General features: G+C 32.0%; 4 protein-coding genes across 4 annotated transcripts; 2 read left to right on the forward strand and 2 right to left on the reverse strand.

The window, feature by feature from the left end:
* Positions 1-3,026: 3,026 nt before the first annotated feature.
* LOC144551358 (mitogen-activated protein kinase 6-like) lies at positions 3,027-8,106 on the forward strand. The gene is made up of 7 exons (XM_078299306.1): positions 3,027-3,367; positions 4,291-4,420; positions 4,790-4,927; positions 6,047-6,379; positions 6,524-6,707; positions 7,092-7,276; positions 7,795-8,106. Exons 1-6 carry the CDS (start codon positions 3,219-3,221, stop codon positions 7,262-7,264), a joined length of 1,107 nt encoding a protein of 368 aa, XP_078155432.1. The 5' UTR covers positions 3,027-3,218; the 3' UTR covers positions 7,265-7,276; positions 7,795-8,106.
* LOC144551357 (putative polygalacturonase) lies at positions 7,990-11,178 on the reverse strand. Its single transcript, XM_078299305.1, has 5 exons — positions 10,677-11,178; positions 9,539-9,659; positions 9,233-9,407; positions 9,047-9,117; positions 7,990-8,948 (listed from the first exon to the last, which is right to left on the reverse strand). Exons 1-5 carry the CDS (start codon positions 11,049-11,051, stop codon positions 8,251-8,253), a joined length of 1,440 nt encoding a protein of 479 aa, XP_078155431.1. The 5' UTR covers positions 11,052-11,178; the 3' UTR covers positions 7,990-8,250.
* Positions 11,179-23,684: 12,506 nt separating this feature from the next.
* LOC144551359 (uncharacterized) lies at positions 23,685-27,766 on the forward strand. Its single transcript, XM_078299308.1, has 4 exons — positions 23,685-24,082; positions 24,920-25,181; positions 26,688-26,755; positions 27,147-27,766. The coding sequence occupies exons 1-4, from the start codon at positions 23,948-23,950 to the stop codon at positions 27,435-27,437; spliced, it is 756 nt and encodes a 251-aa protein (XP_078155434.1). The 5' UTR covers positions 23,685-23,947; the 3' UTR covers positions 27,438-27,766.
* A 13,304-nt stretch (positions 27,767-41,070) lies between these two features.
* On the reverse strand, positions 41,071-42,184 carry LOC144551942 (uncharacterized). The gene is made up of 2 exons (XM_078300049.1): positions 41,413-42,184; positions 41,071-41,311 (listed from the first exon to the last, which is right to left on the reverse strand). Exons 1-2 carry the CDS (start codon positions 42,073-42,075, stop codon positions 41,297-41,299), a joined length of 678 nt encoding a protein of 225 aa, XP_078156175.1. The 5' UTR covers positions 42,076-42,184; the 3' UTR covers positions 41,071-41,296.
* Between the last annotated feature and the right edge of the window lie 29,905 nt (positions 42,185-72,089).

The raw sequence follows: 72,089 nt of genomic DNA on the forward strand, positions 1-72,089 counted from the left end.
ACTCTACTGATGATATGAATCTAAACTTTAGAAAGAAAATAATCTAGTAGGAAGTATTATTTGTTTTCTTATACTCTTCGAGTAGCGGTTGGCATGATGGTTCAAATTACCCGCTAACATTATTTGCAACTAGAGTGTCAACAGTATGAAAGCATATTTAATCCTCACCCACTTTGTTAATGAAAAAAACTTGAGTTAAACAAAAAAAGACTTTACCTTTACTCTAAGAGCATCTCCATCAATGCAATTGATTAGCAATTATAAGATGGTTGTTAAATTAAAAGTAGTCACTAATTACAAAATAATTATATTCATGAAAGAGTAATAATTACAAAATTTTACTTTTTAAATAATAGGAACCCCCAATTTTCTCACATAAAAGTGTTTTTGAAAGGATTCAATATTTTTGAAAATAGAAATTAAACTGCCAACAAGAACTTTGCAATTGTCATTGCAAACCATTGGAGATGCTTAATAAACTAAAAGGAAAAAAATATTACTTGTATTTGTTTTATCAAATATGGTAAGGGTCGAATAAATAGATAAATAGATGTCATTAAATAGATATATATGAGCTATGAATTATCATTGATCATCTGCATACAAATATAAATATTTAAATATAATTTTATAATTTTTATTTTTAATTATTAATTATTAATGTATAAGATAATGGATAAGAGACTCTTATCTGTTATATTAAAGAAAAAATATTCTTATTCAAGAGCTAAATAAAAAATAACTTATAAATACATGTTTTATCAAATACATTACGGATCAGATAAAAAGATAAAAAAGTGCTATTAGCAATTTAGCATCAACTAAGAATTTGAGGGTAAAAGAGGTCCATGCCCACCGTACCAATAATAAATTATACATAAAAGTAGGTTCAACGTACCTATCAGCGCCCGGTCATTTTAAATTACATAATCCGATTTTTAAATTCAGTTTTCATCAATGATCAGCATTCAACACCGTCTCTTGTGAAGTGAACGGTGAAGATTGCTTTAGATCATTCAACTCAATTCCGTACTAATTGAGTATGAGGCATCGTTTTCTTTTTATACACTCATTAAAACAAAAAATTCCAGAACTATCCTCAGTTTTTTTTTTTTAACTGAGGGTTTACTGTAGCACGAGGTCTGTGTTTGAATTCGGTAACTCATTAAAGTTTTCAAGTTTGACGAAACTGAATGGCTTACTGCTGTAGAAATAATTTTGATTGACTTAATTGGTCTCATCAGTAATAAACCCGATAGTCCTAACAAATACAAAGCAAAAGAAAAAGAATAAACAAAATAGAACTCTAATAAAAAACCTCAAAAATTAATTCCATAATACAAGTTTTTTTTTCAATTTAATTACATTATCAAATTATTCCTACATCAGTAAGCCATTTAACTTCGTCAAACTTGAAAATTTTAATGTGCTTCCGAGTTTAGACACGCGATCTCATTTATGTGAAAAATCTTTTAAAATATTTGAATAGTTGATGCTTGTCAGAAACTGATAAATTGAATCAATATAATATGGATCATTGAGTTTGAAAAGCCTTTCATCAATTTCAATATTTGTTTCTGGTGATTTCTGATCAAACTATAATATGGATTGAGTTTGATACGCAGACTGGAGATGCGCAAATTGGTGCGCATAAACTTTTTTTTTTGTGTGTGTGTTTATTCATCGAGAAGTATAGGCCCCGCTGAATATTGGATAAAATCATCTATTGATTATTCATCCAGAAGCATGGACCTCATATTTTAGTCAATAATTTTTTTTTTTTTTTGCTGTTTATTCATTGAGAAGTATGAGCCCTACTCACCAATCCGCTGACCAATCCCTCTAAGCTATGGCGTGAACATGCAAAATTGAAAAAAAAGAAAAGTAGGTGCTACGGTGTGAACATGCAAAAAAGAAAAATTGTTGCACATTCTCAATTTGTACATCAGTTCAATTTAGTGTACAGACTAGGGATGGCAACGAGCTGTTAAAGAGCGAGTTAGGCCACACTCGTACTCGGCTTGTTAGTGTATCAAGCTGAGCGAGCGAGTTTAGATTTTAGGTCCCGAGCTAAAACTATTGCTCAAGACCGACTCGTGACTTGTCCGAGCGAGCCGAACTAGCTCGTTATTAGCTTGGCAGATTTATAAATTTGTATATTTTCTTTCATACTATATCTTAAATTTTTATAACACATCTTATTAATTATGACTAAAATAAAATAATATTTATATGACTAATTACTGAGGAAGACTCTTAATTCAATTGTAATTAAGCAAATCAACTACTATAAATTAAGTTTACAGCTAAATTCATACATATAAATATATCAAAATCCTAAATTCATACAAATATATTCACAAAATAAATTCATGCATACCAAATCAAACAAATTCATACAAATTAACTTAATTGCTTATAATTAATTCACACATATTCCATATAAAATTACCAATCAATTTAAACACAGTCCAAAGTGCAATTGCCATAACACTGGCTATAACATCCATAGACCATAATATCCCCAATCTGAAGTGAACAGATCCGATTAAACAATTAAACTATGTATATTAAATAGCTCGTTAATGATCGAGCTGGCTCGTGCCGAGCCAAGCCAAACTCAAACTCATTAATTCTGGCTCAAGTATGTAGCGAGCGAGCTAATTTTAACTCGATCCACTAACGAACGAGCTGTTACCGATCGAGTCACGGGCGAATACCAAGCGGTTCACGAGCCACGAGCTTTTTTGCCAGTCCTAGTACAGACTGAATATGTCTGGATGGTAGGAATTTAATTTCGATAATTTGAGTGGTGAGTGTTTAATTTTAATTTACTAGAGCGCCAAATTAACAAAATTTCGGTTTATAGTTTCAGTCTTTCAGACATACACAGTGGTAAATCTTTTTTTTTTTTTTTTTTTTTTGAGGTGATAAATCTGGGGTTTTGCTCACTTTTGCATTGCTCTGTTGTGTTGACCTTGAATGTCTAAAGTCACCGGTTATATTCCTTGATAGATCTCGGCCACGGGCTGCTCTGCTTTTTTTCTTTTTTGTTCTAATGGAAACGACACCGACGCGTTAACATCTATCAATCTGACTATTCGCATTCGCACGCACACCATCTCCACTTCCCTTTTCCTTCCCTTTTCCTCCGTACTCCCAAAAACAAAACCTAATTTCATTTCAGATACCAAGTTTCAAATTGTGGGAGAAAAGTCATGGCGACTGGAGACGGACAGATGAACGGGATCCCGACCCATGGTGGCCGCTATGTGCTTTATAATGTCTATGGAAATCTATTCGAGGTACCCTCCAAGTACGTCCCTCCTCTCCGCCCGATCGGTCGAGGCGCCTATGGTATTGTTTGGTGAGTTTTTTTTTTTTTTTTTTGTATCCCTCCACTACAGTTTGAAACTTTTCCCCATGATCCTTACTTTCTAAAGAATAATTCTAAAAAGGTAAGAGCTATTACTATAAATACTACATACTAAAGAAAGATCGTATCTAGTAGTAGACTAGTACTATCCACTGGCCTATCAGGACTGTTATTTTTACTTGAAATAGAGCTGATGCTTTTACTTGAAATCATGCAGCTCAGCAGAAACATCAATTGGTATCTGTGTAGCTCGAGAGAAAATCAATATTTCTCATCAGTAATGACTAATTGAGAGTCAATTAGAAGGGAGTCATTATGTTGTTGGTTATAATGCAAAGGGAGAACAACCCAGTTAAGATGGTTGGTGCTTGACAGCTTGAATATATTTTCTGGTGGAAAGCTATGCCACTACCATGTGTATATATTAGACGTCAATTCAATATAGGCCCAATTTCAGAAAAAAGAAAAAAAAACTTCCAACAAGAAACTCAATTACCCCCAATTTCAGAAAAAGAAAAAAAAAACTTCCAACAAGAAACTCAATTACCCTATTATTTCTGTAATTCAGTAGTCGAAAAAATAATAAAAATATAAAATAAAATAATAAGCTGGTTGGTGTTGCTCATAATGCTTTGGACTGGAGGTACCATTACAGAAGTGTTATCATTGCAATACCAGTTTGGAACCTGACCAGTGTGGGTACCAAAATGAAGGATAAAACCTTGTTATTCTGACATGTCAAATGCTGCCCTTTCCAGTTACTTATAGAAACCAATCCAGCTCTGGTTTCTGTCAAATATTTTTTCTTGTGTTTTTGACTTGTACCTATTTTTTCCAATCCTCACATTTGTTGAAAGTAGAATTTCGCACAGCCATATAGTTAAGTACAAAAATGCTTCTTTTTTCCATTGCAGTGCTGCCAAAAATGCAGAGACCAATGAAGATGTTGCCATAAAGAAAGTTGGAAATGCATTTGAAAACCGTATTGATGCCAAGAGAATTTTAAGGGAAATAAAACTTATGCGTCACATGGATCATGAAAATGTAAGAATCTTTTTAAATGTGTTTTCTTCATTGATTGGCTGCTGTTTTTGAAATTGCAAATTGGGTTTCTATATTGTTTATGATTTATTTGATGCTTCTCATGGAATTCTGGAATCAAGGCATGAATTCGTAATTAATCTTTTTTTGTTCATAAATAATATGTTGTATCTTTCTTTTTGTAGCTGTTATGATTTAAGTTGAAACATTTTATGGGTAAACATGAATATGGCTGGATTTTATGATTCTTAAAAATCCAAATGACCTTTACTTGGTTTTATAATCCTGAATCAATAGCTTCCATGGCCTTTACTAAATATTGATTATTATATTATGTGAAGAATGATTACTATTTTGCTCTTATTGAAACAGGTTATTGCAATAAAGGACATTGTACGCCCACCACAAAGGGAGAACTTCAATGATGTGTACATTATTACTGAGTTAATGGATACAGATCTCCATCAGATAATACGCTCCAACCAGCAATTAACCGATGACCATTGTCAGGTCTGTTACTTCCTATCGTTGAGCCTTGACTGATTCTAGCTTAGCCTCATAGTACTATTTTAAGGAAATTACAAGCTAATGAGTGCAAAGCAAGAAAACAAGTCGGAAAACAAAAAAAGCGATCTGGTTGTTTCTTTAATTGGTGTAAATTGCCCTGTGATGTTTATATACCTCTCCAACTGGATATGTCATTAAAGAATAAACACATTTCAACGTTTAGAAGGCCCCATACTAGGATGGTACTTAATTTAGGCTCTGACATGAACTATCAAGAAAACATTTCTATAGAGCTCGAAACTTACCTTTACAATATCCATACTCCTAGAAAGTGTGATTGTAATATGCTGGAATGGACCCAACATGACCTTATTGACACATTTCCGATTTACACATATGTTTCCTTTTCAAATAGTAGGCCATCACAATTTAAAATGTTATAAATATAACAAAAGAACACATTTCTGGTTTACACATATGTTTTCCTTTTCTGGTCTACACCTGGATACTCGATATATATTTTTTAGCTTTCTGTTTGCTGAAAGCATCTTCTCTCATCCTTGCATTTAGAATGAATATTTTGTGTTTGTTGGTATGACATTGTGAAAACCAATAGTTAGTCATCTGTGGGTTAGTAGATTGCCCCTAGCATTTTTCAATTTACCCTTAGGTTATAACAGATTGCTTGATGCCCAGTTTATAAGTGGATAATCTAAAATTTAAATCTTCATAGGTTTTGTTTTAGATGTTTGAATCAGCCTCCTTGCAAAAATGCAAGGGGAAGGCTGCCTAGAAATTCCCTTCCCCAGACCCCACAACATGTGGGAGCTTTTGGCACTGGGTACGCTCTCTTTATAGGTTTTGTTTTAGTTCACTTTAAGCCTTGAGGAAAAAGAAAAATTATTTTAGGTTAGGGGCAAAATCATCAATATCGATTAGAATACATCTTTTCAATTAAGTCAGATAATAGATTACCATCTGGAATTATTACAATATATTGGTGCAAGTTATTTCAAATGTAGTGAAACACTGACTATTATTGGGGGAAAGAAAGAAATACAAAAGTCATCTCTTAAAACCTAAGATGCCATGGTATCTAACTAGAATATTGTGCTTTCACAGTACTTTCTATACCAGTTGCTACGCGGATTGAAGTATGTACACTCAGCAAATGTACTACACCGTGACCTCAAGCCGAGCAATTTGCTGTTAAATGCCAACTGTGACCTGAAGATTGCTGATTTCGGGCTTGCCAGAACCACTTCTGAGACCGATCTCATGACTGAGTATGTTGTCACACGTTGGTACCGTGCACCTGAGCTTCTTCTTGGCTGCTCTCAGTATACTGCAGCCATAGATGTGTGGTCGGTTGGTTGCATTATGGGAGAGATCATTACCAGAGAACCTCTCTTTCCGGGGAGAGATTATGTGCAGCAGCTTAAGTTGATTACCGAGGTATGATTTGTCTGGATTTCCGTGGAAAGTTCAAATGTATGTATCATTGGCACTTGCCAGTCCACAGACAAATGCAAAGTGATGATAGTTATGGTTAACCATATGAACTAACTTTCTTTTTATTTTTTGCCCTTTATCGAAAAGTTAATTGGCTCGCCTGACGACACAAGCCTAGGCTTTCTTCCAAATGATAACACAAAGAGATATGTCAGGCAACTTCCATGGTTCCCAAGGAAGATTTTTGCTCTTCAGTTCCCTACAATGTCTCCTGGTGCAATTGACTTGCTGCAGAGGATGCTTGTGTTTGATCCTAGCAAACGCATTACAGGTACTTCGAAATTGCATTGAATTCTTATTTACATAGTTGCCAAACAAAATTAGAAATATCATCCTCATAAAACACAAGACAAATAGGGGAGAAAAATAAATATAGAAATAACAGACAGTTCCCTAGGATTGTGGCTTTTTTTTGTTTTTTTGTTTTTTTGCAAAAAATGAGGATCTAAGTCCTCATTTGTGTATATTGATTGGTGGGGAAGGTACCCTATGATTGTTAACTTGTACATGGGTTCTCTTGACAGTATTAACCCCATGTTGATAATTAATATTCATTAGTTTACAACAAATTCTGGTGGATACTTTTTTCACAGTTTTTTTTCATAAGCACTTTTTAGAAGTGAACCCCTATACTATTGGCTTTAATGCATTGTAGTTGACGAAGCTCTGCACCACCCATATTTGGCCTCTCTTCACGACATAAATGACGAGCCTGTTTGCCCGACTTCCTTTAACTTTGATTTTGAGCAGCCCAACTTTACTGAAGAGAATATAAGGGAGCTCATTTGGAGGGAATCTCTCGCTTTTAATCCCAATCCCCCTTTTTAGGAAGATAAAAAGGTTCGTCCAAATGATATTTTTTCAAAAGTTTAACGAGTTTCCTTCAAATGAACAATAGAAATATGTATAAGATCATTGTCAGTGGAGGGAGGAAATTTATTCATTGGAGTCTATACATATGATTTTGAAGGTTTTGTCATTACTGTCGATTGAGGGGGGTGGGGATCACTTGGCATTTTCTTATTTTCACAATCTTTAAAAACAAAGGCCTAATTTTGAAATCCAACACTAGTAATATGATCTTATATTATCCGCATATTATGTCTATAAAATATGATGTGATTTGATGTATGTTTCACCGTATATCAAGTAATTAAAATTTTAACGGTTATGTATCATCAATACTTAAGTTGCATGTTATTTGACTGTTAGGTTATCTACATGTTCAATAACATATAATTTAGTTTTCAATTTCAATTTTTTTTTTTTTTTTAAATCAGTTGTGGAGATAGTGAAAATAAGGTCAATCTTGGTGAAGTTTTATCGTAGTCGTTAAAGTAAGCTATGTATGATCGTAGGTGTTTTGAATTTACCTTGCTCAAGACAGACTGTGCAGCGAGAAATGAAGCTTGGTTAATGTTTTTTGTTTTGTTTTTGTTTTCTAAAACCTGGTTGAGGTGGAAGAAGACTAGATTAGAGATCATATTAATTGCAAGTAATTTACCGAGTGATTTGTAAAGTAGATCAGGTTTGCAGTATGTAGTGCATCTTAGTTTATTGCCAAGGCTTGTTTGATTTTTAATTTATTATCTCTCCATATTACGGGTGAATAGCTGTAAAGTTTTCTGGAATTGATTCTCATATCTAATCATGATTCCAAAACAACTGGAAGATACATATTATCTTATTATGTTATACATAAATTATCTTAGTGTTATACATAAATTATCTTTAATCAGACAATTCAAGGAACCTAGGAGCATTAAAATAAGTGCTCCTGGCATTCGTAAAGTGCAACTCTACAAGAAATCTTGTCAATAGTAACCCTTGAAGGGGCACTGATTGATGATGACCTTATCAATGGCAAGAGGTTCTTTCGGGAATGCACATGGTTTCCCAGGACCTTGATTGCGGATCTGAGCACAAGGTGCAGGGGTGACACCGCTTGCCACGCCCTCGACATTTGTGCAATTCCATTGTATCAAATTTGATTCTATCACCTGGGCAGTCACATTCGACATGCAAATGCCCTTGAAATGATCATCTGGTAACCCTTCTAATTTAGCAACCATGGTTGCATTCTCAGCATAAACATTACTATAGTTGATCCCGGTAACGTTGGGCAATGCTTTAGGGTCGAATTTATCATCCGGGTGTTGCCCGTAGTTACTGGTCATCCAAAACACCCACTTGATGGTGTAGAGATTCATTCCATTGAGAAAAATGTCCTTGACATAACCTCCCCTGCCAACACCTGACTTGATGCGAACACCTGATTCTGAATTGATGGCTGTGATGTCTTCGGCACGAACATTCCTGATCCCACCAGACATTTCGCTACCAAGGGCTATGACAGCACTAGTGGGTGAGATGCATGTGAGTCGTCGGATCGAGATGTTCTCGCTTGGCATGCCAACAGCAATACCATACTGGTCCCAGCCACTCTTTATGGCAATGCAATCGTCGCCTGAGACTATGTAGCAGTCCTCAATACGGACTTCAGAGCAAGAATCTGAAAAGCAAATCAATCCAAGTTTCCAATGAGTTGTACGATGCAAATACATTTTAATGTTCGTGAAGAAAAGCAAGAATTGGTGAGCATTAGCATACCCGGATCAATTCCATCGGTGTTGGCTGAATCAGTAGGAGCAAGCACTGTCACGCCAGAAAATATCACATTTCTGAAACGTTAAATAACACAAAATAGTTCTAGTGAGGCCTATATATATCTTGAGAAAACAATGAATACTGAAAAATTGTTTTGCTTAGTAATGATTTAATATGTTGGGGCCATACTTGCAATAGACAGGATGGAGGTTCCAGGAAGAGGAGTTGACAAAGGTGACATTGGAAACGAGAATGTTTTCTGAATACATGATCTCTAGCAAATAGCCCCTAGTGTAGTTAAGTTCTTTGGCATGGAACTTGTCCCACCAGATCTGTCCTTGCCCGTCTATCGTACCGTTGTTTCCTGCTCATTGCAAAGTTAAAGACGAGAAGTCAATAATTAATTCCATGCAACAAAAAAAAATGTAATATATATAAAATTAAGCTCATGGCCAGAGTAATTTGTATGATTAAGGTTTTAATGAATATATGTACCTGTTATAACTACATCAGTGAGATTGAAACCGGCAATGAAGTTGCTGTGCCTTGGCCCAGGCAAGTCTCTTCCTCTTCCGTATGACTTCAAAGGTGCAATCGGTGGGTAGTCACTAATATTCTGCATATATTACAAAATAACTTTATTTTTTATAACCATCTTATATTTCCATCAAAGTAATTCACAAAACAGGAGCTTCAATTCAATCACATTACTACTACAAGGTGTCAATCTCATTCAAAATTCCTGCCGCCTTGACCGACATCTAATAAATTCCCCCACCAATTGTCAACAAAAGCCACCGAATTGCAGGACTAATCAACCATGAAATAAATACCTTATGTGATACAGAGATACACTATTTAAAACAATATAAAAGTATTTTCTAAAAAAATATTAAGGTATAATATTTGACCATTATTACGCATTTTTTCCACGGACTGACCAAATTAATACCCAAGCGTGGTTGATATTTTTTTTCCGCAAACAGAAATTTGACTCGTGCAAGTCCACATTTGATGAACAAAAGACGAACGTTCCCTTTCTCATTTTATCATCTCCAGTTAGAAGTTAAAACAAACAGGCAGAGACAGAGTCTAAGAGTCAATTTATGAGAAAATTGTGATATCCATTTGCTAAAAAAATGGATAATAGGAGGACATGTCAAAATCAAGATTGCAACAACTCTAGCATGCGCAATCATCGCAATTCACATAGAAAAAGTGAATCAAAGCTGATGCAATCTATATCCCAACCCGTACAAACGGATTTTTTTTTTAAACTATAAATAAGAAATAATATTTTATTAAACTAACTTGATTTTTTTTTTACAAAAATTATAAGAACTGAAATATCATTTGGTTTTTCCACAAGTTTTACTATTATTATTTTTTATTGAAATCTTTAAAAATAGCTACGACCAAAATATCATTTTAGTTCTTATGATTTTTATAAAAATTAAAGCAATTAAGTTAGTTTGATAAAATATTATTTTTTATTTATAGTTTTTAAAAAAAATTCGTACAAACGCAACAAACAGAAACAGAACCAAAACGGAATATAAATAATTAAATTTCGCTAAGGGCATTAATTATAAGGACGAAAAAAAGAGAGCAAGAAGCTTGATCGAGTACTTACAGTAGAGGCGAGAATAACAGCGCCCTGTTCGAGGAAAAGTGTGAAGTGGCTGGTCAGGTTGAACGGCGCCGTCAGCCATTTTCCAGGCGGGACCACCAGCATTCCACCGCCTTGTTTCTCGTACTTGGTCAGCTCAGCCACCGCCTTTTTGAATGCGGCCGTGTTGCTTGTCTTGCCGTCTCCCACCGCACCGAAGTCCTTGAGATTGACCGTGTGGGCTCGGCATGGCTGAGCGACTCCAGCTGCTGACAACTGGGGTCCACCCCTGCGGGGTAGCATCTGTTTGTACTTGCATTCGCCGGTCGGGAAGAAGGAGAGGAGAGAGATGAGGCACAGGGATAATAAAAGGTAATTGGGTATCTTGATCGGAGCCATTTTTAGGAGAGTGTGTACCGGTGGAGGTGAATTATAAAAAGGACAGAGCGGTTATGGAATGGTTATGCTATGCTTCTTTTATAGATGGAGATGGGAACGGGGAGCCGGTATTAATGGATTAAATTGTTGGATTTGGAGGGAGTCTGGGAGTGTCAATAACGGAAAAGAAACTGAAAATCCCTATGAATAGACCGGGTGCTCCCGGTCTTTATCACTAAATTGTGGGTCCCTAATGGTTTTCGGGGATTAGGTTACACACAGATAGGCTCGGCCTTGTTATTTTTGGAAGTAAGTGATAGGCTATCTTTTCCTTGAAAAGAGGTATGATTAATAAATCTAAATCGTGCATGTGTCAATTCCCGCGGGATATGCTCTGAGTCTCTGATGAAAACGACAATTAAGTTGTTAAAATTATGATGTATTTGCCCAAGAAAGAATGTCTTTGGGTAGGCGTTTAAGGCAACAAAATATTTCGTGCAAGCATCAAAGGTAAGGGGAATAAAATTTCAAAGACGTGGTACACAAATTCGAAAATAGGAACAGTAGGAAGTAGGTCTGGACTCTGGACGAGTCCGCATCTTCTGCATTAACTCAAAAGAAAATCAATTCTCTTTTGAGTTTAATGCATCTCGGCCGTCTGATCAGAATCAGAATTAGAATTAATTCGGTCCACGCCTATAACGCACAGGGCCTCTAATATAGTAATATTAATGCGGATCTCAATTGGACGGTCCTGATCTATTAACGGATGTGCCATTAATATAGAGGATACAAATTACTCGAATTTTAAGACGTTAAAATGAAGCAACTAATCATAACAGGATATTATCTTACAATAATATTATTGATACTTTTGTCGAGAATTTTTTAAATAGATAATTAAAAAAAATCTTAGTATATTAGCATCATCATTCAACATACAAGTAGAGTGCTAATTCAACTATGTACAATTGATCATTATTTTATGATTGTTTAATTATAAAAATTAAAATTTCAACTGTTCAATGCAGGGTAAATATTTATCATATTTTATCAATTTTCATAAGCATATTAAATATATGTTTCTTATATTGGTTACGAAAATAATATATTTCCTTTAGGTTATGTCTAAGTGTCGAATTTAAATGAAAAATTCATTTATACATGCTCCGGAGTTTGATAAAGAAAGGTCAATGTAGAGGAGAGGAAGAAAAAGAGAGAGAGAAAGTGTCATGAATAAATAATCAATGTGGATATTGTTATAAATAAATTAAGTTATGGATGTTCATTTGAAATTCTTCACTAATTGCATCAAAACACTTGTTTATTAATGGAATTAAATTAGATGACTTGTTATTTACATTTTCTATTTATAAATAGAGGATTGTAAGCTTGTATTATGTACACACAAGAAAAATATATGATCAAAAGATAGTCATTGGCCTACGGGCTTTGTCTGAAATCAAAAAAAAAAAAGAAAAAAAAAAAGAAAGATAGTCATTGCTATACATTCTCAATATCTTGTTTACTTTATTTATCATTATTTTACAATAAATATTTATTTATTTTGTAACTTTTAACATTCATCTCAAAACTTCTCCTAAAAAAATATGTTTTATCTCCCTATTAATTATTATAATTAATTTAGATAGTTTTTCATTTAAAATTTATAACTCTTCTTATTTATACATTCTCTCTATATTATTTACTCTTCTTTATTTTTATATTTTATAACACAAACGAGTATATTATATTGCTCCCCGGAGAAGTTAAAAAGGGGGCATGGAGAAAATAATGATTTTTTTTTCTTATTTATTTTATAAAGTCTATTTTTTTGTTTTCAATTTAGAAAATAACAAATTTAACTTTCTTCTCAAATGTTTATTTCTTTCTGCAATACATTATTTGGAGTCATTTTTGTTAAGCGGACAAATGCATATATTTCAAGTTAACTGTGACACAACAATTTTGTTTTGGTTTGTGATAGTTTTAGACGATTCGTATGGTTGTTGTTAGTGCTATCTGATTACTTAGGGGTGTTCGGCTTCACAATAAATTTTAAGTGGAGTTAAGAAGTACTTGTTCGGTAGAATCATATTAAGAAAAAAGTGTTAAGTAGACAAAAAAGGTGTTAAGGAAACTTAATCCAAGAGAAATGTTGGCTTAAAAGTTGAGACAAGAGAACTTAAGTTTAGGAATTTGAATAAAAAGAGTAAAAATTAATCCTCATTAAGAAAAGATTGTTCTCTAAAAAAAAAGTTTAAGAAATCTTGAGGAGGAATTGCCGAACAGGTCTGTTTAAATTTTCATACCCTTTGTATATATATCTAACCTTATAAACATTTTCTTTTTGATAAAATTATAGGTTTAAAAATAAATAAATAACTAAATATGACCCAACCATTACTTGAGTTGTGTTGACCAAGGATGCTGTACCGTTGTATGAATAAGTCTTACCTGGTCAGTGATGGACCATATTTCCAATAACTCAATTGGAAATATATATCGGCATTTAGATTGAACTAACACTAAAAAGCAAGAGGTTCAAATATGTTATACGGTACAATGGTACATTATGTTAGGCGTGTCAGTTGGGGGAACTAAATATATATCATGTCTGTGCGTTGCAACGGATACATATTATAATATTTAATAGAATATGAAGAGATTTTTTTGTTTGACATTCACACAAAATAAAAATAAATATTTAAATGAAAATGAAAGACAAATGAAAAAAAATCCAAATCCAAATAATAATTAACAATAAAAAAACAACAATAAATGAAAAAAAAAGAATCAAATATAACATGATTTTTTTTTTGAAGTATCATTGTTATTTAATATCTAATTTTCTTCGCAAGCAAAGCATGTTATTAAATAATTCAGAGGAGAAATGATATGCTAAGAAATAAAATTGAAAAAGCTATAATTAAATGATTAAAATAAGGATTTTCTCTACATGTATATTCTTGATGAAAATATTGATTAAAATTTCTCTACATATTATTTATGTACACGAAAGTTCTAGATATTCTTCATTTTTTCTCTAGATCAAAAGATATGATTGTTTTCATCAACACAAGATCTGTTATTCATCTATTCACAAAGATATAATAGCCCTAAACAAAATCTGAAAAGATATAATTGTTTCCATTTTCATTGTCAAAACTATAGGAAGAGGAGAAATGAAACGAAGAAAATAGAGAAATAAGAAAATAAGGAAATGGATCGCTAGGGATTTATTTAATTTTAATGTGATAAACCATGTAGCATTCTGTGTGACTAGTATGTTTTTAACTAAATTTAGCACGTAGATGTCCTGATCAGCCAACGTGTTTGATTAAAAATAAAATTTCGGATTGAATTTCAGCTGTCCGATCAAATATTCTGATTTTATGCATCTATTTTATGTTTTTTTTACGTGTAAAAGTCTAAATTTATTTGGACACGTACTCACCATACATACTGTCCACATGCAAAATTGTATCATCTTTCTGATTGGTCTGGATTTATTTCTATTTTTTTATATGTCAGTTAAATTTTTTTGAATTGATTAGTCATATTTTCATTTCATTCTTTTTCTTTATATCATTTAAGTAATGTTATCTCTCGATCAGTTGATATGTTATTTTGTTTGAGATATACATTTTTTTAAATATGTCAAAAAGTAGCAACTAAATTTTTTGTTTCCGCATGACGTCAAATTTGAATATTATTTTTCTTATCTGGCTATGTTTTAATTTTTTTCATGCCTTAACATCAAATCAAAATAAGGAGAAAACTTTTATTTTTCACAGTTCCTTTTATATTAAAGTAAAAAAAATACATCATATTGTACAGATAAAATGATTGTTAAAAAGTTACTTGCCAATAAACCAAAAAATAAAAATAGATTTTTTCTGTATTGGATAATGGAGTAAACAAGTAATATTTTTCGAAATAATTGTTGGGGATAAATACAAAAAGGAAAGAAAAAGTTATTGATACAAAGTAAACATGTGTAAAATATATTAAATATTGATCACATTATAACAAGCAGAAAATGGCAAATATTATGCCAGCATATTATACCCAATATAATATTTATATAAAAAAAAATGATATATAGATTAAAATATTCAATCAAGATCTAGAATTATTTCAGGAATAAGAAAAATGTAAGGGAAAAAATGCAAAATAGCAAAATATTATAAGTTGCTCCTGATATGCTTTTGTTAAAAATTAAAATGATACTGTAAATGATTATTTTCATTTTTATTGTCAAAACTATAGAGAAAGAGAAGAAATGAAACGGAGAAAATGGAGAAATAAAGAAATAATTTAATAACAATAATTGAAGATAACAGTAAGAAGAAATAAGAAAACGGATCGCTAGGAATTTATTCAATTTTAATGTGATAAACCATGTAGCAGTCTGTGTGTCAAGTATGTTTTTAACTAAATTTAGACTTCTACACATAAAATAAATGTATTTAATTAAAAGAAGACATATTATGTTATTGGAGGGTTGATATTCAATTCAAAAATTCATCTTTTAATCTCAGCCGTTGGTGGATCAGGATAACTACGTGCATAATATAAGAATGGAGATATGAAGTTGGCTACTCTACTTCCATAAGCATATGAGAGCATATGCTCATAAATTAGTTTTGCGTTTTCAATGTCCAAATGGTTGATTTGAAGCGCTTAACATGTTTTCCATATTAATATGTGTTTGGAGACAAATTTAACATTTTTTTGGAAATTTTATACTATTTTTTTCAGAATTTTTCATATTTTTTTATTATTTTTACGACTGTTTTGAAAATTTCTGAAAAATAGTAAAAAAATTCCAAAAAATATATAATTTGGTCTCCAAGCACATTCTAGTATGGAGAACATGTTGAGTGCTTCAGATTGACCATTTGTGCATTAAAACACAAAAATGACTTATTATGCTTATGGAAGTAGAGTAGCCAACCTCTCTCTCTCTCTCTCTCTCTCTCTCTCTCTATATATATATATATATAGAGGTTGGCTAATATCAAATCGATTGTTCTTGAGGTCTCGTGCAACTAAATCATTTTTTAATTTTCAAAATTCAAAACGTCAATCTGAACCGTTCAAGTTAATCTCTATATTAAAATGTGTTTGGAGACCAAATTTTATATTTTTCGAATTTTTTTTATTATTTATTAAGCCACTTTGAAAATCGCTGATCAAATGGTGGCTTAACAAAACAACAAAATTAAAAGCCACCGTTGGATCAACGATATTCAAAGTGGCTTAATAACTAGTAAAAAAAATTCAGAAAAATATAAAATTTGGTCTCGAAGCACATTTTAATATAAAGATCACATCTAATGGTTCAGATCTACTTTTTGGACTTTGAAAATTAAAAAATGACTTACTTGCACGGAATCTCAGGAACAATCGATTTGATATTAGCCAACATCTCTCTCTCTCTCTCTCTCTATATATATATATATATATATATATAACATGTTGACTTGGGTGAGCCATGGTGTAAAACGCGTTTGTACTCTATGCCGTATTTCCATTTTGAAAATTCAAACAACCGATTCGAACCTTCCAATATATTCTCTATATTGAAATGTGCCCGGAGACTAAATTTTACATTTTTGGAAAAAAAAATTACTACTTATTAAGCCACTTTGAAAATTGTTGTTTTGCTGTGAACAGTTAAAAAACAGTAAAAATTTCTGGACCGTCGGATCTGCAATTTTCAATGTGACTTAATAAATAGTAAAAAATTCCAAAAAATGTAAAATTTGGTCTTCAAGCACATTTCAATATGGAGAACATGTTGAGCAGTTCAGATCGATTGTTTGGATTTTCAAAATAGAAATATAGTGCTGTGGAGCACCAACGCGTTACACACCATGGCTCATTTTAGTCATCTCCTATAAATAGAGAGTGACAAATATGCATTCGATAACATATGGACCAAAATGCATACAGTCCACATTTGAAAATTTAAAATCCAAAAAGTCGATCTGAACCGTTCATCTTGTTCTCCATATTAATATGTGCTTGGAGACCAAATTTTACATTTTTCTAATTTTTTTTACTATTTATTAAGCCACTTTGAAAATTGGTGAACCAACGTGGCTGCTGATTTTACTGTTTTGTTAAGCCACCATTGGATCAGCAATTTTCAAAGTGTCTTAATAAATAGTAAAAAAATTCAGAAAAATGTAAAATTTGGTCTCCAAGCACATATTAATATGGAGAACAAGATGAATGGTTCAGATCGACTTTTTAGATTTTGAAATTTCAAATTTGGACCGTATGCATTTTGGTAACTCTCCCTATATATATATAGAGAGAGAGATAGGCTAATGTGCTTTCGGTAGCATATGGGCCAAAATACACACAGTCCAAATTTGAAATTTAAAAATTCAAAAAGTCGATCTAAACCGTTCATCTTGTTCTCCATATTAATATGTGCTTGGAGACTTCATATGTGCTTGGAGACCAAATTTTACATTTTTCTGAATTTTTTTACTATTTATTAAGCCACTTTGAAAATTGCTGATCCAACGGTGGCTTAACAAAACAGTAAAACCGTTGGATTAGCGATTTTCAAGTGGCTTAATAAATAGTAAAAAAATTCATAAAAATGTAAAATTTGGTCTCCAAGCACATATTAATATGGAGAACAAGATGAACGGTTCAGATCAACTTTTTAAATTTTTAAATTTTAAATTTGGACCGTGTGTATTTCGGCCCATATGTACCGAAAGCACATTAGCCTATCTCTCTCTCTCTCTCTCTCTCTCTATATATATATATATAGAGAGAGAGACTAATGTGCATTCGAATGTATATGAGTCGAAATACATATGGTCCAAATTCGACTTTTCAAAATCCAAACGGTCGGTCCGAACCGTTCATCTTGTTCTCCATATTAATATGTACTGGGAGACCAAATTTTTCATTTTTCTGAATTTGTTTACTATTTATTAAGTATTTTACAAAATTGTTGATCCAACAGTAGCAGATTTTGAAAAGTCAAATTTGGACCGTATGTATTTCGACCCATATATATTCGAATGCACATTAATCACTCTCTCTATATATATTATGAAGACCAAATATGTAATATATAGCAACATCTTTTTAACGTTTTCCTATACCGAAACTACACCTAATAATTTTTCCTATATATGATGGCGATTTTTTTTTAAATAGAATTCTTTTAAATTATTTGAACGGAACAAGCCTTCTTTGGTTAAATTTTCGAAAACTAGCCTCCACCGATCCGTAGGATCGGTGCAGCAAAAAAAATCCAATCTACACCGGTCCTAGAGACCGGTGGAGCCTGTTTTGCACCAGCCACAGATATACTGTGTGGCTATACTGCACCAAAGACCACACCAAAACCTCCACCGATCCACAGGATCGGTGTAGCTTCAGGATTTATCAACACGCCGCTATTTGAAGTGGATTTATTTGAGTACCATTTAAGCTATTTGAAGCTAGGTGTAGGTTTAGGATTTTCTGTGGACCGTTCAAGCTATTTGAAGTGGATTTATTTGAGTACCATTCTAACTCCGTATTTGTAAATTGATCTGGTCCACAGAAAATCAATATTTGAGTACTAATTGATTTATTTGAGTTATAACACGGGGCTTACACAGTAATTTATTTGAGTACTATTTAAAAGAATCCTCCACCGATCCGTAGGATCGGTGCAGAAAAAATATTGCTTTTCTGTGGCAATGCTTTTTCCGGATACGAAAATGAGTAAAAATTGGCTCCACCGGTAGGTTGGGTTTTTTTTGCTACACCGATCCTAGGGATCGGTGGAGGCTAGTTTTCGAAAATCTAACAAACGAAGGCTTGTTCCGTTAAAATAATTTAAAGGAATTCCATTTAAAAAAAAAAATCTATGATGGCAATAGAAATGTGTTAATTTTGTTGAGATTTTGATGTCCACCGATATTGGATGCCCCATCCAGTAATATAGTCGGAAATTAAATTAAATTTTTTTTTAAGAACAGAAGAAGGAACCAACTTTGTTGTTTACAGATTTTTTTTTTTTTTTTTTGATAAAAATGAGAATAAGTTTTTTCAACTTTAATATAGTAAAATGTGGGAATTCGAATCCTTTAGCCATTAGCAATAAATTGCTATAAGATTTAAAAAATGGAATAGTTAAAGTTGACGTTCCCTTTTTGTCAGAAATTTACTTGAGAAGACACAAAAATTATAAATATTTATTTTGATATTAACATTTTAAACTTTATGAATTATGGATCTATTTGTGAATTTTTCTTTGGTCTAATTTGCATAGAAGCTCACTATTCGCCGCTATAGAAGATCGAATAAAATATATTTTATATGTGAGCTGTTCACGAGTGCGTATCCTCTGAGATATCTCAATTTTTGCGTGACCGACGTGTCCGGTGCCTATTCGGGGGTGATGTAGGGGGTCAGTATTATGCGTGCTTTGAGATTCGTGTAGAACGTATTTAAACGGTTTGGATATTACATAAAGTCACGCAAAGTTTGAGATATCTCAGAGGATACGAATTCGCTGTGCACGACATCTATGCTAGATTTTTTTTTTTAATTTAGAATTACGTTAAAATAATTCATTAAAACAAGCCTCCTAAGACTTGATTTTCTGTAACTAGCCTCCACCGATCCCTAGGATCGGTGGAGCAAAAAAAATAAAAACTACACCGGTCCCTAGGACCGGTGGAGGCCCATTTGGCCCTGCCACACTCAGCTGCATGAAAAGCTACACAAATCAACCCTACACCGGTCCCTAGGACCGGTGGAGCCTCAAAACCATCTCTGCACCGATCCTGTGGATCGGTGGAGAATGTAGATATTTCAGGTGCGTCCCGCACCTTTCTTCTTCCCTCTTCTCCCTTCTTCACTTCTCTGCCGCCATTCTTCTTTCATTTTTTTTTTCATTATTTCGTTTTTTTCAATAGAATAGAGGAGTTGCCATATGAATAGATCGCCACCACCATTGTATTCAGCATCATCTCCTGATTATTATTGTGAGTTTTTTTTTACTCATATGTTTATATTTAGTGTTGTAAAATTAAAAAATATTTGGAGTTAATTTAGAGTTTGATTTAGTGTTTATTTTTTACTCATATGTTTATATTTTAGTTTTTTTTTACTCATATGTTTATATTTTGAATTTTTTTACTCATATATTTATATTTAGTTTATTTTTTACTCATATGTTTATATTTATTGTTTTTCTGTACTCATATATTATGTAGTGTTTTTTTATATGTTTATATATTTAGTGTGTTTTTTTTACTCATATGTTTATTAATTTAGTGTTTGATTTTTGTTCAGCAAAATGTCACTGCTATTGATCAATGTGTATTATGGTGGTAACCTCCAAAGCACTTCAACAGGTGTTGGTTATGACATAGGGGCTGCATTTACCTTTACTGTATCTGATTCTACCAGTTTTGCTATTATAAAACGGCAAATATACGTTGGACTTGAATTGCTTCCGAGTCGAGTCAAATTGACAATCAGGGTACGTATGAACACAGCACCGCCCGGATCGTACCATTTCTCATTATTTCGGATAGAAAATGAGGAAACTTGGGATGTCATTAAACAAACTGCAGCTCAAGTGGTTGGATTTAAGGTTATAGAATTGGTAGCTGAGGCGCACCAGGCTAGAAACCAAACCAATTATGATCCGTGTCCAGATAGTTTGCCTGGAGGTAGTAACACACCGTCGGTTCAGACCGGCTTTGATCCTAACTCGGGCAGTGTACCTGTACCCACCTACACACCTCCGGTTCAGGCCGGTGACGGCTTTTGTGAGCAATCAGATGAAGACACAGAATCTGATAGACGTTCTTTTGATGATGATGATTCAGATGAAGAATGGAATGCAGATATGGATGAAGCAGAGGCTGAAATGAACGACCGAGAAATATTGAAGGATTGGCACAACTTAATCCCATTCCTCAATCGAGGACCTAAGCATCCATGTTTCTCATTCCACGATGAATTGCCAATGCCATACGCGGATCGTGCATTTTTTGCAAACCCCCCCCAGGTTAGATGAAAAATTTGCTGAAGGTCAAATGTTTGAATCTAATTTTGATTTTAATAATAAACTTCATGAATATTACTAATTTTATACATTATAATTTTATCTAATTTTAAACTTCATGAATATTACTAATTTTACACATTTATAATTTTATACAAATTATAATACATATTACTAAAAAGTTACATTATACTACATGAATACTTAATTACACAAATTTATTCTACATAAATACTAAATTACACTAAATTAACATCAAATGAACTATAAATTAACACTACATTAGCACTACATTACACTAAATTAAAATCAAATAAACGCTAAATTAATACTACATTAGCTTAAATTACACTAAATTAAAATTAACACTAAATATACTCCAAATTAACACTAAATTACACCAAATACTAATTTCACACTACATTTCACAAAAACAATATAAAAATACTAAACAAACTAAATTAAATTAGTTATTTATTTTAATTCGGCTAAAATAAAAAAAATAAAAAAGTTGAATTTTTATCTTATCAAAATCGTAGATCTGAAGAGTTTCTAATTCTCTTCGACGATCTGAACATTTTGAAACAATTGGATGGAGAAATGGTTGAGTATATTGAAAGAATAAAAAAAAAAATTAGAAAAACTTACCGTTTGGAGAAGAAGCCTCGGACGGGGGAGAAGAAGGAGAAATGGGTGAGCTGCGGGACTGATTTTGAGAACAAAGCTCCACCGATCCTAGGGATCGGTGTAGAGCTTGCTGGGATCTTCTGTGGCCGAGTAATTGCGCTGAGGAAAAGTGAGCTACACCGGTCCCTAGGACCGGTGTAGTTTTGATTTTTTTTGCTCCACCGATCCTAGGGATCGGTGGAGGCTAGTTACAGAAAATCAAGTTTTGGGAGGCTTGTTTGAATGAATTATTTTAACGTAATTCTAAATAAAAAAAAAATCTCTATGCTACATATAGCTTGCACCAGCAGCTTTACAAGCAATTAATTCATAAGCAATTAATTCATTTGTCCGTTGGAGACTATTCATTCATCAATTTCAACATTCATTTTGTATAAAAAGTTTAAACGGTAATATATAGTGAATATGGATTTTAATTGTTATAAATGTGTAAATTTATTGGTGTCTATGATATTAACCTATAAATAAAATAGCACATGACATTTAAAGAGCAATACATCTAAGAATACATATTTTTTTGTCCTTTCTCTTAGCTCTATAATTCATAAAATTCAATATATATTCTCTCACAAACAAATATTTTATTAATTGTAAAAATATTATTTTGCTACAATTGTTGAAAGAACATCATCAACCTCTACTACGATTGTGTTCCCAGGCATACAAATTCAGCTTTTTCTAGTTAATTTCTGCTTTTTTTTATTCACATAAAGTATACAGGTTTCTTTAGTTTAGTCCACTAAATATTTGTAATTTGAATTTTTAAAGTAATTTCAAATGCTTACCAACCTTTTCTAATTTTTTTTTGCAACATTTTTACCTATTTTAGAATTTTTCATATTTTTTGATATTATCTTTCTAAATTTTTAACAATTTAAATTAAAATATAAGATAAAAGTTTGACGTAATTAGTTTACGTCACATCACGTGAAAAAATAATTAATAACATTACGTGACCAAATCACAACGTATTTGTCACATCACGTCACAGCGTTTCTATGTGTAAGTATACACACCCATGTAGACAACGGGTTCCGTCATAGGTACATGCACGTGAATCTGCAACCGAGAAGGAATTTTAATGTTTTTTTTCCATTATTTTTTGAGATATTGGAAGATCACTAATTATTAAAAAAATTTAAAGAATTCTGTTTGAGGTAGAATTTGCCCATTTCTTCGCCAATTAATCATACCACAATGTTACACTAATCTCATCAACTGTTCACTCTCAAATCTAGGATCGCCTAGTACTAAAAATATTGAACACAATCTTTCTGCTGTACCCTACTCTTAAATCTAACTGAAAGGTTAGAGCATCTCCAATCCAGCAATTGAAATTAATTGCTAAATAGCAGTTATAAAAATTTTAGCAATTCATCTGTTATATTGGAGCAATTAAATTAAATTGCTTCCTATATCCACATCAACACACCTTTCTTTTTTATTGGAGAGAGAGCACCAAATAATATTTTGAGCCAATCAATCAGACAGTGTATCATTAAACAATTACTTTTAAAGTAAATTTACTAATTTAAAAACTGGGATAAATCCCAACAATTATAGCAATTGACACAGAAATCCTAAAACAGTTACTATTGTAGAACAGTCTTCTGACCCCAAAGTGAAACCCTGAAATACCAATCGGCACTTATCCATCATATGTCATATCATTGAATTCCTTGAAATGGGCCTAATAAAACAAATTTATTAAAAAGGACCTGAAATGCCTTCATTTTATCTGGTACAGTTTGGCCCATTGAATAGCAAGAAATTTAATTTGTTTAATCAAATTTACAAAAGGGCTCACTTTTTCTTTCATAAAGCTAGCCCATTAAAGTATTATCATATTATGCATTTTTTTTTGTTGATTTATGGGAGATTTATCTTTAGAACTGAGAAAAAGAGCGTCTCCGGTGGTGGGGTAGCAGATCACAGAATCAGAGTTGGAGGAAGCGAGAGAACAGAAAGAGAAAGCTGTTAAATTTGAAATAATTGAGAAGCAAAAGAAACATATTATAAAAAAGAAGAAGAATCGATGTACTGTATCTGTATTTACACAAGCAACAACAGTTCCAATTTCTATTCGCTTAAATAAGAGACAAGGAAAGAGAGAAAGGGACAAGGGGGGAAAGAAAAGAAGAAGAAGAAGAAGAGAAATCGAAGCAATCGGAGAATTCGAGGGATGAAGGAGGTGATTGTACACGTGTACGATGTGACGAACAGTGATTCTGATAAAACAAATAACACCATTTTACAGATCAACCGCATTTTTAAAGATCGGATCGGCCTTGGAGGAATCTTTCATAGCGCCATTCAGGTACTCTATTGCTTCTTTCCACTATTTCCTGCTCATTTTTTAGTTGAGTTCGTTCTTAATTAGGGTTAGGCTTTGTTGTCCCTTTCTTTTGATTAGACAAAAACGCATCTGGTTGCATCTGTAATTGCCCAATTAAATAATCTACTTTGAATGCTTTAGTTGGAAAAATCTGGGTTTTTGGGAGATTATTTACAAGATTTTTCTCCTATATAGACACAAAATGTCAGATATCTCAGTAACTGCAGTATCTGTGCCTAGTGAGGTAAATGTGGAGTGTGTTAGATTCTTGCTGTTGTCCTTCTGTAGCTGACATCAGAGAATCTTGTTGTAAGCTCTGTGGCCCTCTTTGGCAGCCCTAAGAATTGAATTCCAAACTCTAGTGTTTTGCAAGATAAATATCTTTCTTTTCTTTTGTTAGAAGCAAAAGTCATTACTCCTAGTCAAAACATTCATTTAATTCCTTTCTTTAGCACAGTGGAGTTGGAATGGTTGAAATAAATAGATAGGACTAATACGTAGATATTTGAGAGCTGGAAGCTTCAAGAATATGAAGGAAAACTACTTCATTCTTGTTTCTTGATTTTCAATAATGCATGTTCAAAAGTAGCATAAGTAAAAATCTTTTATCATAACTTGATATAGTGTTTCTTATCATAAACTGTTCAGTCAGAACTCTGTTTTTTTTCATGACATCATCAAAGTTATTACTAATTTGTATCAACAATTCAAATAAACGAGCTTACAAATTGAATACTTTCTTTTCGTTTGAGTTGACTTGCATGTTGAATTCTAATTTGTAATATAATCCTAGTAATCATCTGTGTTGCAATTGAACAGGTTTATGGTGAAGAGGAATGGTCATTCGGGTTCTGTGAGTATGGCAGCGGGGTGTTCAGCTGCCCACCTGGTAAAAACCCAATGTACACATACCGCGAAAAAATAGTACTAGGGGAGACAGATTGCTCAATTGTGGAAATAAAAGAGATTTTACAGAAGCTGAGCAGGGAGTGGCCCGGCAGTTCCTATGATCTCCTTTCCAAGAATTGCAACCACTTTTGTGATGTCTTCTGTGAGGAACTTGGTGTGCCTAAACTTCCAGGTCAGCCATCTCATCTATTTCCTTACGTATAGCTACTTCTTGTTGGCTTTTGAAGGGTGGGGGGTGGGGGGTTGCTTCTTTTGTGTGTGTGGCTCTGTGTCTGTGTGGTTACTGGTAGAAAGTTTTGTTGGTGTGTATATGGATCAATAGACAATGTGCAATCAACATTAAAGGATATCTTTTTTAATCATACAGTTATGGAAGGATGTATTTTTGTTTAGGTTGATCTGTTGGTCAACTCAACCGGAATGTAAACCTTGCTTGCTAATGCCCTGCTATGTGCTAATTTCTTATGATTGTATAATCCATATAACCCTGTTAACCTAAAAGTTTTGCATGATTAATCCAAATATGCCTCTGGAGTGTGACTTAATACTAGTTTGTTAGAAAGTGTGTAACTGTGTAGATTCTCATATATCTTGATATCAATAATACCAAGCTTCTAAATAGCGTTTATAGCGGTGTAGCGGGGAGACCAAAAAAAAAAGCTTTAGCGAATAGCGGAGCTATAGCGAAAGCTATTATAAATAGCGTTTTTTTATTTCAAAAATTATATTTTATATTTCTACTAATAGTAAAAAGAGTGATGCTTCTATGGACATAAGGGCCTATTTGTAAAATGAATATATTTTTATTTTCAAAGTTCAAACAGCCGATCCGAACCGTTCATCTTGTTCTCCATATTAATATATCTTTCGAGACCAAATTTTACATTTTTCTGAATTTATTTACTATTTATTAAGATGGGTATAAAAAATATCAAATTCAGACCATTGAATTTTGTACCCATCTTAATAAATAGTAAAAAAAATTAGAAAAATGTAAAATTTGGTCTCCAAGAACATATTAATATGGAGAACAAGATGAACGGTTCGGATCAACTGTTTGAACTTTAAAAATAAAAATATGTTCATTTTACAAATAGGTCCTTATGTCCATAGAAGACTTTGCCTAGTAAAAATGTCTCATCAAGAAAAATAATATCAAATTAATTAAGAAGTTCTAATATTATTCATATTAAACCAATACAAAGTTCAAATTGTCATTCAAAATATCCCCAATTCAAAAACTATCGATATATTTTATATTCAAAATATACCACTACCATATATTAATGCATGATATAAAATTTAATTGATATAGCGGTCTAGCCCGCACATGTTCCATTGTATTGAAATAGCTTAATAAAGTAAAAAAAAAAACCAATCTAGATATTAAGGCCCATTAAAATTGCAAAATCATGTTTTCAGAAAAAAAAAAATTGCAAAATCATAACCCATGTAGCATAGCGGACCGCTATTGCCGCTATTGCCGCTACGCGCTACGCGCTATAGCGGACCGCTATTACCGCTATAGCGGTCGTAGCTTGATTAGCGCAGTTTTAGCCCGTAGCTTAGCTTTCTGGGTCCAAAACCGCTATAGCGGCGCTATAGCTTCGCTATAGCTAGCTATTTAGAAGCTTGAATAATACTAATATAGATTCTCTAATAATTGCATTCGTTCCAGGTTGGGTTAACCGTTTTGCAAATGCTGGTGATACTGCTGTGGTTGTTGCTGGGAACGCTGCAGATAAGGTGTGAAATTTCTGTTTTTGCATTTTATTATTATACTCGGAATCTTTTAGGTAGGTAACAAGAGGAAGCCACTATAGTAATAATAGCCTTTAAAATTCTTCAAATCTAGTAGTGAAACAGAATGGTTGTGCATTAGTTGTGAACAAAAGCTGCATCTCTATGTTTTTCAGCTTCTATTCATCAAGGAGTACCTTTCATTTCCTAACTCTAAATCATGTCTAGATTTAGTATCTTTATTCATGAAAGATGTGAACTCAAGTCCCATGCTGGTATGGACCTGGTTGTCAGGCTGTTTTCATTACTCAAAAATTCATGTCGAATTAAACTGTAAAAATATAGATTTATTTTTATCATGTTATCTAAATGTTCTCTTTCCCCTCTGGTTTATCAGCTAAGGCAAGCTAAGACTGAGATAGTGAATGCTAGCAGAGTTGCATACCGATTCATGGCTGGTCTGACTGTTAGTAATAACAATAACAACCCGAACAACACCCCAGATTCACCTTCCAATACAAATAGGGTTAACATGCCTCGATTTCCAAGTGCCTGGCTTAAAAATGTAGTTTCGCCGCAACAAGCCAAGCCGTCAGCTAGCGGCTCTGTATCTCCACCTGACATAGATGATGATAAATCACCTTTGCACCGACAGCAACATGATGGCCTGGCAACAAGGGGTGAATGAATGAACAAGTTAATGGTTTTCTTACTGAAGTTTCAATTTGTGCTTGCAAGTTGTTAAAAAAATGTTTTACCTCTGGAGTATTGTGTTCTGGTGATTACGTGGAATTGCAAATTGCAAATGTGCAAATCTTTTACTTTTCTAGGATGGAGTAGGTATTTCGTTTGAGTAGAGATTTATTGTAGATTCATACTAAGTATGACATTGCAATGCTTGATTAAATTGCATTTGTTGATGAGCATTCATGTGTTTCTCTTTTGAAGGTATTTCACTCTGGTATGAAAGTGAAACTGTGTCAGAGTTTTGCAATATGAGGGCCCTTTTTCTTCTTATACGCTGAGTTGCTTGTAACTTCGTAACACATGGTGTCATGTAAATTAATTTTATTTTAGCAGACCAAAAACCAAATGTGATTAATTTAATCCATCTTACCTTGGAATAAACAATTTAATTTAGAGTAACTTCATTCCACAACCAAGCATGCACGTAGAATTCAAAGATAGGGAGTACATTTGGTTTTTTCACGAATTTTTTGTCAATTTATATAAAGTTGAGAATTTCACGAGAAATATTAACACCATATCAAGAGTAATCAGAGGAAAATGCAAAGGGGAATGATGGTTCAAAAATACTTGTGAAACAATGAATTTATACAACTATACTACAGAGCTCGCTCATAGAACTCAGAGAGATTCTCTACTAAGACACGCTTTCGTCTCACAGTCCAGATACATATATATTTTCGTCTTTTTTGTAATAAAATAAAAAATAAACGACTAAACAAAAAACAATCTACATGCTACATTGCAGGTTTACATTGGTTATGAAGCGATGTGAGAACATTGCTTCAATTAAAAGTGAACATTATGGATGACTTTTAAGGAGCATAGAAAGGATGGAGTGCAGTGCTTTTGTAGCAATTTGAACCTTGATTTGGCCTCTCCTTGGTGCAAGCCTTTTTTCTCCATTAGGCACCACCATACCAGTCTCAGCCTTATTTCCCACTTCCATCGCAATCAAGCTAGCTAGCTCTTTGTTTGTATATCAGCGTGCTTAATAGCTAAACAGACAAGAAGATGAAGAACTGAAGAAGAGAGCTCTTATTGCTGGTGGATTGGATTGGGTTCCAAATTAAGTTTATCTGTGCGTTATTTATAGTAGTACAAGTTGTAGTATAGAGAACTGAATGAAAGTAATTTTATTGATGAAAAGCATAGTAGGATGCTGGCCAACTGACAAGCCAGCGAGGCTGTGCAATTCGTTGGGCGACAAATTTGCTTACTCCTGCAGTTGTTTCCTGACAAAAAGCCAAAATTGTATGAAGAAGAAAATTGCAAGTCAATGGTTTGATTTGGTCGGATGTGAGACAGGCGCAGTTAACCAGCTAAGGTACAGACCAACCTAGATGACGTTTCTCGTCTGGACACCATATTAAGCTTATCTGATTTATTTATTTTGTGGATCATATTATATTAGATTGTTCAAAGATCTTTTTAGAGATGAGCATGCAGTATTTAAAAAATAAATAAGGCTGGATTCAGTTCAGGTAAGATGGCCGAATCGAATGAGCTGTCATGTTCTGGACTTAAGTTGGTCTCCCTCATACTTCTTTGTTATTTTTCGGCTTGTAATTTGAAACATGCACATCCTCAGTATTAATGTATCGTTTGAGTTAATTTCTAAATTGTGTGATCAGAATTTGGACTAGTTGCTGTGTAGCTACTACATGGCATTAAAAGAAAAGAAAAGAAGAGAATTTGGACTAGTTCAATCCACACATATAACGTACGGAGCTCTTTAATATTTATGAGGATTTAAATCGAACAGTCCAAGTTTTAACTCAAAATTTAAATTCACTCAGAGGATACGAATTCATTTTTATCCTTGTGCTCAAGAGTAGCACGGATTTGAAAATTCGTATCCTCTGCATTAACTCAAAATATAATATTTTGAGTTAATGTATTTGAATCGTCCGATCCACTTTAAGATCCGTGTGGATTAGATCCACACTAATATTAAAAGGTTCATGAATTATAAGTCGTGGCTGAATTGGTTTTGTTTAAAATCAGACAATCAATATGCGTTAACTCAAAAGATGCTATTTTTAAGTTAATGCAGAGGATGCAGACTCCGGATTTGGGAGCAGACGGATCCGTATCCTCCCAGGTACTTGACTCAACACAATTAAAATGGATGACCCATATTTAATTTCAGCCGGTGGGTGATCAGATGGCATTAGGGGGCAGTATTATTTGTGCTTTAAGATGCATGCCAAGCTATTTTCGAACCGTTCGATTCAATTCTACCCTATCAGGTAACCTGAGGGGATACGAATTCACACTAGACTGGGAAAAAGGGAAGCCAATCTGCTCCTTTTCTTGAGAAAAGGAGGACCCTCCTATTCTCCAATCCGAACCGTTCAACATTGATCAAACGGCTTCAATTTCTTTTTAACATGGCACGAATCTCAAAGCATAAATAAATCAGATGTAATTGAAGCCGTTTGATCGATTTTAAACGGTTCGGATTGAAGAATAAGAGGGTTCTCCTTTTCTCAAGAAAAATAGCAGATTTCATTCCGGGAAAAAGAAACCAGTGGAGTGCGAATATAATTCTAGGATGGTAAAATTTGCCACATATGCAAATCTTATTATGTTAAAAGGTAAAAGATTTGCTATACCTTTTTTACTGGCAATTTGTCATCTTTATATTTTTTTTTGGTGATTCCTCTTTATATTCTTCTTTAGATATTTTGTTTTGTTGAAGGATTGTAGGCTAGAAGGCCTTCTAATGAGGCCCAGGCCTGCTTGAATTTGGGCCTTTTAATCAGCAGTATGTGATTGCCGAAAAGTAAGAACATATGGGTCATGTTTGGTTGTGGAGTAAGATTTGCATCCTTTCCGGAACTTAATTTGGTCCTTTTACTCCTCTATTAAATAACTAATGCTTTACTGCTTATAAAGAACATAAAATATATTTGTTAAATTAAATAACCAAAACTTTTGACTCAAGGTTTATAAGCACGCATTAGAATTAACCATATTAGTTTGAGGCATTGGTCCCTATAAAGGTGCAATATTATGAAAGAAATATTTTTTGCTGGTCATCGTTAAGGAAATATTTTTTTACCTGTAGTGAGATTTGATAGAAAAAAAATGGTCTTAAGGTATATATATAACATAATTCTTTAGTATGAAAAATTAGAACAGCTCTGAATTAAAAATAATATCGTACATTTATGTTCTTTAATGTTTTTTTTTCTTTTATTTTATTTAATGTTGATCAGATTTAATTATGGCTATAGTCTGCTACAGATTTGATTATGACTAGAGTCACACCTGTCGCACAGAAGACCCACTATGAACGAAAATGGTGGCAGGTGCGCAACTTTTTACTGATACAATCAGAAAATGGCGTCAGGGGCACAACCAAAACCTTTTTCTGATACGACCAGTGCGTTGTAAACTGCCGTACATTAAGCAATTAAGATTGTGGAATATTTAGAATTGACAAATTTTCTCCGAAGGTAAGTAATAATCCAATCATACATATATTTATATCTGGTTTTTTAAAATGTGGCTCCGCCACTTAATGCCGGACACCAAAATTTCTTGATAAAATATTTACATTTTTTTTATTGTTTTGATAGGAGAGAGAGTGCTGTATTTGTTTTTACCACTTTTCTATTAGTCTCAGCTAGCCTCATATACCGACATTTTTATTTTTATCCAATTAAAAAATTATTTTAATAATAATAACCAAAATTTAAGAACAACTTTTAAAAGAGGAGGGTTTCAAATGCCTCCATTTTTAAAAATTTTAATAATTCAAAATTTGAAACTTAAAAATCAAAATAAAACCGTTGAATATGATCTACATCATTTTATCTATGCATATGTAAAAAATTATGATATTTCAATTTTATTTTGATTGTCATCAAGAGCTTGTAAAAAATGCACTAATTTGGATGATTTCTAGACATTGATTTTTGAACTTATTGATTCACATAAAAACAAAATTGAAATGTGATAATTTTTTATAAACACATAGAGAAAATAACATATATCACATCTAACGGTTTTATTTTGACTTTTAAGTTTTAAATCTTGAGTTATTAAAGTTTTAAAAAATGGAGGCATGATGGAGGCATTTGAACCCTCCTCTTTTAAAAATAGCCAAACCGTGGAATTTTTCCACTGCTTGAAATTCTAATTCAGCCCGTGAAAAAATTCCACGGTTCCAACTTTTTTTTTTTTTTTTTTTTACAAATCCGAAATTTGTATTTATTTTCTATTTTTTGTATTGAAATATTAGAAATGTTGGATATATTTCTTTGAAAATAGATGGAATACAATATAATTTGATTTATTAGAAAGACTGTAACAAATAACCCGGATCAACATTTTTCAGGTCGGATATTTCGCGGCTGTAAGAAAAATTAATATATTTCATTATGTGTGATTGTAAAAAAATAAAAATGTTTGGATTGTGAGTTATTGATCCCGATTCAAAAGTCACTTCTAGGTAATACAGAAAATATTGTCATCCTTCTAGTACATTTAATTTATAAAAAGTTATATCTATTTTGAGAATTCTTTTTGAATAACAATCATTAAATAACTTAAAGTTTTTATTTTTTTTAAAAATAGATACAACTTTTTATAAATTAAATGTACTAGAAGGATAACAATATTTTCTATATTACCTAGAAGTGACTTTTGAACCGGGATCAATAACTCAGAATCCAAACATTTTTATTTTTTTACAATGACACATAATGAAATGTATTAATTTTTCTTACAGCCGCGAAAAATCCGGCCTGAAATATATTGATCGGGTTATTTGTTACAGTCTTTCTAATAATTCAAATTATATTGTAATTAATCTATTTTCAAAGAAATATATTCAATATTTCTAATATTTCAATACAAAAAAAATAATTTTATTTTGTTTAGAAAAAAAGTCAAAACCGGTCACTGATTTCAATGAATTCAACAACCGATTTTCTTTTTAACAAAATAGAATTATTTATTATTTATTTTTTGTATTGAAATATTAGAAATGTTGAATATATTTCTTTGAAAATAGATGAAATGCAATATAATTTGATTTATTAGAAAGACTGTAACAAATAACCCGATCAACATTTTTCAGGCCGGATTTTTCACGGCTGTAAGAAAAATTAATATACTTCATTATGTGTCATTGTAAAAAAATAAAAATGTTTGGATTCTGAGTTATTGATACTGGTTCAAAAGTCACTTCTAGGTAATACAGAAAATATTGTCATCCTTCTAGTACATTTAATTTATAAAAAGTTGTATCTATTTTAAAAAAAATAAAAACTTTAAGTTATTTAATGACTGTTATTCAAAAAGAATTCTCAAAATAGATATAACTTTTTATAAATTAAATGTACTAGAAGGATGACAATATTTTCTGTATTACCTAGAAGTGACTTTTGAACCGAGATCAATAACTCATAATCCAAACATTTTTATTTTTTTACAATAACACATAATGAAATATATTAATTTTTCTTACAGCCGCGAAAAATCCGGCCTGAAAAATGTTGATCCGGATTATTTGTTATAGTCTTTCTAATAAATCAAATTATATTGTATTTCATCTATTTTCAAAGAAATATATCCAACATTTCTAATATTTCAATACAAAAAATAGAAAATAAATACAAATTTCGGATTTGTAAAAAAAAAAAAAAAAGTTGGAACCGTGGAATTTTTCCACGGGCTGAATTAGAATTCCAAGCCGTGGAAAAATTTCACGATTTGACTATTTTTAAAATTATTCCTAGATCTTGGTTATTATTATTAAAATAATTTTTTAATTGAGTAAAAATAAAAATGTCGGCCTCATATAATGGTTTAATGGATGAAGGCCCGAGCATTTCCATTAGAAGCAATGAAGATTTTTGCCGTGCTATTATAAATGAGTTCATTCGAACGTTGTAGAGCAACATCTCATTTTAACATTATGCTAATAAAACATTTTAAATTTTAAATGATTAAAAGGGGCAATTGACCAACTCACCATTTTTGAGGCAAGTGACCAAGCAAATATTTTTGCAAATTTAATATCGTTTCTAATAAAATAATATAGCATATTCCTTATGAAAAGTTGAGAGCATGACATTTGATCTGTAAAGTCCTAAAATGTATTTATGACAAAAAAAATCTTTAGGCAGACCTTTGCGACAGAACCTAAGAAAATAAAAATGGATAGACCATCCGATTCCGATGCATGTAACACCACCTTCGCAACATATATAACCACTAATTAAATAGTAGTTTAATAAAATTCAAAAAGACCAACCAGCAGCTGAGCAGCATGCAGCTAAAATTAATTGCTTCAAAACCTGTGCATTTGCCATGCCCATGCGCTTATCATTAGAAAAATGTAAAGCAAACGAGAAAGTACATTGAACCAGAACGACACGGAGATAGACAGCATCTCTCGAGCACGAAACACCAAATTTCTCTTACATTATTGCTTATTGCATGTTCATGTCGTACATTTATTGTTGTATATTAGCCATGCATGACTTATTAAATTTATTAGGTGATATTTCTGCAGAAGCCACCATATAATAATCGTACTAATTATTTGTTGACATGTTTTTGTCAATAGCGAGAGATGTAGGTGCAGGTTACCGGACAAGAAGAATTTGATTGCTTTAATTAATTTGTCCCACATTGTGCACTTAATGTCCCTCTTTGGCTGAAAGGGAGGCTGTTGTCTGTTGACAACGACCTGATCCAAACATGCGGTCATGCACGAACGAAATCCGATTTGTGTATCATTGGCTAACATTAATGCGGACTGATCTGAATTGTATGATCAGAATGTGAAATTCAATTTTATTTTGGAATTTTGGATTCATCATTAGTTAAATTTAGCAAATTCGATGTCAATTCTATGAATTGTATGATACGGACTAATAGATTTCAGCAGATTTGCGTAATTGCCTTTTAAGGTGCATTGATGGTACCTGGACTCCCTTAATTTTTTATCCTATGCAATAAATAAGTGGTATAACTAAGTTTATTACCAGCAATAGATTGAGATAATGAGACTTAAGTCGTCACTTTTTCTGGTAATATCTTTAGCCTGCCACAATGCATATCAACAAACTTTGGACTGATACTAAAAAAATCAGACAACTGATACTCGAGTCAGTATCAGATCATGGGTGTTGTTTAGCAAATTCCCGGTCATCTGGTACTTGAAGCAGCAAATTTATGTATGTTTCAATTCCTGTCAGTCCAGAATATATTACTTTTTGAATGAATAAAAAGAAACAAAGTTACAAAACTGAAAGGAATTGAAACATACATAAACGACTAAAGACAACCAGCCTAATGTGGCAATTGACTGATAAATGGATCCCACAATTTTTTTTTTTCCTGTCTTCAAATTGCGAATACTTGCCACACATTTTATGACGGTCTTAGCAACCTTGGCTAAATCAGTATGTTTCACTATTTTGAATAAACAAAGAAAACAAAAGCAAGAGGCATAAAAAACAATAAATTGCATCACATCTTTTTCTGAGCGCTTTGCATTGTCCCAACCCATGTGACCAACTTGGTACCGATTCTCCCATTTGCTCCCCTAACAGCCCGACATGTGGGTCTCATTTTAAGGCCCCCGTAAGTAATGTTTTATCCCCTTTCGAGGACACACTACAGAGATTCTAACGTCTGGTCCATGTCTACATACACAAAATTTATTCGCGATTCTGGAGGAAATATTTTGTTTTGGTTGTTTTTGTTTGCACTTGCACTCCGTTTGAAATTTTTTTTTTCTTTATCCCAATTGAAAATTTCCAGAGAAACCAAACGGTCATCAAAGAAGTACCAGTGCCGGAAGCGTCTAATTGTCCACAGCTTTGATTTGCGCGAATACTGTAAAATTACTTCTACATGCTGTATAATTATACAATATACCACATAAAATATATCAGTTAATTACAAAACATCCAGCAACTATTTGAAGTGGTCCCATGATAGTTAAAAAAAGATTGCAACTTGCACAACATGACAAAATAAATGTACTTTCAAACTGTACTTTTGAAAATTACAGTTATAGGAAGTTATTGGCAGTTAGAGTTAGTTATTAGCGGTTATTAGCAGTTATTGGCAGTTAGAGTTAATTATTAGCGTCCGTACTGGGTTGAATCTTGTATACTGTAAAATTGAATATTGTATAATGTAAAATTTTAAATTGAATCTTTTACACAGTAAAATTTACAATTGAATCTTGTATAGTGTAAAATTGAATCTTGTATACAGTAGAATTTTCAATTGAATCTTGTATACTGTAAAAATTAAATCTTGTATACAGTAGAATTTTCAATTGAATTTTGCATACTGTAAAATTGAATCTTATACTGTAAAATATTCAAATAATACTGTAAATTTTCAATTGAATCTTGTATACTGTAAAATTTCTAAAACTAAACCATAAAATAATACTATCTATACTGTAACATAAAATGTAACAAATGCTACATTTCAGTTTAAACTACAACCTACAAAGAATCATGTATACTGTAAAATTGCAAAATATAAACCATAAAATAATACCATGTATACTCTAAAATTGCTAAATCTATACATACATCCATTTCACACAAAAAATCTGTTCACCACAAAACAACATATGTTCACCACAAACAACATTTGTTCAACATAAGATAAAAATATTCACCGCAACATTCAGAATAGCATAATAGCAACAAAAAAAACTATGGACAAATAACTTTTACATTAAAAACCTCTTGTGTTCATTGTTCGAATGAGTAAGAAGCCTCTTTATCATCTCTTTCCTCTAGATTTTCACAAAATGAATTGATGTAGATTATTACAATACAAGTAATAAATCCTAATTTACACTCAATTCGGTTGCAAGTGTACAACCTTGTCAAGTAGTACTTAAGGATCGTCTCCACAGGGATAAGTCGGAATATCAAATCTAACCTAACAATTTAATTTAGTAAAAGAAAGTAAAAAAGTTTTTGTTTGTTCAAAGGTTGGTTTGGTTTTGATTAAAATGAATTAAACTAAAGTCTTAAAGCAAAATCTGAATTTTTAACAAGTATGAGAAATTAGGGTTTCTTAGGGTTCCTATCCACTAGTGTTATGACTAATTGGTTTATTAAATTTGTTCTTTTAGTTATGAAGACACAGTTGGGTGTTGTAGGTACAAAGGGATATCTCTATATTAATACCATCTTTAAATTAGAATAAACGTCACCTCTCGGTACTTGGCTACTCTAATCTAAAGTCATTAAGTTCTTACTGTCCCAATTGATCTAGAAAACTATCTTTCACCTCTCGGTACTTGGCACAATTTTCTAAACTATTGGGTGAAGCCCGTATAAGACAAGCGTCACCTCTCGGTACTTAACCTATCAAATACCCTATTCCTTATGGTCTGGACCTAATATTCAATTTCTCAATTGCAAATACCAAATCCTAGGGTTTCATGTGATTTCGATTAAGTCCTCACAATCAATTAAAATAAAGAATATATCACAACAAAGAATAAGAATATATAAAATAAAACCAACTAAATCATAACAAAAGTTTCAAGTACAACCCTAATCAACCCTAGAAAAGCCCTTAGCCAGCCATGGCTAAGATACAAATTAAATAAAAAAGAATAAAAGAGTTCCAAAGGAAAGAAAATAATAAAACCGATTGATCAATGATCTCTTCTTCCTTCTTCTCTCTTCTAGCTTTTCCTTGCTTTTCCTTGTTGAAACCCTAGAAATTCTGCCTAAAAAACGTACTCAATCTGTTCTACAGGTCCCTATTTATACCCAACTCAAAAACCTAGAAATAACCAACCAAAAATAGCAAATTCGGGCTCTGAACCGACCTAATTGCGGGCCGCAGTGCATGGAGGAAGTTAACAGACTGCGCAGAAAAAAAACTGAAGAGTCATTGCGGGTCGCAATAAAGGTCCTTGCTGGTCGCAATAAAGGTCCTTGCGGGCCGCAATAAAGGTGTAGAAATGCTTTGACTTGCTTGGTTCTGGCTTGCCGCAAAGGATCCATTCCGGGCCGCAATGCATGTTGGCAGAAGCTCCAATCTTCGTGCTAACTCATTCGTTTTGCTTTGTTAAGCTCCAAACACTTGATTACCTGTAGAACAAACATAACTAGGGCAGTAACTTGAACTTTTGAACATTTGTAACCTAATTAAACCTAATCTAATCAAAAGTTGGCTTAATTTACATAACAAACCCTAGGTTTCAATAGATACAATTTCGGCTTATCATGAATACTGTAAAATTACAAGATGAATACTGTAAAATTACAAGATGAATACTGTAAAATTATAAGATAAATACTGTAAAATTAACAAATCAATACTCCATATCGCATTTCTATCATATCTTTCCTCGAGATTTCCACAAGATGAATACTGTAAAATGATAAGATGAATACTGTAAAATTAACGGGGCAATACTATAAAATTAACAGATCAATACTTCATATCGCCTCTCTATCATCTCTTTCTTCCAGATTTCTACAAGATGAATACTGTAAAATGACAAGATGAATACTGTAAAATTAACAAGGCAATATTGTAAAATTAACAGATTAATACTCCATATCGCTTCTCTATCATCTATTTCCTCCAGATTTCCACAAGATGAATACTGTAAAATGACAAGATGAATACTGTAAAATTAACGGGGCAATACAGTAAAATTAACAGATCAATACTCCATATCGTCTCTCTATCATCTCTTTTCTCCAGATTTCATTTGAAATGCTAGATCTGTTACTGCATACAACAAAAACAACAAATTCAACAGAAATAACTTATTATATTTGAATTTTGTCGTGCTTTTCAACAAAAACAACTTCTATTCGATCGCGCTCCATGATTGAAGGTTCCATTGCGATCATGTATAAAAAACGAGATCAAGTCAGTAATCTCAATTAAAATCGACATTGCAAAGGAAAAATGAATCAGAGAAGGTAAATACAAAAAAACAACAATTACGATTTCGTTGCCGTCGCAGCTGATCCAGATTATTCTTCCGATCTGATCCAATCCGATCATCTCTTTTTTAGACTGATCAAGTAATGCAAGAAAATAATAACCAATTCGATAAAAAAGAGAGAAGGAGAGATTGGAATGAAAGATGAGAAAGAGAGAAGGAGATCGTAACTTTGATTTGTTTTGTTTGAGAAAGAGAGAAAGAGAGAAGGAGATCGGAACTTTGATTTGTTTTGTTTTGTGCTAAAAAAGAGATGAGAAAGAGAGAAGGAGAGATCAGAAAGAGAGAAAGAGAGATCGAAACTTTGATTTGTTTGAGACTGAACGGATTCAAAGAGAAGAGGCCGATCTGATTCAAAGAGAAGAGAAGATGAGGCGATTAGTTTTGAGAATTCTAATTTGAGAGATCGGGTGTTTAAATAGCAAGACGATATGGGGACCGACAGTTAGAACGGGAGTTGGATAAGGTTGTGGACAAAAACCTTTTCTCATTATATATTATGTGAAACTACTTCACCATGTCTGACCACTTACCTATGATAATACCACAGCATTAGGAGTGGCAAAAAAGTTCGTAGTTCGTGATTCAATTTGAGTTTGATTTTAGTTTAATCGATTCGAAATTAATTCGTTCTGAAACAAATCAAACCAATTCTGTTCGAATCTTATTCAAATCAAACTCAAATTGGATATAATTCATTTGAAATTGATTTGAGAACTATTTAGGTTCGAATCTCAAATAATGTAACTAATGTATTCAACAATTAATCTTTAATAATGCATGAACCAAATTTATATCACAGCTCAAAATTGTTAATATAATGGTAACTTATGATAGGAAAATATTTTACCAGTGTAACAAATTAACAATGGAATAAGTTCTATTAGACTAGGTCCATGGTGTGATTTTAATCAATCCAATAGCGTAAAAGGTAAGAAAATCTTGAATTGGCTCATAATCCATTAGTGTGAATTCGTGAAAGGTAAAAGGAAACTGTGTGAATTCTGTTCCGCGAGAAGAAAACTAATGTATAAACTACCGGTATAACTAGGGCTGTCAAAAAAAATTGTAGTTCGTAATTCGATTGACTTCGATTTGAAAAAAAATTAGTTCGTAATTAATTCGATTCGAAATTAGTTTGATTCGAAACAAATCAAACCAGTTCAATTCGAATCTTATTCAAACTCAAATTCAAACAAGTTCGATTCGGATTGATAACATCGCCTTTTGTGTAAAACGAAGGGATGAAAAAAGGACAAATTATATAATTTACATGCTCAAACAAAATTATGCCATTTATATTTTGCAAGGAAGAAAATCTATATTAAGTAATAAACGAAAAGAAAAATAAATCCAATTAGTTGCTTGATAAATTAGGTTTAGTTTAGATAAAAGGATAGGAGAATTAATAGGATGGTCCCAAGTACAAGTCAGATGTTAAGGAGCTATCATGTCGGAACAAACGGACAAGTTTAAAAAGCGGTATATGCTGCTTTGCCCATAAACCCCTGTTTCGGGCCCAATAAGGGCCTTAATCACAGACCCTAATTGATTTGTCCTCCAAGCAAACATGGGACCACACAACAAGGCCCATTGTCGGCTGCAATTAGGATTCTCTATATTTAGACTATATATTAGAGACTGTGGGGCGAGTCACATTCAAATAGATTATGACAGGCGCAGGATTAATTATCCATCTATAGAAATAGATTATCGTTGATAGAAATGTTGGAGGTAACTTGCTACACCACTTACAATACCCTTCTTAGAGGATTAGAAGCTTAGAACTGTATGATAAAGTTTCTCCCGCATGATCATGAATTTAGATCCTTCCCGGTAACTGTAATAAAGAATCTTTTAGAATTATTGGATCTGCACCGTTCTTTTTAACTTGGCACAAATAACAAAGCCCAATAATACTGCTCCTGCGCAAGCTCGAATCTCAAAGCGGCTGAGAGTTAATCTTAAACCGTAAAGTAAAGGGAATCTTTTACCATATTGGAGAGGATACTTGTGCCATGATCATGATTCATGGGAGAAATTTTGGATAGATTTTTCTCATCTGTTGTGTTTACCAATGAGGTTATGGCATGTTGGTGGGTCTTCGCCGCAAATTGAGTTTGTTTTGTCACCTCTTCACCAAATGACAAATGCATTGCAAATCGTATCTTCAAACATTTGCTCGTAACTTCCCCCAATTTAATACCTCCATTTTTCGATCAATACAATTTTTTTTAAGGGTGGTGGGGAAGGGGCATAGAGACTAACGGCAATTAAGACAGTTAAGATTTCATTTTGTTTTTTTTATTTTGACGCGGAAGATACTTGACGTTGTCAAAATTATTAAATAAATGCATCGTACTTCATTTCCTACAATCACATCATTAATCAAGTAAATAAAGTCACGTTGGTGTTACTTTTTCACATTTTCATAGCTACAACTTGATACTGTTGCTATTATTTAAGTCCCCTAATAATTAATATAAGCAACCAAGCTGACACTGTCATATATTGTCCACTAGATAGATTCTTGCAATAGAAAATTAAGATCATTTAATTTCCCACTATATTTACCATGTGACCTAAAATAACCTCATGCTTTGGAGTTTGGACTAACATATTTTTAATTTCTCATTATTACCAGAATACATCATCACTTACATCTCTATACATTTACAAACAAAAATAGAAAAAGGAAGAAAAAAAAAAGGTGAAAAAGTAAAAAAACAAAAAGGTAAAAAACTACGGATGAAACCGAATTGAAGGTTTCCTCTATAATCCGTCTAATATTGGAGTTCACTTGTGCTGCTCTCTTTTCCGCATCACTACAAATCCTGCCCCTGTTCAAAAATTGAAACATTTATAAAAGGTTAGAAACAATTAAGTTAAACAAATAACATGGCAAGACACAAAAATATATCTTTCTGATTTCCGGACTTACAATTGATGTCTTGCAATAGAGAATTGCGTCATGAACCGCCGTATCTGCATTTCCATGACACCATTCAACGCTATTTAAACTCATCCTTCTGGAAGTAGAACCGGCAGCGGCTGCGGAAGTCGACTTCCTGGAAATCAACTGCATCTGCTTGACCTTCTTGTACAGTGGCAGGAGAAAACACATGTACCGCAAGAAAAGCTTCTTCGATGACTCGGTACAACTCCTCAAAAGAGGAGACTTTCTCTGCACCTTGCCAGTGCTTCTCCTGCCAGTTACAAATGGCGTGCTTTGAGCCGAGTAAAACAGAGGAGAAGAATCCACCGAAATGGGTCTCGGCACATCGGTTAGCGTGCACTGGTTTCTGTGAGAAAGGAACGATTTCGACGAGTCGGTCGATACAGATCTTTCAAAGGATGAAGTGGAAGATTCCATTTGAGATGTAGCGGCCATGCCATCTGAGAAGATTTGATCAGCAGGAGCAAAATCAAGGGAACTGGGCCACCTCATGGAGAAGACATGGGGATCCATTTCAATGAAAGAGGTTGCGTCGTGCGCGTTGAAAGAACAGCCAAGGCTGCTTGTGTTGTCTAGCTGGATGGTAGGAGAAGCTGTCCAGCCATAATTAGAGAAGCTGCTCTCATGGGGATTATGTGAGTTCTCCATATCAGAAAATCTGAATGAATGGGTTGAGATAAATAACCTAAAAGGACTTGAAATATTGTGTGTGTTTGATGAATGGGTGGTGTAGAGAAAGATCAAAGGTCGATGGGAAGGAGAAGAGAGGAGACAAGGGGAAGAAATAGTCGAGGGATGGATGCATGACGACAGACTCGTGTCCATCTTGGAACGGGTCCACTGGTGAAATAACCAGGTTATCCCTGGTTTAATATTTAATAAATATATTATTTAATGGGGTTAATTAAGCCGGGGCGGCTCAGTACTAACTGAAATATAATTCAGTTTGAGGAGTTGCCGGGACCTTTGTCGTTTCAAAGAATTTGTGAGCACTAGTGTAAAAACTGGAATCAGGATCAGCCTATTTAGATCGGTTATATGAGTCAACCGATCCTAAAAGGTATTTGAATCGGTTTTCTTAAAAAAAAAACGATCTTAAAAACTATTCAGATCGGTTTTTATTGTCAACCGATCCTGATTTATGAACTATCAGGATCGGTTTTTTGTTAGAACTGATCCTGATACTATCAGGATCAGTTATTCTAAATAACCGATCTTAATAATTCAACTATCATGATCGATTGTTTATAAAACCCGATCCTCATAGTATCAGGATCGGTTCTAACAAAAAACCGATCCTGATAATTGAAATATCTCAAATAAATCTTATTAATTGAAATATATCAAAAAATAGCATCTGGATCGGGTCTATACATAATAACCGATCCAGATAACTTAAATACATCTAACAAATTGAAATATATTAGAAAATAGCATCTGGATCGGTTCTGTACATAATAACCGATCCTGATAGTATCTGGATCGGTTTTATTGCTAAAAACCGATCCTGATACTTTTTTTTTTCAACTTTGAAAAAAATAGTATTAGGATCGGTTATTTATAAAGAACCGATCATAATATTATCAGGATCGGTTTTTTATAAAAAACCGATCCTGATACTTTTTTTTTCAAATTTGGTTCTGCAAAAAAAAAAGTATCAAGATCAGTTTTTTTATAAAAAACCGATCCTGATATTTTTTTTGTTTTTTTTTTTTGCAAAACCAACTTTGAAAAAAAAAGTATCAGGATCAGTTATTTCAAATAACCAATTCTAATACTATTTTTTTTGCAGAACTAACTTTGTGTGGTGCGCTGTATGTAGTCTAAAATGCTCTGTTCGGATTGAAAGCAAATTGGCACAGTGACAGCTTCAAAATTGAGATAGCAAATTTCATTTTATAATTAGTTTTTTTTTCAATATTTTAAAATATTTATGTTTGTAATTTTAATATTGAGAAGTATATGTAATTAGGCATTTGTGTTATATGTAATTAGTGTGGTGATTAATAGAATATATATATATATGGCTGTTGTATATGGCATATGGTTCAATTATAAATTTTTTTTGATGAAAATTATTGTAATTTATATTATTAAAATTTATGTGATAATATAATTAATTATTTGATATTGATATTTCATTTTGAAGTCATTTTGACTATTGAATTTTTTTATACAATCATGCATGATGCATCAATGACTTGTGTCATATAATAATATACATAGGACTTGAACCCTTGTTGTGTGGGGTTGTGAAGGAACGGATACGAACATCAGCATTTGGTCGATCGGAATCGTTAAAATGAAAGAATGTCATATTAATTTCACCATTATAAAATTTGATACAATTCGAGATTCATTTACTAGTTCATCAAAGCAAAACAATATAGCAACATCGCACGGCCGTAAATAGTTTACGTTGGATCAAGGCTTATAGTTGTCGGGCCTTTGGCACTTTTACGTTATTAATGTTCTATGTTATATCTTGATCATTTTAAAAATTATTACATGTCATTTAATTACAGACCCACCGTTGGATGATCATGCAGAAATGAACGGTCTGCATTCCATTTAACAATTTGATGCCATTAATAATAATAAAATTGTACAAAATTGATCATGGTAGAGTTAATTTGGCCATACAAACACAAATAAATAATTTTTATATTTTTCACATTTTTCTTAATATTTATCCGTGTACATGCATTACCAAACATAAAAGAAAAATCACTGAGGTAAAATCCGTTTGAGTGGGGTTTACCTCAGTGATTTTTCTCATATATAGTATCAGGATCGGTTTTTTTATAAAAAACCGATCCTGATACTAATTTTTTTTTTGGCAGAACCAACTTTGAAAAAAAAATAGTATCAGGAATCGGTTTTTTATAAAAAAACCGATCTTGATACTATTTTTTTTCAAAGTTGGTTCTGCAAAAAAAAAAATACTATTAGGATCGGTTTTTTATAAAAAACCGATCCTAATAGTAAAAAACCGACCTTGATACTATTTTTTTTTTTGCTGCAGAACCAACTTTGAAAAAAAAAATAGTATCAGGATCGGTTTTTTATAAAAAACTGATCCTGATACTATTTTTTTTTCAAAGTTGGTTCTGCCAAAAAAAAAATTAGTATCAGGATCGGTTTTTTTATAAACAACCGATCCTAATACTATTTATTCCCTATATAACCTGCTTAGTGTTATTCTTATTTTCATTTCGCGCCTCTCATTTTCAACTTAGCGTCTCTCTCTCTGTGTCTCCGTATCTCCCTCTCAAATCCTCAGTACTCTTTGTGTCTCTCTCTCTGTCTCCGTCTCTCCCTCTCCTCCGTGTCTCTCTCTCTCTTTCTCTCTGTCTCTTCCTCTCAAAGCCGAGCCTCTCGAACCTCCGGCTCAATTGTGTCAGTTTTTAATTTTTTTTATTGTTTCAAAAATTAATTAATGGTGTTTGTATATTGTTTTACAGTCTTGAGGACATCTCGCTCAAGTTACTTAATCATCCGGCCGATCAACTATCACGGTATTAGCTTTATCTAATTTTCTCATTATTATACTTTAAAAACATATTTTTTTTGTATTTTTTTATTGTAAAATGTTTTTCCATCTAATTGTTACCTTTGTTTTTATTTTTAGGATCTTTTTTAATCTCAAGTGATGTGATTGCAAAAGAGGTAATTATTGATTTTTTTATTGTTGTGCTTTACATTAATTGCATAAATGTGTGTTAATTGAAGAAATAGCTCACTTAGTCACTTGTATGTTTGTTAATTAATTTTTTTTGGATTTAAATTTCTTGTTATAATATGTAATGCTTTACGAAACTTTGTATGAACATGAATTTTTTGTAATAATTTAAGATGTGTATGATATTTAATTTAGGATGTGTATATGATATTTGATTATTGCTTCTTACTGTGCAAAAAAAAAAAATTTAGGATGCTGGCCAACAAAATATATATGGAAGCTGGTCAAATAAATAAAAAAAAAAATTTAGCTTCAATAAAACATTAGGATCGGTTATTTTAAACAACCGATCCAGATTACTACTATTAGGATCGGTTATTTTTTAATAACCGATCCTAAAAGTTTTTTTTCCCAGATCCTAATTCCAAAAAAAAAAAGTACCAGGATCGGTTTTTTATAAAAAACCGATCCTAATACTATTTATTTTCAAAGTTGGTTCTGCAAAAAAAAAAATAGTATCAGGATCGGTTTTTTATAAAAAATAGTATTAGGATTGGTTTTTTATAAAAAATAGTATCAAGATCGGTTTTTTATAAAAAAACCGATCCTAATAGTATTAGGATCGGTTTTTTTATAAACAACCGATCCTAATATTATTTATTTTCAAAGTTGGTTCTGCAAAAAAAAAAATAGTATCAGGATCGGTTTTTTATAAAAAACCGATCCTAATACTATTTATTTTCAAAGTTGGTATAAAAAAAAATGATATCGGTTAACCTAAGGAACCGATCCTAATAGGTATTAATTTGGATCGGTTATTTTAAAGAACCGATCCAGAATATAACTATTAGGATCGGTTCGTTAAGAAAAACCGATCCAGATAACTGCTATTAAGATCGGTTATAATAAACAACCGATCCTAATAGTTGCAATTTGGATCGGTTCTTTAAAAAATAAAAAACCGATTCTGATAGTATCAGTATCGCCTTCATCAGGATCGGTTGTATTCCGATACTGATATGCATATATAACCGATCATGATTCCATATTTTCCACTAGTGGAGATGGAATGCATATTTTGACCATCTTTTTTAATCAGCAATTATCAACTCTTCTTCAGTTTTTAAAAAAGAAAAAGAAAAAGAAATCAACATTTTTTTTTTCATGCTATGATTGATGTTTATAATACTGAATATTCGAGTATTGCTTCGAGAGCCCGACTAATTTGATATCGGTGCCATATAACATCAATTGCAAAATTTATTGAGTATATTTCAAATAATTAATCCAAACTATACATACTAATTAATTTTATGAGTAATACGTTTACATGCAAAAAAATTATTATTTTTTGAGTTATTTTAGTATCAAATCAAGTGGTCAAATGTTAAAAAATGCATTAAAATTAACATAAATATTCTCAAATTTGATTGCTTGACTTGATAATTTGATATTAATAAATTTAAAAAATTATAAGTTTTGCATGTAAAGTTGTAAATGTACAACTAATGAAGTAGTCCGGTTTTAATAATTTGGATTCACCGTTTGAAATCAATTTGATAAATTTTGAAATTAGTGTTATATAAACTGAAATGATATTAATGTCATACAGGGGCGTATCTAGTTAAGCACAGGGTAAGACAACTGCCATACCCTGAAAATCCAAAACTAGTTTACAAGAAATGAGTTTTAAAATTGCCCTACTATGAGATATTTGTTTCTTCAATTGAAGAGTCCGTACAACTTCAATTCATTTTTTTTCCTGTCCAAAACACGCAAAGCATCCAACTTTCAACCATTGGATTGATTTGTTTTTCATCTCCTGGGAGAGAAGAAGGTCTTTTCAATGAGCATGGACTCGGAGTAGAAAATCAAAAAGTATGACAAAACATCTAAAGAGCAAGTTTCACATGGACCATGTCTAGATAGAGATGAGAGTAGTGTGGTCCATTTAAATTTGGGCTTTTTAAATCCCTTGCGTCAAATGGCCATCAAGTTTTGATTTTGAACCATTTGTTTGATTTTTTTTTTTAATCTGACAGAGCACATTTAACAAGAAATTCTCTTTTCACTCTTTTCTCCATTTTTCAATAAATGACCACCTTCATTTCTCCATTTCTCCATTTCTCATATCATTTTTTTATATTCTTTCTTATTTTAAAGTCCATTACTTACTGAACCCAATTTTCAGTGCACAATCTAATTTCCTTTTTTTTTTCTTCTGATTAAGCCAACATTGTTACTCAATAAAAACCACATTGACATTGTCCTTTCTCGCTTTATCGACTTAACTATCTAATATGTAGTCTTACTCTTTTTTTTAATATGCAAAATGATACTAATTTTGTTATTTTTTATCATTTTTTTATCTAGTATGCAATTAACTAATGGGTTTATGTTGGTTTGTGCCATAGTTTACTTGTTTGTTTGACAAGATTTGCAAAACATATATATATAGAGAGAGAGAGAGAGAGAGATGGACTTGGGTGAGACGCGGAGTATACGCGTTTGGTGCTCCATGGTACATTTTAGCCTTTTGAAAATCCAAACAACCGATCCGAACCGCTCAACACGATCTTCATATTGAAATGTGCTTGGAGACCAAATTTTACATTTTTTGAAATTTTTTTACTATTTATTAAGCCACTTTGAAAATCGCTGATCCGGTGGATCAGAAATTTTTACTGTTTTTACTGTTCATCCGGATTTTCAGATTTTCAAAGTGGCTTAATAAATAGTAAAAAATTCCAAAAAATGTAAAATTTGGTGTCGAAGCACATTTCAATATGGAGATCACATCTAACGGTTCGGATCGGTTGTTTGGACTTTCAAAATGAAAATATGGCGTGAAGTACAAACGCGTGGTGCTCCGTGTCTCACCCAAGTCCATCTCATATATATATTGCATTTTACAGTTTTTCTTCTTGAGATATCGTGTAGGTTTATGACAACAGAAGATTCAATAATTACGCATCAAGAATGAATTAATAAATTGCTATACAACTAGGGGTGTCAATGGTACCTTTTTAGCCATTTACCCGACCCGTATCGTATTCGATAAGGCGGGTATGGATAAGATTTTTTTTTTCGTTAGCTTATTGGGTATGGGTATGGGTAAGAATTTTTTTTCGTTAAATACATGGGTAAGGGTATGGGTAATGACTATTTCGTACCCGTTATCCTATAGGGTAATTATAAAATCTAAATATATATTCAATTCAATTTTCAACCCACTTAAATGTATATTCAATTCAATTTTCAACCCACTTAAATGTATATTCGTGTTTTTGAATTTTTATTCTTTATAAAAAATAATTTAGTTGAATTGATTGCACATTTTTTTTGTTTTTTTATTAGAAATGCAATTATGTATATGTGAAATTAATGAGTTTTTGATGTTTAATTTGTAAAATATAATAAAACTAATTATTATACTAGTATTATCCGTTATTCACCCGCTACCGTTTCGTTACCCGATAATATTAACGGGTAAGGGTAGGGTAGGGTAAGATCAATTTTTAATGGGTATGGGTAAAGTCAATTTTAATGGGTATGAGTATGAAAATGTCTCCACCCGACCCGTACCGTACCCATTGACACCCCTATATACAACATCAAGGATGTAGTCATGAAGCATAAGACATTGGACAGCAGAAACATAATCTCAAGATTAGTGTCACACCCCAAATCTCCGAGGGTCTGACAGCCTGCCGCGTGTATCTATCAGGTGTCACATATACACGCAAGGCAGTGGATCTTTTATATGCATTACCAATATCCTCATTTGCAGCGTCTGCGATATAAACCTGAAAATAATCGGGAGGGTGGGGGTGAGAATAAATCCTCAGTGCGAAAATTTGCCACAGTTTAGATTATTGGACTTGCAATCAAACTCTATATTCAACAATGAAACCTAAACAATAACAATGCAAACAGATATATATAATCATAAATAACAGAATGCCAATGCTCGACAACAGTTTAATCAACCTGAAACACAGTTTACGGAATTTCCAAGATGAATTTCAAAACACAACATATATTTGGCTTAACTTGATTCATTAGGGCTTGTAGCAACTACATATGTTCTTTCAAGCTGGACCGTTATCAAACCCACATCTGTAGGGTTACAGACGCCTACAGATGACCAACCAAGCTGGACCATTTATCTGACACCCATCTGTAGTTGTTGTTTGGCTTAACCATTTCCTAAGGTCTGGTTACAAGTCACCTATACAGGTCAACTTGACACAAATGCAATCACACGGAATCAAAGTCAGCCATACCGCTCAACTTTGCAATTTCATTCAAATAGAATCACAATCAGCTATCAGCTTTGCACAATTCATTAAACAGGTCAACGGATAGGTCACCGTCACCTTATCCAGCCACCTAAACAGGTCGGTCTGGCAAATTCTAACAGGTCAACGCATAAGTCAGCAGCGTCACCTTAATCCAGCCACCTAAACAGGTCGGTCTGGCAAATTCTAACAGGTCAACGCATAAGTCAGCAGCGTCACCTTAATCCAGCCACCTAAACAGGTCGGCCTGGCAAATTCATAAACACAGGTCAACGGATAGGTCACCGTTACCTTATCCAGCCACCTAAACAGGTCGGCCTGGAAGATTCATTCACATCAAGAACAATTAATAGAACTAATCAAATAATAACCATACCAACATGCCAATTAATCTTAACCTAACAATTCAATTCATTCTCAGTTATGCAGCATGAATTCCAAAATATGCAACAATTAATCATTCAACATGACAAACGAATAAACAGTTTAATTCCTGAAAATAAAGTATCAAACAAGTCCAAGAATCCCGCACCTTAGTATGACGAGCGTACCGCTTAATTTAAAGATCAGGCGTCTCGAATTGCCTCGCGAAATCTTGCTCGACTGAGCCTACACCTATATTATACGTTTACTTGGTTTAGTTCGGTTACATTATCAAAACTTAAATTCCAAAAGCCGTCTTTTAATTCGTCAATTCTTTTATACCTTTCAGCTCATGTATAATCATTTAATTCACGTCCAATTCCAAATTTACATATACACATCATGTCATATTCAATTCAATATTACAAGGCTTATGAAATTACAAATCCAATTCACCTTATTTATCCAATTAAACATTCAAAGGCCCAATTTACTCAATTATTTCACTTTGGCCCATTTACGTATCAATTATCTTATTCCAATTCAACTTAATTAAAGGCCTATAATTTAGCAACGGTTTACGCCTCTAATTAACAATTCACCATTTACTCAAAGTCCATTTATAACATTTCAATTTCAGTCCTCTTTAATTCATACAAATCACTATGGTCATATATTTTACAATTCCGACCATTTATAAAAAAAATCATTTTTGCAATATAACCCCTTATACTTAATTTATTCGAGCAATTCGATCGAGTCGGGAAAATCAACAACTCGTACTCGAAACTAACAATTTCACATCCTACGACATTAATCAATTCATCCAAAACACAAATCAAGAATTTTAGAAATTAACCGAAAGAGAAAATGTCGAAAGAAAGTGATCGGTTCCGAGGGTTTCGTCTCGCCTTGTGGCCACCAAAATTGAATCAACCACCACAGATTTAGCGTCTCCAACCACCATATTAGCACGAAGAGACACCCGATTAGCACCCGCAAGCAATAAGGACGGACCCCCAATTTCTAGGGTTTCGGATCCTAGGCGGGTCTGGCGGGTCTGGCGGGTCTGGCGGGTCGGACCGAGAAGGAAAGAGAGGAGGGCGTGGGGCGGCGGCGGCGCTGCTGGCCATGGCAGCGGCGGAAGGGGAGGGGGCGGAGACCCCCCTTGGTTTGGCGTAGAAGAGAAGACAGAGGGGGGGGCTGTGTCACGGGTAGGGAGGGAGAGGAGAGAAAGAAAGGGAGAGGGGTGGGATTAAATGGGCTGCTTCAAGATCCGTGCTGGTTCAGATGAATGGTTGATATAATTCCAAAATTTAAGTTACAACATTTAAGATTCGTGTTAGATTAAATCCAAAGGTCCAAAAAAATTCTGAATTTCAATAGGGTCATTTAATTGGTTTAAAAATCTGTTTCTACTATAATTTCGAATCGAAAGTTCATAATATTTTTGTAACTATATTTGTACATATAATTCGTATTTTTATTTCTCAATTTAAGATTCGAATAATTTGATTTTCCTTTTATATAATTATATATATCAAATTTTTAGAATTCGAATAAATCGATATCGGATAGTATCTATGTCTATATATATATATATATAAATATCAAATCAAATCCTTAAACTTCTCAAATAAATGAAATTGGTAACTTTTATATAATTTATCTCGTACGAATAATTTCGTATAATTATACTCTTATTTGAAATTTAATTACTTATTTATTCACACGAATCTAATTAAATCAATTTCTTCTTTCCTAAAACTAAAAAAAAGAATTGTAACGAATTTTCTAAGTTTCTAATTTACCGAATAATTATAATTTTATTCCTAGTGCTATATTTTATTTTATTTCTAAATCTCTAAATTTTATTATACATAATTTCACACGCTATTTATATTTCGAAATTTTAGTTTCGTTTTAGTCGGTCAGAAAATTTCAGAACGATCGTTAAGTTAATTAACTTTTTATTTAAGCCAATTGATCGATTTATCAATTTTAATCAAGTTTTAAAAATTTCGGAATGTAACAATTAGGTTAATTAATCTGTAAATTGATAAAATAAGCTTGAGAATGAACTAAGTGAAGCCTACCGTTGCAACGAAATAAATAAATCATCAGCCAAGTCTGTGACAGTTTAAATCGATTAGAACTATCACTTGATGGTCGACATTCCAGAGGATTTCCGTTGAGGGAACTATTGCAACAGTCCTTGACCGCTGTACATAAAATCCATTGTTATATACACAGATCCACCGTTATGGTAACCTCAGTCTAAACCTGTGCAAATTGACCTACCGTTGTAACGGTCCATGAACCGTTGCAACGGTCGGGGCAACTTACCTCGTTTTTATCAGCTCTCTATAAATAGAATCAATACCAAGGTTTGGACAAGGACTCTAGCTGCCTTTAACTTCAATATTTCAAATTCCCAGATTTAGAGAAAGTCGTTGTTGCTTGTGCACTTAAACTTCAATACTCATAATTAATACAACAACTCTTAGAGTGATCCTGTGAGATCAACAATTCACCTTTGAGCCTTAGTTTGCTCACCTTATTATCCTTGAGTATTAGTTGCTCACTTTGTTATTTTTGAGCCTTTCGTGCTCGGGCCGTGTGACTTATCAGAAGATTGTAAGGGCTCACTGGTTCCACCTTGTACTCCTTTCTCATTGAATAAAGAAAGGCGTGTTATCTTAAAGGTCGCGAGCCCCGGAGATGTAGGCGTTAGTGCCGAACTCCATAAACAACTCTTATGTCAAGTGTCTCTAAACTCTACTATTTATTTTATTGTTTATTAATTTACTTTAGAACCAAGTTATTATAGTTTTCGTCAAGAATAACTCTAAGACACACTAGGGACTTATAACTTAAATTAAAAGTAAAAAAAAAAAATCCTATTCACCCTCTCTAAGTGCCTTTGGGACCAACAGTTTAAACCCGATTAATTATCTGAATCCGATTCAATATTTTTTTGTCCTATTATGGTGAAAATCCTGCATCCACCCTGGTCATACTAGTGAGATTCTTGCTTCGTTCTTGTGCTTTGTGCAAATTTGTGTTTTACATTTATAGAGAGATATTTGAGTAGAACTAGGGTGTTCTTAAGTTCACCGAGATTTTTGGTGAACTCAAGTCAAATACCCGTTAAATTGGCTTCAAACGATGAATTCAAACCATTGAAACCCGCATACCTTACGAGTGATGCTCCTGCATGTAAAAAAAAAAAGATTTTGAAATTAATTATGCATAGAGTCAAGCAGTCAAAAAATATTAAAAAAATAAATGCATTAAAATTAGTTTATTAATATTTAAAATTTTCACATATAGATGCACCACTCGTAAGATAGGTGGGTTTTAATAGTTCGGATTTGTCATTTGAAACCGGCTTAATGGATTTTAGACTTGAATTCAGTTTACCAAAGAGCTTGGTGAACTTAAAAACACTCTAGTTCTACTCGAGATATTTTTGAAATTAAATTTGAATGAATGTCAAAATAAACTTTCTACGCAGATTGGAAGTCAACTCGTGAATATTGGAGCTGTTTATCATGCTTCCCTTTTGTTGAATGACCGTTACAATTGGTATTTCTCAATTATTTTTTAACAGGTGAAACTTTGTCAAATGCAAATTTGCATGAATAATGCAGTCAGTTATATCATGCCATCAGACTACGTAACAGAAAATTATTTTTTTAAGTTAACAGAAAAATTAAATTAACTTTTAATTAGTTAAGCAATCTTGATAGAAACAATTAATGAAAACAAAAATTGCCACTTCTATGGGCCGGTAGATTGGTGGACCTATCTCAGAAAAAATGGTTAAACCCTAATTTAGCTTACAAATTTGGATTAATCTTTGACCACTTTCAGACTCCTACTAAACCATCACCATCTCCCTATAATGACTAAATATTTACCTTTTTTTTTTCGTTTTATCTTTTCTTTTCCACTCTTTATATAATCCATGTTACAGTTTTAGTAACAGAGCTTGTAATTTAGACGACATATAAAAAAAATATATATATATTTTTCTCTATTAATTTTTACTCTTGTTATCATTCTTTTCTATTAGAAGAATTCATCTTTATTTCCTTTTTTCACAAATTGAACTCATTTCTTTTTTATTGCGTCAACCCCACCGTGCAAGTCCATTTATAAATGTCCACTATTTAACTTTTTGACGATCGTTATTTTATTGAAGCTCAAAGTAACTCAGGATGTGATAACAAAATAACGAGCTAGTAATTAATCCTGAACCAGCTTCCCTAATAAAATAGAGATCGAATCCTCTGCTCCCTTGGGGGCAGAAAATTCCTGCCTCCAGAGTCACTGTTAGTGGACCTCAAGTTCAAAAATTAACAGTGACCGGCCTCCTTTAAGAGTGACCCGCCCCAACTGCAAGGACTGAGGAGGTAGGATTTTCCTGCACCCTGGGGGACAGGTGATCTGCTTCCAATAAAATAAGAGAAAAAAATTATGTCCATTGGGTTTTGTTCACCATTTATCCACAACCTTATCCACTCCCGTCTAACTATCTATTAACGGAAATATCCCCCACCGTTTTTTTTCTGTCGTCTCTATTTTTTCTGTCCAGTCAAAAAAGAACAAAATATCACCCAAATAATTCTGCCTCCATCTTATTCGCTTTGGGGCACACACGTGCTGTACTAAGATTTCCTAACCGTTTGATCTCCTGAGTTGATTGTACATGAACCCCGAGAATATCGAAGACTGAAGGATGAGTTATTTCTGCTCAGTTGTGGAAGATCTCTTCAATCTGGACTTCAGATCCAGTTCAATACCTGACCGAGTAAAGTGAGATCTGACTCGTTAGTTTTTAACGACAAATTATAAAATCACGACAGAAATGTTTTTCTCCAAAATTAGCTTTCCCTTCTTCTCCTATCTTTCGCTCTCCGATCAGACACTCCAATCAGACTCGTTACCACGGGATGAATCAAAAAAGGATGATCGGATCTCATCTCTCCCTTCTTCTCCTATTTTGTCGTAATTGTTCATTTGGCTGCCTCTCATCTCTCCTCTCTCTCACCTCTCTACCGACGGCCGTAACGGCAACGAGAGTGGATAAGAAAGAGATGATCGGATCGGATCGAAAGAATAATCTGAAGGAAATCTGGAGAAAATAGATGATAGAGAGGCGATATGGAGTATTAATCTGTTAATTTTACAGTATTGCCTTGTTAATTTTACAGTATTCATCTTGTCATTTTACAGTATTCATCTTGTGGAAATCTGGAGAAAAGAGATTTTACAGTATTTATCTTGTAATTTTACAATATTCATCTTGTGAAAATCTGGAGGAAAGAGATGATAGAAAGGCTTCTTACTCATCTGAACAAGATTCAATTGAAAATTCTACTGTATAAAAGATTCAATTTTACAGTTCTGCTGATTCAATTTTACAGTATACAAGATTCAATTGTAAATTTTACTGGAGTATTGATTTGTTAATTTTACAATATTCATCTTGTAATTTTCCAGTATTCATCTTGTGAAAATCTGGAGGAAAGAGATGATAGAGAGGCTTCTTACTCATCCGAACAAGATTCAATTGAAAATTCTACTGTATACAAGATTCAATTTTACAGTATACAAGATTCAATTGTAAATTTTACTGTGTAGAAGATTCAATTTTACAGTATACAAGATTCAATTGAAAATTTTACTGTATACAAGATTTAATTTTACAGTATACAAGATTCAACCCAGTGCGGACGCTAATAATTAACTCTAACTGCCAATAACTGCTAATAACCGCTAATAACTAACTCTAACTGCCAATAACTTCCTATAACTGTAATTTCCGAAAGTACAGTTTGAAAGTACATTTATTTTGTCATGTTGTGCAAGTTGCAATCTTTTTCTAACTATTATGGGACCACTTCAAATAGTTGCTGGATGTTTTGTGATTAACTGATATATTTTATGTGATATATTGTATAATTATACAGCTTGTAGAAGTAATTTTACACTATTCGCGCAAGTCAAAGCTGTGGACAAATAATAGACAAAAGGCCGTGGACAATTAGACGCTTCCATAAAATAATTTACTAGAACCACACTAATAGAAAAAAATAATTAGACAAGAGAACAAACTAAAAAGATGTAAACTTAAAATTATCACTTTGTTAAACCTCACAAAAATGTATTTACGGTAGATAGTGCCGTGATGAGGAAAACAGTTAAGCAAGATCATATTTAATAGATACAAAATGATTGATGACAAGGCCAATTAATATTGTATCTGGAATTGTATTTCATTTTTGTCAGCTAATATTTTGATTCAATTTCATAAATTATTTTGTTATTTTAATTTTAAGATGTTTGTAGGTTTTTTTGCTTTTGAACCATACAAAAAAGTTTAATTGCAAAAGACAATTTTCTTATGAAATCATGTTAGTTCAAAATATTAATTTATTGCGTTAGTTTAGCTATTACAATATTAATTTTATTGGGAATTAACTGCCTAATTAATCAGAGTTGATACTTGATAGTCGCTACAAAAAAGGTTCAAATGCCTCTATTTTTTGCATCCATTATGTCTCCATTTTAAAAATATTTATAATTCAAACTTTAAATCATAAACGTCAAAATAAAACCATTAGATATGATATATATTATTTTCTTTATGTGCTCATAAAATATTGTCACATTTTGGTTTTGTTTATATATGAATTAATAAGTTGAAAAATCAATATTTAAAAATTATCCACATTAGTACGTTTTTACAAGCTCTTGATGATAATCAAAATAAAATTAAAATGTCATAATTTTTTATACATACATAGATAAAATGATATATATCATATTAAAAAAAATAGAGACATTTATTAATTGTTCAAGCAACCCGAGCGCCCTTAATTAAATCAAGGTAAGAATAAGAATTACTACGCACATTACAAATTTTAAAACGTAAGAACGATCTAGCTAGTCGCATAAAACCCGTCCAAACTTTAACCAACCCAACTTTTTATTTTTTTAAAGAATAATTATATGAATCCCCCACTCTCATCCCCGTCATCTCCTCCATCTTTTAAACCTCCATTTATGTGGAATTTTGCGAATGTCGTCCACATTTCTCACGATCTATGTGGAATTTTGTGAATCTAAAACCACGAACGTATTCTACGCAATTTTATCTTTTAAAATGAGATCCATGATGACATACTTTTGGGCTCATTGTCACATAAATATTTATACCTATACTTGTAAGTATTTATCCCCAATCGTGTTTAAGTTCCATAAACTAACTTAACTAACTAGTTTAATTGAATTTATTCAAAACACTGTGGTCTTCTAAGTTTAATTAAATTCATATGTATAAATAATTGGAAAGATACTAAATTAATACTTACAAACTAAGATATTAATACTTGCATGTCTAACTGTTAGAAATATATTTTGAAAAAACAAAATTTATTTAAATAAATATTTATGTTAATATTAACGTTTTAATTTTATGAATTATGGAGCTATTTGTGAATTAGTTGTATGATCCAATTTCCATACGAAAGCTCTCTATTCCACTACCACATAAAATCAAATCAAATAGATATGGTAGAAAGTTAGCTGTGCGTGATGCAATTTCTAAATCTTGACATTTACTCATAATCAATTGAATTAATTGCACCACCTTGCACAGAAAATAAAATCCAATTTCCATTTGCGCAGGATGTGATTAATTACCATTTATTCAAATATATATGACCGTTTCTTTGATTCACATTACACTGTTCAATTTATTTTAAAAGAAACGGTAATATATTGAATATTATTTTAATAGTCATGAATGTACAAATTAATTGATATCTATGGTTTTGCCTATAAATACCACATACCATCTGGAGAGCAATCATCTAAAAATGGATATACTCTCTTCTTCCTATTAGCTCTATAATTCATAAATTCAATTTCTATTCTCCCACAAATAAATATCTTATTTATAAAAAACATATTATTCTGCTATCATTGTTGAAAGAAGCTACATCAACCTCTACCACGGTTGCGCCCGAAGGTAGAGGAATGCCGGCGTAACTTGGGGCAAGCTTAACCGATTATTCCTGCGCTTAGGACGGGAAGTTGTCTTAGGTCCGCATTTTGCAGCTCCGGGTAATAAAGTTTTAATTATATTCTTGATTATATTTTTAATATAATTGTTATTTATTTTATTGATCAAAATTCAGATTTAAAACTAGTTGGTTAGTTAATATTTTTCCAACAATCTAAGGCAAAAACCCGTAATCTGAATTTGATCAAATTAAAATTCTGATTTTAATTAGTTTATAATTTTTAGAATTAATAAGTCTACCCGAAGATAAACAAAATTAATAAAGAGCAAAATAATATCATAATAAACTTATAATTACGGAAATTAAAGTGTAAGCATGATTCTATAATTTGAATAGTAATTTTACATATTATTATTTCGATATTCTTCAATTAAATTTGGTCATATTTTAATTAAGTTACAATTGGAGGAATAAGTTAAACTGGTGCAGTGAAATAGTTTTGTTAATGTTTTTGTTTTATTGTTAATTTGATAGTTGAAAATACAATAATTAATTATTTATTAGATCCATTTTATATAGTCCGTGATGATACTTCATAATCATATTCCGTATCATGAATTCTTATTAGTCATTTTCAATTAAATTGTAGATTATGTCTTAGCTAAGTATTTGTTCTGATATAATTTGTGAAATTTAATTTTGTAATTTCACTAAAGTACAAATATAATATTATTAATTATTTTTGGATCATGTTCCGTGACTCCCGTCAAATCTGAGATATACAAATCAATTAATAATTTAATATTGATCCGTTTGAAGAAAAAATAAATATCGATTCATAATAAAGAGCAATAACAACAGTTGGGTAGTGTATTAATCGTTGGAGTTAATACTTAATAAGAATATATAATAAATTGTAATTGATCATTGCTACCGATCGAGTAAAGTTTACTAGATGGTTGTTTATCCACTGCGTTTAATTTATATATTCAATTGTAGATTAATATTTAACAAACTTCAAAATGATATGAAAATATTTTATTTAGAAGTTATAAGTTTATTTTAAACTTCATCAATTTATTTCATTTAATAATAATAAAAAGTTTATGTTATATTATGCAAAATAAATTTGAGTGGTCAAGTTTGATTTCTGTATAATTTAGATAATATCAATTCTTTAAATAATTGTTCACCGCAATAAAAAAAAAAATCTCAAAGTTCTTAATAAATATTTGAAGTCTGATTTAGTTACTCTAAAGTCAAATTATTTTTATGAAAAAGAAGAATAAATTATTTAGTAATAGACATCTTTGTCATAAAAAAAAGGTGAAAAATGTATCATTATATAAAATAACAAAAATAAATAGAGAAACATTAATTTTGCCTTATGTTTCATCATTGCTCTTGTATTTTATAACCAATTATTATAAATAAGAAAACTTAAAAGTCCTTATTAATGCTCTTATAATAGACATCATTGCTCTGTTCTACGCCAAAACCCAAGAGGGTTCCGCCCCTGCCCTCCCCCGTCGCCGGCGAACCCCACCGGACCCGCCCTTCTCTCCTCTCTTCCTCTCTGGCCGTGGGAGCCCCAACAGCCGCCCCCTCTCTCTCTAGGTTTCGGCCTCCCCTGCCCCTCCGCACCACCTCCTCCTCCTCCCTCGCCGAGCCATGCCACCACCATCGAAATATCACACTCTTCTCTCTCTAAACCATTGACAGCCTCTCTCGATTGATCCCTCTCTGTTTTCCGCCCGTTGCCGCTGATTTCGTGAGAATCCGAAACCCTAGAAATTGGGGGTTTGCCATTATTGCTTGCGGGTGCTTTCGTGCGGGTGCTATGATGCTTGCTGGTGCTCGAGTGAGATGGCCGCAAGGCGAGGCGAAACCCTCGGAACCGGTCGATCTCTTTTGACATTTTCTAGTTCGGGTAATTGCTAAAATAATTTCTAAACTTCTTGATTTGTGTCTTGATGAATCGATTAATGTCGTAGGATGTGAATTTGCTAGTTTTCGAGTACGGGTTGTTGATTTTCCCGAATCAATCGATTTGCTCGAATGAATTAAGTATAAGGGACTATATTGTAAATTATTTTTATTAAGGGTCGGAATTGTAAAATATATGACCATTGTGATTTGTATTAATTAAAGAGAATTGTAGTTAATTTCACCTTTGCTCGGGTTGTTGATTTTCCCGACAAATGGTGTTGACTTGAGGCTTGAGCCGTGTTGTTGATTTCTGGTGTGTCTATTCTGATCTGACCTGTGACTTGTTCTGTTTTACTGGTTTTATGTTGATGTTGTACTGGTAAATTGCGACTAGTACCTCCATGTTGTTGTTGTGTATGTGCTGCTGGTACCAGTCGGTACTGGCCCAGTGATACCACTGGTATTGTGCTGATTTTGTGTGTATACCAGTCTTTGACTTGACAGGGACCAAAAATGTAAATAAATTAAATTGAGGGCTGTTTTGTGAAAAATACAAGCCTTGGGAATTTTTATAAAAAAATAAGGGGTATGAATTATAAAATATAAGGCCTATGTGAGTTGTATAAATATAAGGGACCAATTTGTAAGATGTAAATTGTTTGAGGCTATGGCCGGCCATGCATGTGAAGTATTATAATTTGAGCCATATGTGAATTTAAATAATTGTAAAGAGACCTTAAATTGAAATGTTGGTAAATAGGCTTTGGAATAGCTCGTTATGACCATATGTATGTACTTATGTGAGATTGGATAAATGTTAAGTAATAAAGAGGAATAAAAAGCGTTGAATTGCAAAGTAGACACCAATGTGTGAAATTATATTAATTGAGGACCAATATGAAAAAGATGTGAATTTATATGAATGATAGCCGTGACGTTGCGGTTGGGATATACTTGAATCGAATTGAAATGATTGATTGTTTTGGGCCTTAGTAAATTGGACTTGAATTGAAATGATTATAAATGAGCTGAAAGGTATAAAAGAATTGACGAATTAAAAGACGGCTTTTGAAATTTAAGTTTTAATGATGCAACTGAATTAAACCAAGTATACGTATAATATAGGTGTAGGCTCGGTCGAGCAAGAATTAGCGAGGCAATTCGAGATGCCTGATCCGTAACTAAGCGGTACGCTCGTCATAATAAGGTGCGAGATTCTTGGACTTGTTTGATACTTTATTTTCAGGAATTAAACTGTGTATTCGTTTGTCATGTTGAATATCATTGATTGCATCATTGAATTGTGTATAGCATTTGCATAGCCCAATCAAATTAAACTCGAATTGATCTGACTTGAGTGATTTGCATGCTGGTATGGTTGTAGGTTGTGTCGATCTATTATGATATGATTTGATTGAAAGTCACCACGATTTGATTTGATATGTATGTGAATGGATTTACGAAGTTAAGCACTTGGATCCAATGAATTTGCCAAGTCGGGCTGTATGCTGACTTGGATTCCCAGGATCCTAATGGCCTTAGGTGAACGGCCCTCGATGTTCCCAGTACCGGTTGGGACGAGGGAGGGTGATTATGTTATGAGATGTGATTGGAAATCGTGGGTGACTTGTGTAACGTCTATGGCTCGGTGACATTCTCCTACGTGTTAATGCATTTGAAAGGTCAATTGAATATTACGACTATTGGAATGATTCCAAAGAGGATTTTCTTTATATGATTCGAACCAGAACTTAATAAACTGTTAAGCCAAGCGATTGCAGATGGGTGTCAGATAAAGGGTCCAGCGGTTGGCCATCTGTAGGTGTCAGTAACCCTACAGATGTGGGTTTGATAAAGGGTTCAGCTCGAAAGAACATCTGCAATTGCTACAAGCCCTAATTGATCGAGTTAAGCCAAATATATGTTGTGTTTGAAATTCATCTTGGAAATTCCGTGAACTGTGTTTCAGGTTGATAAATTGTTGTTGAGCACTGGCATTCTGTTATTTATGATTATATATATATATATATATATCTGTTTGCATTGTTATTGTTTGGGTTTCATTTTTGAATATAGAGTTTGATTGCAAGTCCAATAATCTAAACTGTGGCAAATTTCGCACTGGGAATTTATTCTCACCCCCACCCTCCCGATTATTTTCAGGTTTATTTTATGGATGCAGCAAATGAGGATATTGGTAATGCATATAAAAGATCCACTGCCTTGCGTGTATATGTGACACCTGATAGATACACGCGGCAGGCTGTCGCACCCGTGGATTTGGGGTGTGACAAATATTTAACAAACTTCAAAATGATATGAAAATATTTTATTTAGAAGTTATAAGTTTATTTTAAACTTCATCAATTTATTTCATTTAATAATAATAAAAAGTTTATGTTATATTATGCAAAATAAATTTGAGTGGTCAAGTTTGATTTCTGTATAATTTAGATAATATCAATTCTTTAAATAATTGTTCACCGCAATAAAAAAAAAATCTCAAAGTTCTTAATAAATATTTGAAGTCTGATTTAGTTACTCTAAAGTCAAATTATTTTTATGAAAAAGAAGAATAAATTATTTAGTAATAGACATCTTTGTCATAAAAAAAAAGGTGAAAAATGTATCATTATATAAAATAACAAAAATAAATAGAGAAACATTAATTTTGCCTTATGTTTCATCATTGCTCTTGTATTTTATAACCAATTATTATAAATAAGAAAACTTAAAAGTCCTTATTAATGCTCTTATAATTACCTCTGTAATTAATTTCATTAATCACCTTGATTACCTCTTTAATGAGTAGAGAAAACCAAAAGAAACTATGAGCGTCTGTTTCTTAAATTAACACATGAAATTAGTGTTAGTTTCATATAATTAAAAAAAAATATATATATAGAGGAATCAACAAGTGATATACAACCCATCTAATCAATATTAATATTGATAATTTCCCTCATCTAATGCCGTCCATATAATTAGATGAAATATTATATTTAATATTGAGAAAGTTGCGACTTACAAGAGTATATTTTGAATTTATATGGCTGTCGTTTTAATTAAATTGATTAAAATGGTAATCATATCTTTAATGTTTATAATTATGTATTTAATGATTGGGAAAAACCGAACAGAGAATATTAAGCAGTGTAGATTCTTGAAAGACATTCTCACTTGTCCAATCAGAAAATGCTAGGTCATTTTTTGTGTGTGTCTAATCAATATTAAATTTATTGTAGATATCCTTAATTTGATTTTAAGGGACATTAAAATCTGATTTCTAAATGGGTATTCTACATTAATAAATTAAACTTGACTTTCTATCCAGTCAATTTATAATTTTAAAACGAAATCTACATTTGCAATTGGAGGCCTTATTTTAATACTTTATGGTCATAGTAACCAAAATATATAATTATGTTGAGATATTTTGTTCTTGAATAACTATACAAAACAATCTAGATAATATATATATATATATATATATATATATATATATATATATATATATATATATATATATATTTTTTTTTTTTTTTTTTAAATCATGATCAAAATTATATTTTACTTATTACCAACTTCTAAGAAAAATTATCATAATGTAAAACAAATATGATTAGTAATAATTTACAAACAGAGAGAAAACTATTACAATTTAATAATGTTCCATAATAATAAATATTCTCTAATATTATACTATTAGTTTCATTGATGCCAAAAGTAAGAATTGTGATATCGAAGGGTTTATTTTGCCAAATAAATGAATATGTCAGTCTTATTTTCAGATGAAATAAAAATAATTCATGACATCTATGTAAAATAAACCTGATAAATATTGTAGGATTCCAATTTTATAGATATAATAATAAATCAAAATACTTAATATTTTGTTGTCTTACGAGATTAAATATATATTATTATAGTATGAAAAATTACTAAAGTAAAATTGAAAATATTTAGTACTTCTGGAAATAAATAAGAAAGAGAAATGTGGGGGTATAATTAAAAATAATAATTTAAATAATTGTGATCAATTTTATTGATTGAGATTCATTTTAATCAATTAATCATGATGACTAATTAGCATACATGATTCATAAGATGTCAATCTGATTATTTGATATATAACAACATAATATGAGGGTTCGAATGTTCATTAAAATATTTATAAACCTATCCCAAGTCATATATGGCATGAAGGTCATAAATGGATTAACTAACTTTTAATTGCACAATGTTGATTATGAGTTTCATAAAATGATAGAATGATCTTATATATATAGTAAATTGTGGGGATTAAAATATTATGAAAATATTAAACTAATCCTATGATATGTATGACACAAATATTGATATAGATGTTCTTAATTTTATGAGAAATTATGATAAGAATACGAAATGTGGGGGTGTGAAATAAAATGTACACATTTAATTGATCATAATAACTAATATATATATTTGATTATGATTATGGCCAATATGTATTAAATGAGATTACATTATAGTTTTCTTGTATGTTGCAAAACATGTGAGAATTTAAATTATCATATATCATGACATGACACGAGGTGATAAAAATTTATTGAGATATACTATGCTTAATCTATTCTTATGTCTTAAATTACTTTGATTGTATTAGAATGCATGATTTTGACATTCTATTGAAAATACTATTGTTGTCAGCTCATATATTTTATTCTAAAGTATGTGTGATTAATTTTATGTCACATGATGCTACAAAATTAATGATATGTTTTTAAAAAATATTATTTCTAATTATTTCTTTGGTGAATACTATTTTGCAAGTTTCTTTGACAAATAAGAGAAAAAAAATACTTGCATTCTCGAACAATAATAATTCACTGACATGAAAATGTTGATGATGGACTAAAAAATTAAAGTCCTTATGTATATAGGACAAAAGTCCTAGAGTCATCGAGGGGGATGGGATTTAGCCTAATGGGCCAATCTGGTGTGGGAACCCAACCTCTGTGATGGGCGATCCCCTGAAGGGGGTTCAATGGGTAAGAACAAGCAGATAGGTTGGCCAAGGAGCACAAGAATATTTAGATATGGAACTTCTGTTCCAAATCCATCCCTATGGTGATCAGTGCTCCTGTGTAGTGTAATAAGATGAGTGTCCCAAGTCGGTAATTCGCGAGATGTGACTCTACACACATCCCAGAGGGAACTCTTCTATATGAGAATGACCGTATATAAAAGGCCGCAGCTACTGAGTTTAGGCAACCCGTAGAATATTCTCATGAAAAAAATCAAGTTAATGTGCATGGCCTCAAACGCACAACCCGCGATGTAGTTTTATGTACTGTGTGTGTAATAATGTAAGTTCCGATCAAAGGAATCGTTGTTCAAGACCTGGTTCACTCCGATCTCCTCGGACTGAAATTATTGACACTAAGCGAAATCAAAACATTTTGCCCAATGCACAGTATAAACAATGGTAGCAGAAATATTTATATATATGTTTTAGTTTATTTTATTTTATTTTTATTTTTAATTAAATTTTGAGTTTTGTGGGGGATTGTTAGAAATATATTTTGAAAACACAAAATTTATTTAAATAAATATTTATGTTAATATTAACGTTTTAATTTTATGAATTATGGAGCTATTTGTGAATTAGTTGTATGATCCAATTTCCATACGAAAGCTCTCTATTCCACTACCACATAAAATCAAATCAAATAGATATGGTAGAAAGTTAGCTGTGCGTGATGCAATTTCTAAATCTTGACATTTACTCATAATCAATTGAATTAATTGCACCACCTTGCACAGGAAATAAAATCCAATTTCCATTTATTCAAATATATATGACCGTTTCTTTGATTCACATTACACTGTTCAATTTATTTTAAAAGAAACGGTAATATATTGAATATTATTTTAATAGTCATGAATGCACAAATTAATTGATATCTATGGTTTTGCCTATAAATAGCACATACCATCTGGAGAGCAATCATCTAAAAATGGATATACTCTCTTCTTCCTATTAGCTCTATAATTCATAAATTCAATTTCTATTCTCCCACAAATAAATATCTTCTTTATAAAAAATATATTATTCTGCTATCATTGTTGAAAGAAGCTACATCAACCTCTACCACGGTTGCGCCCGAAGGTAGAGGAATACCGGCGTAACTTGGGGCAATCTTAACCAATTATTCCTGCGCTTAGGACGGGAAGTTGCCTTAGGTCCGCATTTTGCAGCTCCGGGTAATAAAGTTTTAATTATATTCTTGATTATATTTTTAATATAATTGTTATTTATTTAATGATCAAAATTCAGATTTAAAACTAGTTGGTTAGTTAATATTTTTCCAACACTAACTTGATATGACTATATGGGGGACCACTCAAACTACATGGGAAGAATAATTATACACGTTTTTAGTTTTTTTTTTCAATGCCGTTCACATTTCTCACGATCTAAAATGAATTTTGCGAATCTAAAACCACGAATGTATTCTATGTAATTTTATCTTTCAAATGAGATCCATGATGATATACTTTCGGACTCATCGTCACACAAGTATTTATACCTCATCGTGCAAGTATTTATACCTATAATTGTAAGTATTTATCCCCAATCATGGACCCCGCATCTCCGCATCAACCTTTCCCAATCGTCCCTGCGTCAACCTTTCTCTAACAAAAATAATTGACCAGATAGGTATAAATACTTGTAATACTTGATATTAATACTTTTAAATGTCAGCAGTGTCATATGTGTAAAATACTTGGTAGAAATACTTAAATGACGAGGTATAAATACTTGCGTGATGATGAGCTCAAAAGTATGTCATCATGGATCTCATTTGAAAGATAAAATTGCGTAGAAGATGTTCGTGGTTTTAGATTAGCAAAATTCCTTATAGATCATGAGAAATGTGGACGAGATTGAACAAATAAAATTAGGGGAATAATGGGGGGATGAGAGTTGGGGGACAGTTATCATGCCCCTTTTTTAAAAAATGACCCATTTTCTTCAGTATGTTTCTTCAATGTTTAATATAATTTACACGAGGATGGTTCAAATGCTCCATTGTTTTATGTTCCAATCGTATCTCAATATTTTTATCTTTAATTATAAAGTTCAAACAGACGATTTGAACTGCTCAATATAATATTCATATTAAATATACTTAGAGATCAAATTTTATATTTTTTAGAAAAAAAAATTATATGTTTTGGAAAAAAATATTATTTTTTAAGATAGATACAAAATTATCGTTTTTAGATGGTCCACAATTTCTTAAAAATAGTGATTTTGTATCTATCTTAAAAAATAGTAAATTTTTTTCCAAAAAATATAAAATTTGATCTCCAATCATATTTTAATGTAGAAATCATGTTAAGCAGTTCAGATCGTCTATTTAAACTATGAAAATGAGGATAAAAATGTTAGAATACAATTAGGATATGAAGCAATGATGAGCCCTCCTCAATTTACACAATTATTAATTGATCTGACTTACTATATTTATTAAACTCTACATCATATTCTTTAATTTTCTAGACTTGTACGACCTTTTTTCTTGCATCTCACATGAGTCATCATATTCTTAATTTTCTAAACTGGGGATTTAGGTTTTTAAGAACTATGAGCTTTTGATCTTTCCAATAAAGAAAAAATTACTACTAATGATTTTAAAAAAATTGGTCTTGGTAGTCACCTTAATCAGTAGGCCTAGATAGAATAATTTTAAAACAATGAGCAAACATAAATATTTGAAAATTTGTCATTCGATCAATATTTTTTGTTTTTGTGGTGGAACAACAACTACCACTATTATAACTAACATATACATTCATTGGAAATAGTTTTTTATTTAGTAATATTTAAATACACAGCAAAACATGAGTGAGTTTGATGAATGATTATTATATTCAATTGATACCACGTATTTATCATTTTCTACAATAACTACAACCACAATTGGTGCGAATTAAATAATTTTTAATAGTAATTATGATATCATTTATATAAGAGGAGGGTTCAAAAAAAAAAAATTCTAAATAAAAGTTGCTATGCAAACTAGCTTTCATGATAGTTGTCAGACTTGTCACCGTGTTATAGTTTTTTTTTAAGAATCTTATTGTGATGGACCACGAACTACCTTCTAAAACCTTGGTAAAAATAAAAGCAATAATGATCATATAAAACTATATTGTAATCAACAAGTTATAAAAGAATTACATCCTCAATAACGTCATTATATATATATATATATATAGAGATATGCTAATGTGCTTTCGGTAGCATATGGGCCGAAATACACACGGTCCAAATTTGAAAATTCAAAATCCAAACGGTCGATCCGAACCGTTCATCTTCTTCTCCATATTAATATCTGCTTGGAGACCAAATTTTACAATTTTCTGAATTTTTTTACTATTTATTAAGCCACTTTGAAAATCGCTAATCCAACGGTTTTACTGTTTTGTGCAGCCACCGTTGGATCAACAATTTTGTAAAATACTTAATAAATAGTAAAAAAATTCAGAAAAATGTAAAATTTGGTCTCCAGACAGATATTAATATGGAGAAGAAGATGAACAGTTCGGATTGACCGTTTGGATTTTGAAATTTCAAATTTGGACCGTGTGTATTTCGGCCCATATGCTACCGAAAGCATATTAGCCTATCTCTCTCTCTCTCTATATATCGATATTTTTATTTTAGGAAAAAAATATTGATGAATAATAAATAGCACAACGGGAGTCCATATGGAAGTGAGATAAAGTAGAAACAATTAGTCCAAGGGCCTTTTCTCAAAAATAAAATAAAGGAAAAATAGAAACAATTCAAGAATAAGGAATAACACTGTCCCTATAAAAAATAGTGATAACTTTATCTTTAAATTATATTCTTCTTTGAAACATATATATATTTTTTTAATAAAAAATAGAAATCAAGTCACTTAATTATTTAATATTTTTATTATTATAATAAAGAATTTTTTCCATCTAAATTTCAAGTCAATAATTAGATTAAATATACCTTTGTTACTGGATTAAATATTAGTTCTTCTTTAAAACAAGAGTTTGCAACTCCTTGATTAGATGCATAGCTAGGTAGATGACATCAGGATGGGAATCGAACGATTGACACATGGACAGCTTCGAAGGCAACTTAGAACAAACAGATTCACATGCTATTCACCTCAATCATATTATAAAGAGAAATGAACCATGCTTCACATTTAATCAGGGTTCTAAATAGCTAGCTGTAGCAGCGCTATAGCTACGCTATAGCTTTTTCGGACCATAAACGCTAAGCTATGAGATAAAATTGCGCTAACTCAGCTACGACCGCTATAACTATAATAGCTGACCGCTATTACCGCTATATGAGACCCGCTATAGCTACCGCTATGCTACATGTTTTTTTTTTTGCAATTTATATGGAATTTTGTAATTCTATTCTTATTTCTAATGCTACATGGTCTTCTACGATAAGTATACTAAATCAAACTATATGCTTCTATTTTTATTTGTGATTTATTTTATCATTCTATATCGAGAAATATTCAAATACTAATTCTTCATTTTGATTACTCTTTTTATAGTATTTATTTGTAAAATTATTATCGTTTATTTCAATTGAAAGCTGATTTTGATTATTATTATAATTATAAAATGTTTAAATATGCATATTGACTTCATTTACCTTATAAAATTAATTGCTCTTTGTTTATTATAATATGTAATATCATCAAGTATAAACTATTAAATAATGTTACTTTTTATATTTGTTTCCTTCTTATTTGCGTAATTGATAAAAAATATAAAATTAGATTAGTTGTCATTTAGTTGTTACATTAATTCTCTAATATTGATTATGTTGATAATTAGTAGAAATATATAATATAAAGTTTGAAAAGGGAAAATCGCTATGTGTGATAGCTTCCGCTATAGCTATGCTATTCGCAATAGCTTTTTTTTTTGGTCTCCCCGCTATGCCGCTATAATCGCTATTTAGAACCTTGCATTTAATACAATTGGCTAATATCATAGGAGATTCGTATACATTCTTGTTAAAACAAATGTTTTTCTTCCTTTTGATAAGAGTGAGGTAAATCTCACCGAAATAATAAAAAAATGAACTTTTTTAGATAATACGAAATAGCTCATACCGAACTCACCGAAGCGTAGTCAGAATTTTTATTAGGTGTAAACAAAATAATTTAGTGTTACGACTATTGAGTTGCAAACTGTCGTAATTTAACTAATTTAGACTGTAAACTATTCAGAGATAGACAAAATTTTCTCAAAGAGTATACAATAATCTGATTATTAAGGAAAAGTAGTCGGGCCCACAACTTTATAGTCTATATGAACTCCCAGCCGAGCCTAATTCAATTCTGTGCCTTTTTGACTGTAAGGGGTCCCCTTTAAGATTCATGCAAAGTTAAAAGAATGATCCATATCTACTAATTCTAAAAGATTCCCTTGTCCGGTACCGGAGAGAATCTGAATTCGATTATTAATGGACTTGTATCCAATTTTCAAAAATCTAGAGGTTGACAGTTGTCTATCTCTGAATCAATGTGACTCGGCCACAGCGAACTCATTTTACAGTTCTCACTTCTTAGACAACAAACATATATAGAAACTAGCTAGTTTACCTAGCATCTAAAGTCTAAACAGTATCAAGACCTGAATACAAAAGTTTTAACAAACAACAGTAGTAAAAAATACAGCAATACCTTGAATATACCAGAAAAATAGTTTTAAGTCATTTTGTTCATTCTTCTTTGCAATCTAGATCTAGTCCATACCTAAGCCTTAGTATCTGTTCCTCTTTCTTTACCATCACATGTTCGCATGCCCCCTCCAGTGTACCTGAGCAGGTAGGTCCTTAACATTATATGACAATATCAAAGTGAGTTTAAAGAAAGAGTCATCACATGTTGTTTTGCACAAAAAAGATCGATGCCGATATTATAATTTTAGAACCTATAATTTTTTGATATTTTGCATTATTACGTTCTAACCAAATTATACGCATAACAACACATCTAATTAACTCAACAAGATGTTTATATTCTAAACAAAATTGTGCATTAATAAATCAAAGATCTCAACAGTAGTACAATTAAAAGTAAATCCATTAGAGGAAGTTATCCAATTTTATAGGAAGATCCAAAAGAACAAGTAACAAATAAGTGAACCGTAGCTATTTGAGTGTTAAAACATGTCTATATTTTTAAGATCATATTTGATCAAAAAATAAAGCAAAAGAGTAAAAGGTAAATTTTCTTATTATGTTCATATAGAATATAAGTCATTTTCCAATTCTTTATTTTGTCTCTATTAAAAGTAACCTAAAGGTAAAAAAAATTAATGATTCTCAAGCCATGAAGCGTATGATTAGTGAGATGCGGCCTCTCACACTCACGCCCAATTAAAGAAAGAAGAGGGTTCAAATGCCTTCATTTTTTTGTATCTCCATCATGTCTTTATTTTTTAAAACTTTAATAACTCAAAATTTTAAACTTAAAAGTCAAAATAAAACCGTTAGATGTGATCTATGTTATTTTTTCTATGAGCTTATAAAAAATTATCACATTTTAATTTTGTTTTTATGTGAATCAATAGGTTCAAAAATCAACGTCTAGAAATCATCCACATTAGTTTGCTTTTTACAAGCTCTTGATGATAATCAAAATAAAATTGAAATATCATAATTTTTTATACGTGCATAGATAAAATGATGTAGATCATATCCAGCAGTTTTATTTTGACTTTTAAGTTTTAATTTTGAATTATTAAAGTTTTTAAAAATAGAGGTATAGCGGAGGCACAAAAAATTGAGGCATTTGAACCCTAACCTACATTTTATTACTTTATTATTTATTATATTCAAGAAGGAAATATCAATTGATAAAATCGATGTATACTCAATCAAAGTTTGGATCGCTTTATTTCTATACTTTCCCCATGCACAATTGGGCATGCTTTGCTTGAATTGATTGAAATAATGAAATCTTATAATTTCGTACACAGTAACTGATTTGTAAAAACAAGTTAGATAGCCACTAATTGAAAAATAAATTAAGAGAAAATTAGTTAAAATATTAGAGTGCATTTTGCAGTTTGCACCACCCCTCACCTTAATTTAATTAATTTTTAATTTGAGCCACATGTTCCTAAGAATCATATTTAATGCAATTAATGAAAATATTATATTCCAAAAGATCACATGTTCAAAATTTAATACTTCATTAAAAATAATTTTAGAACCTCAATCCTCATTTCAACATAACCAATTAAATCAGTATTGAGTCTGTGCCGAAATTTTTTTTATCTACCACT

This window comes from Carex rostrata, chromosome 3 (assembly GCF_964058835.1).
Source record: "Carex rostrata chromosome 3, lpCarRost1.2, whole genome shotgun sequence".
In the NCBI taxonomy this organism is placed as follows: Eukaryota; Viridiplantae; Streptophyta; class Magnoliopsida; order Poales; family Cyperaceae; genus Carex; species Carex rostrata.

Bases quoted from the DNA above. Each gene is read 5' to 3' on its own strand.
- LOC144551358 (XM_078299306.1), top strand. From the start codon at position 3,219: ATGGCGACTGGAGACGGACAGATGAACGGGATCCCGACCCATGGTGGC. The intron at 3,368-4,290 runs GTGAGTTTTTTT...TTTCCATTGCAG, and splicing joins GGCGCCTATGGTATTGTTTG to TGCTGCCAAAAATGCAGAGA. The intron at 6,380-6,523 runs GTATGATTTGTC...TTTATCGAAAAG, and splicing joins AGCTTAAGTTGATTACCGAG to TTAATTGGCTCGCCTGACGA.
- LOC144551357 (XM_078299305.1), bottom strand. From the start codon at position 11,051: ATGGCTCCGATCAAGATACCCAATTACCTTTTATTATCCCTGTGCCTC. The intron at 9,408-9,538 runs GTACATATATTC...TGCAATGAGCAG, and splicing joins CACTGATGTAGTTATAACAG to GAAACAACGGTACGATAGAC. The intron at 9,118-9,232 runs GTATGGCCCCAA...TTAACGTTTCAG, and splicing joins CTCCATCCTGTCTATTGCAA to AAATGTGATATTTTCTGGCG.
- LOC144551359 (XM_078299308.1), top strand. From the start codon at position 23,948: ATGAAGGAGGTGATTGTACACGTGTACGATGTGACGAACAGTGATTCT. The intron at 24,083-24,919 runs GTACTCTATTGC...GCAATTGAACAG, and splicing joins TCTTTCATAGCGCCATTCAG to GTTTATGGTGAAGAGGAATG. The intron at 25,182-26,687 runs GTCAGCCATCTC...CATTCGTTCCAG, and splicing joins TGGTGTGCCTAAACTTCCAG to GTTGGGTTAACCGTTTTGCA.
- LOC144551942 (XM_078300049.1), bottom strand. From the start codon at position 42,075: ATGGAGAACTCACATAATCCCCATGAGAGCAGCTTCTCTAATTATGGC.